General features: G+C 37.5%; 2 protein-coding genes and 3 pseudogenes across 4 annotated transcripts; 2 read left to right on the plus strand and 3 right to left on the minus strand.

Moving 5' to 3' along the window:
- Nucleotides 1-8,162, plus strand: part of LOC113072069 (protein NDNF-like) — a 10,800-nt pseudogene extending 2,638 nt beyond the window's left edge.
- Nucleotides 8,163-8,936: 774 nt separating this feature from the next.
- LOC113072070 (protein FAM149B1-like) lies at nt 8,937-20,453 on the minus strand. The gene is made up of 16 exons (XM_026245209.1): nt 20,004-20,453; nt 19,485-19,601; nt 19,163-19,310; nt 18,864-19,006; nt 17,560-17,676; nt 17,316-17,468; nt 17,045-17,223; nt 15,988-16,130; nt 14,934-15,002; nt 14,407-14,522; nt 13,573-13,797; nt 13,357-13,480; nt 12,632-12,757; nt 12,440-12,521; nt 12,205-12,342; nt 8,937-10,831 (listed from the first exon to the last, which is right to left on the minus strand). Exons 1-16 carry the CDS (start codon nt 20,048-20,050, stop codon nt 10,764-10,766), a joined length of 1,995 nt encoding a protein of 664 aa, XP_026100994.1. The 5' UTR covers nt 20,051-20,453; the 3' UTR covers nt 8,937-10,763.
- Nucleotides 20,454-21,305: 852 nt separating this feature from the next.
- On the minus strand, nt 21,306-21,618 carry LOC113072067 (ribosomal protein 63, mitochondrial-like; annotated as a pseudogene).
- An 893-nt stretch (nt 21,619-22,511) lies between these two features.
- Nucleotides 22,512-56,611, plus strand: LOC113072072 (tetratricopeptide repeat protein 7B-like). Of its 3 annotated transcripts, XM_026245210.1 has the most exons (22): nt 22,512-22,692; nt 24,263-24,417; nt 25,491-25,659; nt 28,445-28,578; nt 29,201-29,322; nt 33,513-33,591; nt 33,950-34,122; nt 34,358-34,421; nt 34,696-34,833; nt 35,336-35,419; nt 37,272-37,376; nt 37,525-37,642; nt 38,221-38,278; nt 38,393-38,465; nt 39,296-39,456; nt 41,547-41,663; nt 42,496-42,593; nt 43,580-43,741; nt 45,142-45,192; nt 51,275-51,415; nt 53,355-53,557; nt 55,124-56,611. In XM_026245210.1, the coding sequence occupies exons 1-22, from the start codon at nt 22,572-22,574 to the stop codon at nt 55,343-55,345; spliced, it is 2,748 nt and encodes a 915-aa protein (XP_026100995.1). In that variant the 5' UTR covers nt 22,512-22,571; the 3' UTR covers nt 55,346-56,611. The 3 variants fall into 3 exon arrangements, with proteins under 3 accessions (XP_026100995.1, XP_026100996.1, XP_026100997.1); XM_026245211.1 differs by lacking the exon at nt 43,580-43,741; XM_026245212.1 differs by lacking the exons at nt 43,580-43,741; nt 45,142-45,192.
- Nucleotides 56,612-65,335: 8,724 nt separating this feature from the next.
- LOC113072068 (calmodulin-like) lies at nt 65,336-71,232 on the minus strand (annotated as a pseudogene).
- Nucleotides 71,233-72,089: the final 857 nt, after the last annotated feature.

A 72,089-nucleotide genomic window follows, 5' to 3' on the forward strand; every position in this document is an offset into this window, starting at 1 on the left:
CATCGCTGAAGTGCCGCTCTCGTCTCTGTGTGGAGTGTCAAAGCAGAGAGCACTGAGTTCTAGCGGATAGCAAATTTTCCTTGCTTATATAAATAATTCCCTATGAATAAAGGCAAATGTTTCCTGCTATCAATGAATCATCAGCTGGAATGAGGCTAACTTTCTCTCCCTCATCCTCTCACGTTTTCCTCCCTCTCTCTCTCTCTCTCTCTCTCTCATCTTGCCCTCACAACAGATGGAGTGTGAGAATCAACTGACTGACTGATAGCTCTGTTCTTTGCTTGTCAGCCGTAATGAATAATCTTTGCGCTGAATGTCGGTAGAAACACAAGTCAGTTTGTCAGGACCTTGGGAGATAAATAACAGCACTGTCATCTAACACGTCATCCTGAGTCCAGATCTATCCCAGGATTTAGCTGGGAATGTGAGTTTCTGCCGTCAATGTTGGATTTTGACAGGTTTCAGAATTTTTTTTAACTTAATTTTAATTTTAACTTGGAAGTTTATCTCTTAATTTTCACATCAAGGACAAGGCAGATGTTTTAAGTATGATGGATTTACACTTAGTGAAATGAGATAAAGTAAAAGAAAATCTGCTGTAATATCAGCTCCTATGAAACTTCCAGATGTCCTCATTTGTCTTGCAGCTTTCATAAGCCAAGCATGAGCCGTTTGTAATCTAAATAAATGGACTGACAAGATACGGTAAATCAACTTTTCACCAGTCTGTACACTTATGCATTTTTTTCTTTAAATAGTATGCAAATGAAAATATGTCATATGAATAGAACAGTGGTAGATGAACCTTATCTGAATGATACTACATTTGCGAAGATTGTGAACATCTGTGGAACATCAGATTCTTATGTTAATGTTAAAAAAACTCAATCTCAGTCTTATTTCAAGTGCCATAGCAAAAACATTTAAAGCTTTTTTCCAAAGTGACTTACAGTTTATGAATATTAACAGTAATTTGTCAAAAAAACAAATCGTTTTCTAGGTAAATTATTGTTTTGTTCACTCTCAAAAATTAAACATCAGTTTTGCAAATTTTTTCTAACTATTTATAATTAGTATGTCATGGGTCGAAGGGATAACATAATGGTCAAAGGACAGTGCACATGGCGGATGTAGTATATGCTCAGATCTCAAGCACATACTTCATGTAAAGAAGTCCCTAAAGATCTTAATACAGTTTAGTACATACTAAGTATGGGAATTCAGAAGCACATTATGAAAGGTTTTATCTCTTGTTTTAAACTGACATTCTCTGTTTTCCAGACGAGTGTAAGTGAGCGGCCGTTTTTGTGTTGACAAGGATGGCTCTCTCGTGGTGTCTCTGCCTGGCCATGGCCCTCTTTTCTGGCCCCGGCACAATCTATGCCTTGGCACCTGAAAATGAAGTGACATTACACCCCACAACATGGCTGAGTGAAAACAGGGTCACACCAGTACATCTGCCTAAAGGACACACTCGCAGGTAAAACCCGACAGAAGAAATAAACACAATTTCTCCAGTAAGAGGCAGGTACACTTAAATGGGCCAAGTGTACCAATCAGACAAGAATGGAAGAGAAACAATGGTTGTATTTTGCTGCTTCTAACTGGAGTAGTGAAGAAATGGAAGAGTGGAAGAGTTTAAATCAACATTGTAGTCCTCCAGAGAGATCACTTATCCTGCATGATCACTTAGCAGGGACTAGACTCGTCTGGAAAACACATAATATCTCTTGTCTATAGCAGTGGAGTGGAGATTCAAACACCCAGGAGGTCACAATGTGCTAATGCTGCATGGGAAAAATATTCAGTATTTACTTAATAGTCTTGTAAATATTTCTTGATATTATTATTCAATATTGCACATTTATAATATTCCTGTTGTTCACTATTTTATAAGTTTTATAGTTTGTTCAGTACACATGGAAGCAGCTGCCTTTTTATAATCATTGTTATTATTGTTAACTAAAACTAAAACTTTTTTTTTTCTTTTTGACGATTGAAATGAAATAAAATATTAATATTAATTGAAAAACCTTTGAAGTTGAAAACTTTTGAATGAAAAAAATGCTAATTACTAAAACTGAAATAAAAATAACTTTAAGATTTAAATAAATATTATAAATGGAACATGGAACATAAAAACAAAAGCTAATTTAAAATATTAATAATTAAAAGAAAATATTAAAACATTTTTTGGGGGGGAGGGGGGTGATCCAGTGGATTTTTTTTAGGATTTTTAAAACTTAGGCCATGTGAAAATATATTACAATATTTCCCTTGTAAACATTCTGTAGTAAAGACATTACGCTTTTACTAGCAACACAAACTATTTTCGTGACATTCTGAAATCAATGATAGGTCAGTTATTCCCTCCTGTCTGATTGATTCTTCTTAATGGCCTTAAAATTATGACACAGATTTTCCTCCATATCAAACCCACTGAATTCAAGCAGCTAAAACTGCAGTTTTATTTTTCCATTAGCAACACTAGCCAGTGAGAATCACAGTGAGAACTGCTCCCTCACCCGTAACAGAGGTGTCAGGCTTCAGACTGAGCGCGAGAAAGAGAGAAAGAGAGAAAAGTACAGAATGATCTCAATGCACAGTCGCGGGGCAGGAGCTGATTAATTAATTGATTAAAAGATTGTAACTGTGCCTTCCACACAAAACTCTCTACCCTTTAATTGGATTAAAAGGACAGGGATGGACACACCTGAAGTGTACCTGCCAGTAATCGATCAAACTAAAACTATGGCCCCTTTTTGTTGTTGTATTTGTTGTTGTTCTCAAGGGCAAAGTTAAACCAAAGTTGATTACCAGAAGATGAAATCAATATTATGATAATGTGCCATGCTGGTGTGCTAGTCACATGCAAATAAGAGATCCAAATCACATTAAACAAACGCTAAGTCTTAAATCTAATGTCTGACTATTTCCATAACGATAATTCAATGAGCATTTGAAGATGCAGAAAACCATTGACTGAAGGCAGCAGCACAAGCAGGGTTTCAAGGTCAGAGGAAGTGGCGCTTGCCAAATGGCTGGTGTTACCAGAATGCACCGAGGGAGGTTCACCAGATTCTGGCCAGTGTGATGTTATTCACAGAGGGAGACTGAATGTGTTTCCTGCCTGAGCAGAGCACGCTACAGTGATGCTGCACCTGGCATCAGCTGTGATCTGTGAACATTAGGGTTTGTGGAGATGCATATCTAAACGACGGCGAAGAATCAATAGAAGCTTATCAGGGATCAGTCATTCTGGAGTAATTAATTTTGTTTCTCTTCACCTTCATTAGCAGACAAAGCTGTGCAAACAACAGCAGTCAAACAGTCTCCAAGGAAGCTCTGCGGCATGTTGTTTAAAGACATAAACTTGTCATAAACTTTTTAGAATTCTTTTAATCCCCCCCGAGGTGCTTTAAAAATGTCAGTGCTTTGTTTTGTTCCAAAACAGTCATAATGTTGTTTTTAATAACCACTTTTTTTCCCCTCTCTTTGACTATTATAATGCAAGGGATAGTTCATCCAAAAAGACCAATTCTGTCATCATTTGCTCACATACATGTCGTTCTAAACCTGTACAAATGTATTTCTTCAGTGGAACGTAAAACAAGATATTTTGAAGAATGCTGGTAACCAAACACTTTTGGTGATCATTGAATTCCACTGGACAAAAAAACACTGAGACATTTCACAGAATATCTCCTTTATACTCAACAGAAAAAAGGCATAAAGGTTTGTAGCGACATGAGGGTGAGTAAATTATGATCAAATAAAACAAATTTAAGCAAACTATTATTTTAAAATAAATACCCTATTCACATAAGAAAAGAATATCAGCTGTCTTCTCACAAGTCTGTTTACTGCCTAGTACAATATAAATGCCATATGTTCACAATACAGAGAATTTTCACTCAAACGATCGTATTGAAATGGTCAGGCTTTGTTGAAAATTTTAGTTTGAGATCAATTAATCATGATTAATCACATCCAAAATAAAAGTTTGTTTACATAATATATGTGTATGTACTGTGTGTATATATATGTGTATATATATATATATATATATATATATATATATATATATATATATATATATATATATAAATACAAACGTGATTAATCGATTTGACAGCTCTAGTTGAGATCCTTCTAAATGATATTCAGGAACAGCACATAAGGTTGGCTGGACATTTCTAAATTTTACTCTTATTTTTACTCTGGTGTCTAGAAATTAGAATATGATTGAGTGGATCAAGTTTATGAACACTGAATAGGTGTTTATTCATAAATGTTGGCAGTCATGAGTTAAATTATTTGGGTTTCTGATGTCAAAAATCCAATGATTTTGTAACAAAATATTTTTGCAGCTTAATTTAAATAGAGGGTCTTTTATGGAAGTCTGTTTCAGCTTAAAAATAGTTAAAAGTTAAAAATAAAACAGGATTTTTTTAAAATAAGAAATATAGCCACACTGTGAGATATAAAGTCTCAGGAGATGTTAAGTGACAGTTAAAAGTTTGTTGTTTAAAACATGAGGAATACAAATAGATTAAATTAGATTATCTTAATGAGACACAATTTGGCTTGTGCATATTGGTAAAGGAGACTGTTAGACCGATTAATCTATGATGAATGGTTAATCTATGGAAAATAAAATAGATTTTTTCGAAGCTCTTACGAATAATTAGACCAAACATCATATTTGCTGTGTCTAATACATACAGATACTGATCTGTGTTTCAGACTGTATTTCACACTAAAGAAGAAAGCCGATTTGCTGTCTGTTACTGTGAGCCCCTGTGCAGTGCCCATCGAATGGAGCTTGGCTGTTCGGACCCTGAAGGATAAACCACCTAAGAAAGCACACTGTGAGTTTTTGTGTGTGTATGCTTATTAATGGATTAATGGACGTGCCTGCTTGAAGATATATTTGTGCATTCATGCAAACACGTACATGTATGTTTGTATTTGGGAGTGCTGGCATAGGCCTAACCAGGGCTAACGGGCTAACAGACAACTCAGGGTTTTTATATCCAATGGGTTACATCCCCTCAGAGGCTTTTGAGGCACACTGATTTAATTAGCAGGTGTAAAATTGCTGTTGTGTTGCTTTAGGATCTCTGTGGACAGAAGATTCTCCTCTTATCCATCTCTAAATCTCCAAGCTTTCCCTGACAGAGAGAAGACGAGAAAGAAAAAAAAATTCTAACAGAAACAAAGAACACTGACGTCTGTTTCTAATTACAATTTTTAGTAACACTTTACAATGAAAGTCTGTTTGTTACCATTAGTTTATGAATTAGGTATTGTGAGCTTACAAAGAAAAACATGTATAGCATTTATTAAAGTGGCCCTGTTATGCTATTTGAAAGATTTCTAATTCGATTTTGGGAGTCCCCAACAACAGGTTTACATACATGCAAGGTCAACGAACACTTTCTTATAATATGCATTATTTTCTTATAATATGCTTTTAAATTTATTTGTTCGAAGATTCATCTTTCCGAACCCCTCCTTTGGGTGAGGCTACTCTGCTATGATTGGTCCGATGACCCAGTCTGTTGTGATTGGTCTACTGCTTACAGCGCTTGTCGGAAATGGATGTGGCAATTTGTGATGTGTGTACTTTGCGTAAAGCGTATTCAAATGTAAAACAACTAGTTTAAGCGATTCAGAGTCGACTCTTTCATTTGAGAGACAATAACTTTATGAATGATTCACTTTCAGCTTTACAGTTTTACAGACTGTTTATATCCACATACAGCTAAACTACAATTTGCTTTTGCATTGCGTTCTATGGTGACTACATTTTTGCACTCTGCTTTCGTAATCATGCGCATGTTCTGAAAGTAAGTCTGGCAGGCAAAGCAGCATTATAAAGTCATAAAGTGACATATAAATCATTTAGACTGTGAACTCAGGGGTCCCCATCTACACCTTTAAATTATTCACATTTATTACCAAACATTCTCTCTAAAAGTGTACCGACAAAAGTAATGATGTTTTGCATAAAATACAAACTTATCCGTGCATGCTGCCCAAATGTTTTTGCACTCTTTTCATAAGAGCCGTCTGTTGAAAATGCTGGATCTTGATCTGAAATGCTTCGTTTCTGCAGGGAGCTCCAAGAAGAGCATGCCTGAGGTTTGGTGGAGAGGTTCTGGAAGAGAGGTTAGGATTTACACCTACACCGGCAATGCTGTAGACACCTACACCGGTCCTGCCAACGCTCCAGCGTCCATCTACATCCTGCGGCTGAAATCAAACGAACAGGACACGCAGGTGTCAGCATACCTCCACGAAGGTCCTGGTCCCTCGGGGGCTTTCCCTGAACTGCCAACGGACCCCAGAGTGCACACGCTGGGGGTGGGCATGACCAGTGTCACCTTAAACTGGGCTCCAAGCTCATCTATAGCTGTTAAAGATGGTCACCGGCCACATCGTGAATATTGTGTCTTAGTCAACCACAAACATAACTACCGAAATCTTTGCGCTGCTCATGAGGGAATCCGAAAGGAGATACAGAGTATGCAGAAGAGACAAAGGAGGGACAAACAAAGCAAAGAGATTGTGTGGGCAACAAGTAAAGATTGGTGGTGGCGGCAGCCAAATGCCCTCAAGGATCATGAATCATCCACGACTGACAAGTTTGAGGACACTGGGTGTGTGTGCAGGGACATTGAAAGTGTGTGCACGGTTTCAGACCTGCTTCCGAATACACAGTACTACTTTGATGTGTTCATAGTGGACAGGGTTAATGGCACGAGTGTGGCCTACACCGGCACTTTCGCCCGTACGCATGAGGAGGCTCGATCAGCCATCACATCCTTACGGGAAGGCCAGGTCAAATGGGTCACCCTGAGCTGGGAAGCAAGCAGTCTACAGGGGGATCAGTTCCTATTTAAACCTCGCGGGTGGCAACAAAATGGCCTGCTTACCTTGCATACCTGTAACGGCACTAGTAAAGTCAAAGTCACCGTCTCCAGTAAAGGACAGACTTTGACATCTCAGGAGGTGGGACATCAGCTTGCCCAGATATGGTTGCACGGTGCCCCTTCATACCTCATCCAGCTCCAGGCCTTAATTCCAGGTTCCTCATCGACGATTCCTAAAGGTGATTCCAAAAAAGTCCAAATTCTGTCTCAAAATGCAAGCATCGTCAGCGTACCACCGCCGAGCCATGCCGGTGTTTCCCACCACACTACAGATTAAGTCTTTCAACAAGTTGCGGACCTGCAACTCGATCACTCTGGCCTGGATGGGGACCGAAGAGCGGAGTCTCTATTGCATTTATCGGCGGCAGATCCCACTCGACAGCAAGCACACCGCAACTGATCGTTGCGTCGACCCAGAGTCCCGTCCTGCCGATGAGAGAGTCTTCTGTAAGTATTTCCAGGAGCTGGACCCACGGCGGGCAGTCACAACAGCAGTGGTTGGTGAACTGGAACCAGGGATGCTATATGTGTTCGACGTCTATCTTATGAGACGCTGGGGACTTCCAATTAAGTACCACAGCAAGACGGTGAGAACCAGGAGTGAATGTTGAGTGGACATCTCAGAATCTTGCTCTCAGTGGAGAAGGACTCAATGGAGAGATATAACGCCACAGGAAAGCCAATATAAGGCCAGAGAGGGAACTAATGGGGGCCTTGATCTGGTGCAGTGAAGGTCGAATGTGACCACTGAAAGACATAATATAATATGCCAACACACAGACACACAAATACCAAGAGAGGTGAGACCAAGCTCACACCAGCAAAGACTAATTGACTTTATTCCTGTACTAATGTGTGTGTTGTTGTTGTCTGTTGTTAATTATACAGTAATGGGTGTCTGAATAACAGAATCTCTCTCATCTCTTACACAAAAGAGGACCGTGCCAAAATATGCAAGAGAAACAGCCGGAGGCCTTTGAGCACCAGTGCTAAACAGAGCTGTATCAGATCTCTCAATCTGCCACCAGTAGGGTATCAGAGAAAGACACCAAGTGAAGGATGGGAAAGAGAGAGAGCGAGCGAGAGATGTGTGAAGTCAGTGTGTTGATTATGCTCTGCTAAAGCATGCAGCAGGGAAAAACGAGTTAGCAGTTTGCTTCGTTGTCTGTGATATGATTATTGTGCTGCGCTTCTGCGCACTAATAAAAACACAGTTAACAACCAGACATGAAAATGATCTGTAGATGTTTCACACTTTGACATTCATCAAGGGCAATGGCTGTTCAGGCTCCTGATATAAAATGGACTGAATTTATTAAAAATATTTACGAAGAACTTTGAATGCTGCAGTCCCAGACATCAAAAGTGTGCCAGTGGCTCCATCTGCTGTCCAAAGGAGGAACGAACCCTAAACGGCTGTTGGATTTCCCACAGTGGGTGGCAACAAGTTTTCAAAGGCTAGTTAAAAGAGAGAAAAAAAGTATTTCAGGTTTGATGGGAATGATGCAAGAGTGATTAAATGACGACATACAGTATATGGCCAAACTATCCATTTAAGTCGACTGAAACAAGTCTTATTTATTAATAAACGCGTGTGCAATGGTTAATGTCCTTATCAAATTAATTGCATATGGTCATCAGTCATGTTATAAAAAGCAGTAATAATAATAATTTACGTGATTACATTTAAACTATCAAAACAAATTATCAGAATAATCATCAAAACCTTGTTTCACTCATCAAATATTAATATTTTATGAATTGTTTACATGTAAAATGTAGAAAAGTGGTTTTAAAGTTCAGCAAAACTATGATGAGGATAGAATTCTAATTTCACAGCGTTTTGAACCAGGTATCTGAAATCAACATACTGTACAATACAACTGCTAGAGAATACTGAAGTTAACTATAAACTGTATAATTACTGAGATACAAACACATGAATGTACAGTACTGTTACAGTGTAAAAGACAAAAAGAAAAACACCATATTATTCGAATAATTAACTTTTATTTTTCGATTGCCATTCTCATTTTAGTTACAGAGGTAAACATTTAAGGGAAATCGTAAATAGAGCAGTGCTACACCTGCCAAGAACTGTCACCTCCACACACACACACACACACACACACACAATCACACACACTCCCATCCAGCACTGTCATCTCCACCAGACATAGAGCAGATAAACCATTATTTCCACACAGGAAATATGTCCGCTTGCAAAAGATCTGCATCCGTGTTTAATAGACCAGCGTGGTCTGTTGATCCAGGTGACATGGCTTCTTGAAATCTGCCCACTCAAATCAGCAGCAATGAAACTCTGTGGTCAGACAGCAGAATGTCTTCTGGAAATCAAGAAACCTCTGTCCAATGACAAAGAAAGTCTAGGAGTCAAATATGGCTACAACTTCTGCAACTCTAGATTGTCCTTGCTGAGCTGAGTGATGAATAGTTGGCTCTGTCTTAGAGGCGGAGGCGTTAGGCTGGGGTACGAAGAGATGTCTTCCCGTGACACCCCTTCGGTATGGCTATAGAGGAATCCATCTCTTTGATCATCAAACATTTTGATGGCCTGTACACTCATCATACATGATTTGAGCTTGATACTCTCCAGATTGAAAAACAAAAACAAAAAAAAGTTGTTTAGAAGCAATATTCACTCACTGAGATCAACACGTTAATCAAATCGGAGAAATGCAAATGTTAAGTTAGAGTCTGTACGTTTTCAATAAATGCTTTTACAGTGAAGCTGCCACATAAACATTACAGACCTGTAAGAGCCACATTTAATATCTGCCAGTAAAATGGTACGCCAAAATGAGCTTCACCAGTCAGTGTTAAATATTTAAGGATTGCCTGGCACCAAAGGAACCAAATCCACTTAATGCCAACAACAAAAAAGATACAGTACACTTATTTGAACAAACCCTGCAGTCTTTGTGTGCGTTTCTATTTATATATGTAATAATGAATAAACACCAGCCTGTCCGTCGCTTGCCAAATCTGTATGGCTTGTGGGACTTATGGCTTATTTTCTTGAAACTTGAAATCCTCTTTTCAACCGTCATTACGCAAGCTGTACAGTTGTACTGGCCCACTCTTGTATTGCAGGTGTACTTCCAGAATTTCAGTGTATTCATGTTTCCTTTTGAAAAACAGGGTCATGGTGGTTCTACACTGAATAAGACCTTGGAGTCAGTTTGAATGTTATAATGCTTTTGAAAATTACATGACCACGGAATCATGATATAAAGACTTTGAATTCTTACACACCTACGGTCCATGATAGTGGATGAAGATGGTGGAATTGCATCACAATGGAATATCCATCTAGGATATAAATAGTATAATCTTCTATAGCAGGTTCACACGATCCAACAGGGTCCTGAACACACCGGTGAGGCAACATTCAGGCAATTTAACACCCTGCTTGAACGAACCTGCATAGAAACTCCATGTAGGCTTCATTGAGCCATTTTTAGGGAAAACCAAAAGTTGTTACTCCATACAGTACAGCATGTACAGTACATCTACAGATGTAAGGGAAAGACAGTTTCCTGTATTTGGCAGCCATATAAAGCTGAATATCCAATATACAAAAATAAGGTTTTAGAAAAATTTCAAACATCAACATGAATAACGATACTTCTAATAATAACAACAGCGGTCATAAATAAAGTTCACGCCCAAACGGCGTGTTGTACAAAAGTCCAGCAGACGTATAAAGCGCCGGTCAGTACTGAAGAAAAGTTGCATCAGTGCCGAGGTGTGTTTGGTTCAAGAATGTGAGGGAGACTGTATGTGTGTGTAAGTGTGTTTGTGTTAAAGCCCTGGTCTGCTACTGCGTGCCGTCGAAGCACCTCTGTTGTGGGACCGTGCTGGAACAGACACTAGGTGTAGTAATAGAGAGAGAGAGAGACAAAGTGTGAACACTAGGTTTATGCATTTAAAGGTACTCTTATATTCTTAGTGATTCTCCTACCAAAATGATTTGAATTTTATGCTAAATCCAATCAGGTCCGTTTTTATATTCTCGATGAGTTTGTAAATACACACTCCGTATTTGTAGTACAAATGTACTGTAAGTCTGTAAAGACTATTTTTCTGTAAGGTTTAGGACGTTCCATCTTAAGAAAAAGTTTGGACTTTTTGCACTCACACATTTTAGTCAGAGTGCGGTACTTGATTAATCATAGATATTAAATAATGCATTGACAATAAATGACTTGCTTTCTACATTTCACTCTTTCATCATTATTCTTCAAGTAAAAAAATATGTAATATTGGAAAATATAAAGTACTAAGAAAGGCCAATTTGTTGAGCCCAAGCATATAAATCTTATTACAGTGCATGCAAGGCTTCTGATCTTCTGATACAGATTCCTATTATATTTTTATTTTCCACATTTTTATGCTATTAATTCAGCTGAAACAAACTTCATTTTAGGATTTGGTATCCTAATTTTGTTTATATATTCAGAGTTGACAGCAACAGCAAAATTAATATTAGCATGCTGAATTATTGTTAGCCTGCTTTCTAGTATTTCCATTATCGATTAAGTTTATGGTCAGCATGTTTTTATTGGGGTCAGTATGAATACTTTTATTTAGTAACAGTGCATTAAACGGATCAAAAGTGACAGTAAACACTTTAACATTATTACAAAATGTTTCTGTTTCAAATAAATGCTGTTCTTTAGAACTTTATATTCATCAAAGAGTCCTGAAAATCACAGTGTCCACAAAAATATTAAGCAGCACAATTGTTGATAATATGACGCTGAAGACCGAAGTACTGTCATCGCTAATGAAAATCAGCATTGGCATCACTGGAATAAATTCAATGTAAAAATACATTAAAATAGAAAATATTTATTTTAAACTGTAATGATATTTCACAGTATTGCAGTTTTTTCAGTATTTTCCGTCAAATAAATGCAACATAAGAAACTTCAAGAAAATCTTATGCACCCAAAACTACTGAACAGCACTTAATTATCAAATTTCACTGTCATCGTGACTTTTCTTTCTTATATCTATTTAACTATTTATAGCCAAATTAACACTGCAAATAAAGTTTACACAGAAAACCTACAACCGATTTTGCAAGTACTGGTGTTTCCTTCAAGAAATACAAATCTACTGTAGTTTATAATGACAAAAATACAATTATGTTTTGTTTTTCTTTCTGTACATTAATTATTGTTTACCTTTATTTTACAAAATAATGCAAAAATGCCCATTAAAACTGATTCTCACTAACCTGGGGGTGGAGCTTTAGCATTTGGCTCCTCCTCTTGCTCATTTGGGAAGTGACCAAGGGGATGATGGGAAAAAGAATCTATGAAGGAGGAGCTGCTGATGCCCAGACTGATTCCAGTCACACCAATTCCCAGAGAATCTACACACACGCACACACACCCAAATACAGTCAATGGGACAATTTATAATGTTATAATGTTCCTCTATACATCTGATGTGTGTTTGTATGCACCCACCTACACCAACAGACGCTCTGCCAGGTCGTCCCTGCCCAATGTTGTCTATTCCAGTGAATGAACGCTGATATGGGGTGTCTGACTGCAAACAAAGTTTTGCCATGATACACAGTACACAGATAAATACACATGATGAGGGTCAGGAGGAAGTTTAAAGGTCGTGTGTTGTATTCATGTGCAGGAAAGATTCACCCTAAATGTGTGTGTGGTGTTGGGTCTGGAAAACACATCGAGCAGGTGCAGTTTGTCTCGGGGTTGCAGTCCGACACTCTCATTGGTCACTGCACTGTGTGCACGACTCGAGGAGCCTCTCTGCTTCTGTAAACACACACGCTTTCATGGTTAACCAAGGTTAAACTAAGACCTCTAAATAAATAAAACACCTTTTTATTAGCTGAAATAAAATACATGTTAGCGGAAATAAAATAATAGTGACAAAGGCAATCTCTCATTTTCATTTAGTTTGAAATTAAGTACTAAATAACTAACACTGAAAGAAAAAAGAAAAAAACATATACCAGTAAACAAGTAAAAAAAAAATTACTATAAGAAAAATTAAGTCAACTAGTCAAACTTAATAGCATTTCAGTGATACTAAAATAATAGTGATGTTTTCACATGTACAGTATATAAATATGTTAAATATATTATACATAAACACATACATATACATAAATATTAGAGAACATTGATAATATTATATTTCCTGAGCAACAAATCAGTGTATGAGAATGATTCCTGAAGGATCATGTGACACTGAAGACTAGAGTAACGGCTGCTGGAAATTCAGCTTTACCATCAAAGGTATAAATTACATTTAAGATATATTTAAACAGAAAACAGTTATTTCATTGTTATTTTAATTATTCATCTAAAAACTATTAGTAATGTCAGGTTGTGTATTATATAAACAGCACCTGCGTAAGCCGTGAGTGCTGTCCGGAGTATGTGTGTTCTGTGTCTCCTGTACCAATGGGAGGGAGGAGTGTGTTTCTACTGAGATGCATTGGAGGTGAGGCCAAACGATCACCGACGGTCGTCCTGAAACACACACACACACACAGACACACACTTTTGCAGGAGAATCACTTTTTGGGAAACAGTGTACGAGTTACGATGCGTAGTGCTCTTACAATCTTGTGCCTCTAACCACCTCTTCCATGGAGCCAGTCGTGATGGGCTGTGTTACACTGGATGTCAATGGCATTAGAGTGCGAGGGGGCGGGTTCCGTCGCCGTGCCGACTGAGGGGGGCGGGTCAAAGAGGAGGTGCTTTGTTCCAGTGCACGGCGTGGTCGAGGTTTACTGGTGGGAACGACACTAGAGCCGGGACGATGAGACACTTTCTCCTCGGAGTCCCTACGGTCAGACAAATACAGAGGATCATTGAAAGATTCATTTAAAAAAAGCCATAGAAATAATCTATTCACCAATAATTTATGGAAATAGTTTGAACTGATGTTCTGCCAGAGTCTGCGGTCTGAATAAGACTAAGTACTGAAAAACAACATGGAAGACACTAAACAGTCAACAAGTCTTTCAATTGTGTTGTCTTTGCTGGTTGCATGCAAAAACAAACTATAAACCACTGTATTCGGATACACAAGCAAATATTGGTTCTTGTAAATAATTCATTTTCTATAAAAAAAAAAAGGAAATAATATTAATTCTCAATATCACTGTTTTTACAGTATTTTGGCTCAAATAAATGCAGCCTTGGTGAGTATGAGACGTCTTTCAAAAACATTAAAAATAAAATTGGAATTTCCAATATCCTGGATTTTGTATGTTTGCCTGTTTCTTCCTATGGGAGGAACTAGAGGGCTTTCTCCTATGCCTTGTTGTCTGGACAGGCAAAATATTACATCATCCGACCTCTAGTTTGGACCAATTCCTGCAACATCACAACACTAAACAACAGTGCTGAATAGTAAAGGTTGTAAAGGGTGTGTTTATTTCTTCTCCTACTGAGTTATTCGGTCCAGTGTCCCCAGGTTCCTTTGCTGCAGTGGAATACCATGTATCATGATGAGGTCATTGAGATTTTGATGAGCAACTGCCGCCCCTACAGGTACTCGACTGGACTGTGGGAAGAGAAAATCTTAAGCAAATTCATGTTTTAATATCATTGTCCTGTAATGCACAGGTCTGTATATCTCAACAATTAAAAAGAGATCGCATTCACAGCATCTGACATCCATCATCTGTACAGCATGCGACGACTTGTAAAACAAAAAGACACTGAAAAGAAACACAAAACTAAGAGTGGGAACAAGCATTATAACACCTCCACAAGATTAAAAAAATGAATGCAAGCTTAAAATAAATTCAGAGTTTACAAGGATGTTAAAAAAGTGGCCTGTAAGTTGTGTGTTAAAAAAACAAAGATTAGTGTTGAAGTTTAGGAGAAAGAGAGAGAAACCGGTCCACAGACAGAAACACTCTCTCGCTCGCCCTCTCTGATTAAATGTTGTTATCAGGGTGGAGTTACATACTGTCGATGACTTTCTCTGCTTTTTGGTTTTCCGTCTTGACTTGTGCTTTGAACCCCATGAGTTTGAGCTCTTTGGAAAGGAAATGAGGGGAGAGGATAGAAATAGAGAGGTAAAGAAAGAGAAAGAAAGAATACAGATGACAGATGGATGATTGGACAGAAAGGAAGAAACAGGGACACAGAAGAAAAGGAGGTAAAAAGTTAATGAATCAAAAGCCTGGGGAAAAGCTGAAAAGACAAATGCTGAGAGCAGTGAAATACAGCATTTGTGTGTATTTTTGTGTATGATCATATATGTAAAGACAGAGAGGACACAAAGCAGGGAAGATCTCTCCACAATGACAGCATATATACAGAATTCCCACAGCTTCAGACAAATTCATTTCTATGGCTTTTCCAGTTTTCCACAATTTTTTTACATAGTAATTTTAAAATAGAGCGCAATTTTTAGCCAATTAAATATTTTAGAGCAAAATATAAATTTTTGGGGTAGTATTTGATGCAAACCATATCCATGTTTTTTGTACTTATTTATTTTTCATTTTATTAATGCATAAAGGATGTTATCTGGTGCAGTTTCTTTAGGCTATTTCATAATTGTATTTTTATCATTTTTCCCCTTTATGATTTCATTTTAATTGTACTGTTGCATGGCAAATTCAATTTTTAAATGTACAACAATTCCAAGTTATCACAATTAATATTGCATGCATTATATATATATATATATATATATATATATATATATATATATATATATATAAAAAGCCAAATAATTTCGGAAACAGTACCTAAACTTCCCTTAAGCTTTTCAAATCAACTACTCATTCACTACAGACTACAATCAAGATTATTTTAGATTCTCGATGACTTTTCCAAGATCGTGGGAATCCTGACAATTAAATATTTTGGAGGATATCGTCAAGCAGATGGCAGGGCAAGGGAGGGTTACAGATTTCTCAAATCAGATGGGATTTCAGATGAAATCAATGCTGCATCCATCTGCCACAGAAGGAAAAGTAGGAACCCTTCTGTTCTACAAGTGCTTGACTAACCTGGGCCTGCAAGCTGTCCGCGAGCTGTTGCGTTCTGGTCTGGGACAGTGGAGGAAGCACTGTTGAGACATTGGACAGCAGCAGAAAAGGATTCTGGGTATCAGAGCAGGCAGGGCTGAGGGCCACGGTATTCTTCTCATCATCTGGTGGACAGAGACGTTCAGAGAGATTATTCTTCACTTATTCATTAAATGGCTCTTTGAAATACTTGATTCGGCCAAACGCAACACGCTGCTTTCAAAATAGTTTTGAATAATTCGGACTATAAGTCGCACCTGAGTATAAGTCGCATCAGTCCAAAAATACGTCATGATGACGAAAAAAACATATATAAGCTGCACTGGACTATAAGTTACATTCATTTAGAACCAAGAACCAAGAGAAACATTACCGTCCAGGGCGCTCTATGTCTTCAGTGTAGACTACAGGAGCACTGAGCAGCATAGAGCGCCATCTGGCGGCTGGAGAAGGTAATGTTTTCTCTTGGTTCATTTCTCTTGGTTTATGTCAAATTAATTTTGATAAATAAGACGCACCTGACTATAAGTCGCAGGACCAGCCAAACGATGAAAAAAAGTGTGACTTATAGTCCGGAAAATACGGTACACATAAACTGTATATTTCTGTATAATGTATAATTCACCTCATAACAGTATTTCATTTCTTAAATTATTTGGTGAGGTGATTAATTAGAAGGAAACTCAGGGTGAGCTTACGCTATGCCTACATCTGCGTCCTGGGTGCAAAAGTTAGTGGAAGCTAGAGATTATGGTTTATAACGTTTTGAATATGGATATAATCTTACAAAAATGCATCATTTCGCTTCAGGAGGCCTTTATTAATTCTCTGGATTGAAAGTAGAAAGTCATAAACACTTAGGATGGCTTGACAGTGAATAAATCATGGGGTGATTTTCATTTTTGCCGTGAACTATCCCTTTTAAAAAATGTTACAGACTGCAAACTTTTGAACAGTATCCCAGTATCCCAGTTCTAGTCTTACTAAACACAAACCAAAATAACCATCATTTATTCAAGTGTTTGAAAATTCCTCCTACCTGACACAAACCCCTCCCAATGCCTTCGTACAAGCTCCTCCATCCAGCCAGTGAGCTCACGCCACACGTCATCAAACAGCAGATCAAGCACCGCCTCGCGGCGACAGTGATAAGGCGAGACAGGGGGCAGCCAGCGCCTCCGCCGTCTGTTCACAAACTCACGTTCCCATTCCTCATCCCTAGATAAACACACATATTATTCATCTACAAAAACCACAGAAAAACACCAGATCAATTATATTTAACTCCCATCTGTCACACACAAACTCACAGGTCCCTGCAGTCGAAGGCCAGATACTCTTCTATCAGCCCCTCGGCTTCGATTACCCTGGGCAACTCTTGGTTACTACAGGGTGTGACACTCGGGTGGGTCACGTCCACAGAGGGCCGACACAAAACTGCCCTCCGACCCTGCACACACAACCTGCCACACACACACACACACACAGAGAGAGAGAAAATAGGGTTTATAGAACACTAATGATTTCATACACATCCACGAACCCACAGATGACTCACTCGTTAGTTTTCTCTTTGCTCTGGTCGCCACTGGAGGGATGTGTGCATGAGCTGGTGTGGCGAACCACTGGAATCCTTCATCCGTGGGACAAACCAGCTGTGTTCCAAGGATCCTGTCACACACAAATGCCCAAAACAGGTTTAATCACCAGATACTGGGCTGCCCATTAAAACTTACAATCACAATTATTTTGCTCAAAAATCCAATTCTTATTCTAGCTCGTGAAAGCATTTTTTCTTAGAACAACCATTTTTAAGTTGAAGAAGTCTTATACCTTAACCACCTGAAAAAACGCAACAAAGACAAGATTCCTCTTCCTCTTTGCCAGGTTAGAACAATTTGTTCAATTCTCATCTGTTATTCACATACATAGTGATTTGAGGAGATTATAATAATCCTGACTTCAAGGTTAGAGTTATGGTCAGAGACAGAAGAAAATGCAAACATGAGCCAGGTATTTTCTGCTGCATCTGTGGGTGTTTTACTACATCCAAACAAAAGATTTATGGAAAAAGCTTATTTATTTATGAACTTGTGTTAATATAAAGTACTTTGATATTAATGGAGCATTTGAGCATATTTTTTCACTCCTTTGCTTCTGACATTTGAATGTTTTGTTTATTTTGATAAGTGCATTAAACTGATACATATATAATTTGAAACTTATCCTGTGAAAAAAAATGTATGTGACGGACATTTTTTATTGATATTTTTTAACTCAGCATCTTCTTTGTTTTGCAAGTCATAACATTATTTTTAGTATTTTTTTAACGTTGCAGTGCTATGATATCGATGCGATTATTAAATCACGACTGTTATTACTTGAGAAATTTATTTTTAGATTTCAGCAGAATTATTGATTTTCGAAGCTTACATTTAAAGCAAAATCTGTAAAATTCCTAATACAAATTCCAATAATTCCAAATTATTTAAAACAACAAAAATTCCTTTTATTGTAGCACAAAGTGCATTTTTCAGCAAACGTTTACCAACAATACAGTTGAGACTTAAGTTTGGATTTATTACAGTTCGTCACTGAGACGGTTTCTTTGCAGATTCATTAGCAGCAAATAGCACAAACAGCACTGTAAGGGACTGTATAGCGCCTTTAAATGTCAAATGAAAATACGGATAAACAACTATCTGCAAATACTGCAGATAATTATATGCAATTAATCAAAAGATGCAGGAATCATGATCGTGATCAAAATATGATTAATCCTGCAGCACTAACCACAGACCACGAAGGCGTCACTGATGTTCACAGATCTGAGTGTGTCCATGTGTGTGAGTGTGTACCGTAGATGAGGGAATCGTGAAGCCCACTCCTGACACTCTTCCTGCAGGCCTTTGAGCTGTGTTTCACACTTCCTCTCGTACAACAGCTCTTCAATCTCTTCAAACATCTGCTGGACCTGCCTGGAGGCGGCTTTATCAAATTCCTACCGGGAAAAAAGAGATAGCGAAAGAAAGAAAAAAAGAAAGAGGGAAAGTAAAAGAGATGAATTTGAACACATTTTGAACACGCTGTGTATTGTTAAAAACAAGAACGCATATTGTGTGAACGGTCCCTTAGAATTCGAGAAGACATCACTCACATCGTAGCCCCACGAAAAGACAGAGCTGTTCTCTGTAGAGATGCCAGTTCCCGTGTAACTATGGATACCAGACCAAGACTGAGCTGTGTCATCTGTGGTGAGTGTCTGACATCCTGATCTGACGGATGACGCAGAGGACTCCTCAGACCTAGAAAGAGAGAGAGGGAGTGATTATTTCATCAATTCAAATGTCAGATTGGAAAGAATTGCAAGAATATACATATTACACTCCATAATGAGACCTTGCCCCTTTGATATATACGTTGAGACCTTGCCCCTTTGATATATACGTGTACAGACACACATTGTACCTGGAGCTCACCTGCTGAATGAGGACATGTCCTCCTGAAGATCATGCAGGAGTCTGGGATGTACACTATCATCATCTGCCTCCTCTGGAAGAGGATGCTGGTCCAGACAGCTGCGGGACGAACCACGACTACCAAAACCAGCAGAGAGAGAGAGAAAGAGGAAGAGCGTTTACTGCTTGAAGACAGAGCAACTTCTAAAATCTATATAATAATCAATCTATCTATCTATCTACCCAAGATCTATCTATCTATCTATCTATCTATCTATCTATCTATCTATCTATCTATCTATCTCCAACGATCTTTCTGACTAGCTATCATTTGACTATTTCTTTATATCTATCAATGCATTAATCGAAAACACAATGTAGTATTTGTGCAGGATTACTTGATACATATTAACAAATAAACTGTTATACTTAAACATCAGTCCACAGTAACCTAGTGAGCTGGCTTCCTAATAAACTAAGATACCAGAAATGCTGTCTAAGTAGGCAGCTTGAGATAGTGTCTGTGTGATTTCCACGCACATCTCTAGGCTGTGAGATACAGGCCGGCGGCTGTATCGTGAAATCATCCTCCTGAAGCGGTTACAGGCGCATCTCCTCCATCAAGGCTGTGATCCGACTCCGAGCCTCCTGTGTCCGGACCGGCCCGCTGCTGCTGCACCACCGCTGCTCCACCCTCATGCTTCTCCAACAGTCGGAACCACACACACTTTGATCACAGCTGTGCTGGGAGAAAATGTGAAGTACCCAGCTCTCAGCTGGTCCGATCCTGATCTATCAAACCTTGTGTGGTTGAGAGTTAAGAGTCCGCGAACATTAAACGAAAATCTGATTATTCCACCATATCGTCGACTGATTTATTAGGAAACGTTACGTGGTTTAAAAAAAAAAACAGTTGTATTCTTCATCCATCCAGGATTATCTTCTGAACAACAATAACAAGACTGTCATCATGGAGACCAAGGTGCTCGCGCCCACTGATTTGTGGGAAGTGATGTTTTCAACGTATTTTGCTATCTTGACGTATACACTGCTCTCTAGTGCATGGGAGTATTATATTTTATAAATTATTATACTATACTATACTATACTATACTATACTATATTTTATTATATGAATAAATATGGGAGGACACATAGGAGTAATTATACGTGCTAAAAAGGTCAGTATAGGTCTACCTATCTAATATTACTAATGTAAAATATTAGATTAACTAGAGCTTTCAAAGGGCCATCAAAAGGGAAGGAATAGCATCATTAAAGTATCATAAAAGTTGTCAGTACAACTCAACTCAGCCATTATTTAGTAATATTGTTATATTTAGTAATACTGTAATATTTAGAAATATCTAGTAGTACAGAGTAATTTAATAATCTGTTACATGTTCATGAAGGAATCAAAAATGTCTGATTCGGGAATAAATTATTCAGGCAAATCCAATATAGGGAAAGATTTGATTCAAAAGAATAATCAAAAGAGGGACCATTGTATTCTTCCCTTTTTTTTTCTTTTTTTTTTTTTTTTGCTGGTGTTACTTTTGACAGTTACAAATGAAGAAATTACCAACTTACAAATTTGTTTATAAGTAACTTTTGTAAGAAATAATTTACAATGTTAACATATAATTTAGCCTAGACAGTTAAGACCACATGATGAATCAAAAAACAGAAGAGGTGCCAAATGTGATGATCACATAATTTATAAACGAAGCACATATCACATATAGACTCACAATGCAGAACATTTCAAATCAAACACTAGAAGTTGTTTTCATCTGCTTGCTCTCTCCAAACATTGAGATCCATCAGTCTTTGATGTTCTGTTCAGCTGGGCCAGGTCTTCAGGATTTTCAGGTGGTTTAGTTAGTCTGCAATGTATTTGAGTTCAGGAAACTTGGCTTGGTGTGCAGCTTTGATTTGTTGCCACATCCACTTGCGCCTTCTGTGCTGCGTGGCCTTGCTCCTGTTCCTGCATCATGAACGGTCGGCTGATCCAGTGTTCATTCTCTGCTTCCTGTTCCAGGCGTTTAATCACATTGTGTCTCATCTGCCAGATGACTGCTCGCGATCGACGGTACTTTCCGATCCACTGCTTTCCTGGGATTCCCTTCCGCAAAAGAGCCAGAGTCAAGAACATCCTGCAGCCAGTGATTCTCACAAGAGTGATTCTGTGAAATGTATCACCAAGCAGTTCAGAGACAAAAATCAGGATTTACACATAAACATGCTGATATGAGGGAAATGTTATTATTCTAACAAATTAAGCAAAAAAGGTTTTTAGACGGCGATAAAAATGGCATATTCATGTTAACAATAGAAGACTGTACTGTAAACGTAGATTCTTTGAGACTATTCAGCCTTGAATTTAGAGTTTGAGTTCATATATTATAAGGAACAGTAGATATGATCTAACTTCATCATAATCTTGCATTTAAACCATAGACTGTATAAAAACAGATTTAAACTTGTTAACATTATATTTGTCTTTAATCGACTAGAAAAAGTACACTTTAATGGAAAAGAGCAAAGTAAAATAATTACATATCATATACAGCGATATGTCCATCTTTATATCTTAACACTTCAAATAACACTTTTTAACACATTGCTCTTTTCTTTTTTCCTATTCTATCTGTTTTCTTTTTATACATTATATTATTTAAAAGCCTTTGCTACCTCTACTGCGTTTAACCTGAGACTTGTTATAGCACATATCATTGCTCTTTGGATAAAAGCATCTGCTAAATGACAAAATGTAAATGTAAGTAGTTTTTTACATTAGCGAGGATAGTACACGATTATTATTGAATGTAATTATTCAGAAATATTTACTGCTGTATGTCATGATACTGCTGTATGAAATATAATTAAATGGAATAAAATAAAACAAATTAAATTCAAATAAACTTTTTTTTCATGTGAGAAAAAAAATAGTCACAATAATAGCCACGTGATAAGAATCTGTCCAATGAGAGTTTAGTCCCATGGCCCGGAAGTGTAATCCGGTTCGTGTTTTTATGCTCCGCTCCAGGTCTTTAGTGTTTCTGTGCTGCGGCTACGGTCGTGTTTTGGTCAGGAGGAGGTAGAAAGATGACAGCTAGAAAGTCCGGGTCTCGATTAGAGACTGAAATAGAGCGCTGTCGATCAGAGGGACAATGGGACAAGATAGCAGAGCTCGTGCGGCAGATGTCTGCGAAACTCATCTCAAACGGTGTGTGTGAATCCTGTTGTGTACACTTATGGCTAACGCGTTATTAGCTCGGACAGTGTGTGAGAGTCTCAGGCCTGTTGGAAAGATCCGAATCTGATTTATCTCTGTACATTTAACTACAAATTAAACAAGCCACTGAATGAATACTTTTTTTTGAAGGTGTCTAAAATGTGATATTAATACCTTGTTGGTAGTATTCTGCTCGTCTGCCCAAAGCACTTCCTGATTAGCAATCCAGTTGTGTCCATTCATCTTCATAATTTCTATAATTAATATTTCATATTCATGTAATTCATATTAAGTCTAGGAATTTATGAAGAGTTGTTGTTGACTTATTGCCTAGCGAAAGATGTAACTTAAAAATATAGGAGTCTCTTTTGCATTTGATACAGTTAAATGGTGCATATTCAAACTTGAAAATTTTCATTCAAATTAAATCACACAGATAAAGAAAACTACAAAGTAATACATAGTAAAGTATAGAATAGGACTGTATATTTACCAGATATTAGTTAAAATTTGAAGGAATTTCACATATTTAGAATTTTTTTTATTGACAGATTTCAAAATAATTTCTTAAAAAAACATAAAGTTTGTGTATTTGCATTTGTGAATGTAAAATAATAATTCATAGTAATCGGAAAGAATAAAAAAAAATATACTACAAAATTATACTTAAAAATCTGTAAATAATAATTTTAAATATTATTATAATTATTTATTAATGAATAACAATAATGTGTAGGTCATTTTAATTTTGTTTTCATAATTGTATGTATATATATATATATATATATATATATATATATATATATATATATATATATATATATATATATATATATATATATTTATTTATTTATTTATTTATGTATTTTTACAAGTAATACAATTACACAAAAAGAACATTTTACATCAGTATCATTGGTGAAAATCTGGAAGATGTATTATTTGACTGGGCTAAAATGTATAAATTATAGGAGCCTGTCCTAAAGGTTGGTTTAATGTGAATTACATCTGTGGATTAAATTGCACGTTTCCATCTTTATATTTTGCCCTGTTTATTAAAAGGTATATATTAATAGGAATTATTGATTCGTCTCATTCAAAATGATGATAGTTTTATGATGTGCATGTAAGGCAGCAGATTAAACCACACTTGATGGTTCTCAAAGCTGTGCCTGTGCGTGTGTTAAGACCTGTAAGAATGGTTTCAGGTGCAAGACTGGATTATATCAGGGCATTATTTAATGCTGTTTTCACAACCAGCACTTCCCTCTTGCCCAGTAAATGTGTTTGTGTTTTGACTTTACAGTTCAGATATATGCAGGTGGCATCTCTCCACAGTTACTTTTTCAGACAGAAGAGAAAGATGAAAGAGATAGCTCATCCAATTATGACAATTTTGCCATCATTTGCAGTGGTACATTTAAGAATGTGTGTGCATAAACTTGCTGAATGTTATTGTGATGGAATCATCGTAGTGTATGATTTGTTAACCAGTTCTGTCTGTGTGTGTGATTACATGAGTAAATTCAGGTGCCCAGACAAACCTCTGCTTCTCTTGTAGATGATCTCGGAGAGCTTCTGCTGGGGGAGGCCAAACTCCAGCAGTACCTCAAGGAAAACCCCATCAAGCAGGGATCCAGTCCCCGCGGGCCCCGACCAGTCCTCCAGGAGGTACGGAAACACTTGACGGCTGCACTTGATCGGGGAAACTTAAAGGTAAGCCTGAAAAGTCAGGATCATCACTTCTGTTTGTAACACTGTATCGGTGTGATGAAAATTAAAACGAAAACCATTAAAAAAAAATCTTTCTTGAAATAAAATAAACATTTACTGAAATAATGTCAAATATTAAATATACCGTATTTTAGCTAGTTGCCAAAGCAACATTTCTGATTTGCATTTAGTTTGCCATTATGTACTAAAATAACTGAAATAAACTTAATAAAAAATATGTATAAATATAAACTAATAAAATCGACACAACCAAATGAATAAAACTCTAATTAATGTATATTAATGTAATAACTAATCAAATAAAATTATGATTAATAAAGTTATAATAATTAGTAAAACAACAAAATTATGAATACCTTAAATAAAACTAAAATTAAAACAATAAATAAAAATAAAAACTCAATATGTTAAATTGTTTGAAATAGTAGTATTTTAATTATACTGAAATGTATCTAATCCATGATCATAATGTAAAAAAAAAAAACTGTATTCTCACAGTATGTGTTTTTGTGCAAGACACATATCACTGGAATGGAGAAAAATTGCTTTAAAAAGAGATGCTTTAAAAAAAAAAAAAAAAAAACCTTAAGAACACCGCACAAGATGCTGTAAAGGATGTGAACTTAAGTGTAGCTGTCAAACATGTATGTTTACAACCATGGAAAAACAGCTCAAAGGAACGCAAAAACACACTCTTTGAAAACGGCCCCTATGTGTGGAATAATATCTCGGCATTTAAAGATTCAAATTCAGTCATTTATCAGATTTTTAAATGAGAAAAACCAAAAGCAATTTATCATATCCAACAATACCAAGTTTTGGGAGTCACCGAGAACCAGATTACAGTAGTAGTGGAATAAAAAGTTAAGCTAAGTAAATCTCAAACTGACTTAAAACCAGTCATGGTTGGGGCCTTTCCAGTGTCACTTTTGTTTATCTGGATTTTAGCAATGTATTTAATTTAGTCTAGTTCTGTTTCTGAGAATGTGCAGTGATTGTGGAGCTATATTTGATTTACTATAGTACACTGTATGTATTTTCTCTTTCTCTCCCAGCCTGAGTACATGCAGGAGGCCAGTCTGGTCATGGCTAAGCTGTGCTACGTGGAGGGTGATTACGGGGAAGCACTGAATCAGTACAGCCGTGTGAATCTGGATGAGATGCAGCTGGTAGGGTCTCCAGTGTACAGACTCTCCATGATTGCTGAGGCCTATGCCACCAAAGGTAAATAATCAGTGTAGTAACTCTAAAGAAAATAGAGCTGCTGGGTTATTACATAGCAGAAATGCTGTCTTTGTGAAAGCACAAACCTGAGGCTGCGGTTGCAGTTTTACTGCTTATGTATGAGTTGTGAAACAGACCTAAATTATGTAAATTGCTTTGATAAGGATGTTTTGACTAACTGGAACCGAAACAACGAGTTCCTGCAATATTCCTGCAAGTCCATATTTGTGTCCTTACTGAAAGCAAAATGCTGCGCAAAGCAACTAAATCACAGCAGTAGGATATTTAATATTTGAAATACAGCAATGTAAAGTGTGTTTTTTTAAACCATTGCATTTTACTATAAATATAGTATAAATCCAATGTAAATTCTATATATTATGTTACTGTTAATGTACTGATACCGAAATAGCAATTTTGCATTAATGAAGTGACATTAAACACGTTTAGAATGTCTATGTAAAATGCCATATCTCTAGTTGTTTTAAAATTTTCTATTAATCAAAGAATACTGAAAAAATTGTAACAGTGTCTCACAACAGTTTTCAATAATAGGAAGTGATTCTTGAGTACTAAATCATATTGAAAGATTATAGAATGATTTCTAAAGGATGTGACTAAAATAAAGACTGCTGAAAATTCAGCTTTGTCAGGAATAAATTACATTTAGAAATATATAAAAATTCGAAAGCAGTTTATTTTAATTTGTAATAATATTTTACAATATTGTTTTACTGTATTTGATCAAATAAATGAAGGTGAGCATAAGAGAGTTCTTTCAAAAATATTTTAAAAAATCTCACCAACCCCAAATTTCTATCAGTAGTGTACATTTAATTAAATCAGCAGGTATATAATTACAAAACATATTGTTTATTTTATTTTTTATTTGTGTAATTTTTAATTGATTTTAAATAAATTTTAATTCATCTTTAGCTTTGACAGAACAGTGCAGAGCTGCGTCACAGCTTCCTGCAGTTCACATTTTGACCTTTGGGTGGCAGCCTTGCTTTAATACTTGATGTGATGCTCTGCAGAGAAAAGTGTTTGCTACTAAATCCTTTGCTCTGAACACACACGTACACACACACACACACACTCTTAATTCTGAGCACAGTGAATGTGTTTGCCAGGACCGCAGTGTGAGGTCTTTGATCAGAGTTCTGACAGATCGGCGGTGCGGTGGGGCTCTGGGGAAAAACTGCAGGCTGGCACAGAGCCCGTCTATCCAATCGCCCCAAATCATCTCTGGGACTGACAACTGCCTTTACAGGGGGGCAGCTTCCTCCCTCAGCCCCGATCATCCATCACACCCCAGCTACCGCACGCAAACACGTGTGTGTGTGTGTGTGTCATCTCACTGGCACGTCCTGCCTCGTCTCCTGTGTATAATAATTCCTCGTCCTCAATCTCCTCCTTGCTGCCATGAGCTGCTTGTCACAGCCTGTCCTGAGGCGTCAGATTTACTGCGGTCGTTTATGCAGGACTTTAAAGAGCCCGGTCAAAGTAATGGGGCTTGTCTTGGATCTTCCTATTATAACGGGCTTTTAAAGCTGTAAGGAGTGAGATATGTGTGTTTAGAGCAACACAGCGGTCGAGAGGACCAGATTTCTGTTGAATGTGTTATTTGTATCTAAACAGAAGTGAATGTTCCTTTTTCAGACCTTCTAGACTAAGTTCAGGCCTCCAGTGTAGCAGGTCTATATTAGGTAAAGGGATTTAAAGCATGTAGACACACTCTCTCACTCCCTCTCATTCAGTTTTCTTCCACGTTTTCTCTTTGGGCATCGGTGTGGAACAACAAGACCATAGAAAATCTCTTTGCCTTCCTTTCTCATTATTTTGTCATTATTATAATTTAAAAATAATTGTTTTCTATCTTATTATATATATATATATATATATATATATATATATATATATATATATATATATATATATATATATATATATATATATATATATATATATATATATATATATAAAAATCATTTTGGAATCATTTTGTGACTTGGTACCAGACAGTTTTCTTCATCCTTTGATATCTGTTTATCAGCCGCTATCTATTATTGAAGCATTTTGAAAAGTGGTTAGGAGGTCTACAGTTTCTGTTTCCTGTCCCATTGCCATTCTGTCATGAAAACTTGATCTGCATGGAGAACCCAATACTAACACCAGCCAAACAAACAACTCTCATCATGTTTACCAGCCACCTGAGCGCAGTCTGCTCTGTTTTCATGCTATGATGTGACTTTGGAAGCTGAAGCCAGTAAACAGAGACTGGCCACAGATTGTGTGACATGTCTAAGGAAACGTACTTGTATTTTTCCTGCATTACTTGGCTCTCAGCTGACCCAGACAGGGCAAGGAGATACGGCAGTGGAACAGACATCAGCTCGTGCTAAAACATTTAAAGCTTTTCTGATTTGTCTGAAGTCTTTGATTTTCTGTATATACTGTAACATGTATATTTCAGTGTCTCACTTCCTCTTTCCAGCCAGAAATAATGAAACTCGAATTCTATGAATCTATGAATGTCATATTTGGTATGAGACTAGCCTGTGGTACATGCATACTAAATCTAATCACTACTAAATCAATAACTTAAACAACAAATAAATGACCTTGGATGACTTATGAAATACTGTATACTGTTTTTTCACAGTTCAGATTATCTTTATTTAAATGAGCCGTCATAAGTCATAATCATCCTTCTGAATGTGAGTGTGCCTTTCTAGCTCTTGGCATGTGTAAGTCATCTCATCTCTCTGCTGTTTGTTCCTAGGTCTTTGTCTGGAGAAAGTGCCCATGGCGTCCCCGTCACTGTCCAATCGTAATGCGGACCGAGACCAGGAGATCATCACTTGTTATGAGAAGTCTGGAGACATCGCCCTTCTTTATCTCCAGGAGGTAGAAAAGGTATTTCCAAATGTTCATTCCCTACTGTTTTAGTCCAGTTCTCATAGACATTAAAACGTACAGTGATTTTGCAGCCGAGGACAGATTTGCACAGTAATGCTGCAGAGTGTCCACCATCCGTGAGACTAAGCTCTCAGAGTTCACTTTCTTGCACAGTAAGATGAGTCTCTGTTTCCCTTAGATTGTTTTCACACCACTAAATTCTCTTTGGTGGAATATTCGATAGTGTGGCACACAGATTCATTCCCTTGCATAGTGTTCAGTATTTACAGTGTTGGCGGAGAAGTGAGGGAGCGTAGAGAGAGACCGAGAGAGAGTGAATGATGGCAAGAGAGGAGAACGGCAGAGCTTGTGTTCTGCTGCAGTGTTGACGCTGCATTTTTTGGGTGCAACCAAAGGTTTACATTTGACCTCCATGCTAAAACTCGAACCCTCCTGACCGCCGTTCTCTCTAAAGTGTTCTCAGGGTAAAGCTTGTAAACAGTCTGACTCTGTGCTTCTTTTGAAGACATACTGTATGGTTTGTATTTGCTGAATATCTAACTGGAAGTGACCAGGAAAGAGTTTGAGCTTGTTTCAGTTATGAGTGACAGTAATATTTGTTGACTTTGACTCTCTTCAGGCTCTTAGTGTTGGCATCCAGAACCGAAGTCCAAAGCCCGGTCCGGTCACACAGGAACAGGAACTTGGCTTCTTCCTGGAGACAGGACTTCAGAGGGCTCATGTTATTCATTTCAAAAATGGGTGAGTATTTGTGTGTTTATATTATCAGGAACTAAAGCTGGGCGATATAGCTAATATATAGCTAAAATATATCCATATTTCTTAGCCTCTTGACAATATTTGATATGTTTTAAAATGTCATTTTAAAAGCTTTATTTTGAACGTACAGTCAGTGTTGCAAACTAGCTTTAAATTGGTTAATAGAAGAAGCAAATGCAGGAAAATAAATAAATAGAAAGAAAGAAATGATATATATATTTACATTTATAATGTTACAAAGGATTTCTTTTTCAAATAAATGCTGGTGGTCTTTTGAACTTCAATTTGATTCAATTTGATCAATTTATCAAAGTATCATTGATAATAAAAATAAATGTTTCTTGATCAATTCAGCACATGAGAAGAATTGCGTGACACTGAAGACACAGTTATGACTACTGAAAATTCAGCTTTGACATTACTTTAATAAATTACATTTTAAAATGTATTAAAATAAAAACCTTTATTTTAAATTGTAAATTAATTTCACAATAGCAAAAAAAAAGTACTTATATATAACTTAACTACCCTAAAAGTTTTAATTGCAATGCATTTTTTGAAATTATTATATATTCTGAATGGTTATGCAAAAAAAAAAAAAAAAAAAAAATATATATATATATATATATATATATATATATATATTATTTGACAAAATTAAATGGTCATGAAGATATGTAGCTTTACATGACCAGAAAAATCATCTCAAATATGTTGTGTGTATAATTTTTAATATACCATCCAGCCCTCTCCGTAGCACAACAGTGCTGTCCATTCATTTGTTCGTACTTCTCTAGTTTTCTCTCTCACTCCTTCTTCCCTTAGACATGTGCTTCAGTGAGCGGTCTTGGAATCTGCTGAGCTTTCTGTCTGCCAACTAACTCTCTGTCTGTCTTTTTGCATTTCTTTTTTCCAAATGCTTCATTGATCCTCTGTAGTTCTCAGATTGTGTGTGTCTGTGCGTTTCATGTTATTTATGTCTGTTCTGATGCCACACTCTCCCCAGCACCGCGGCCTCTGCACCATGGAGCCGTGTGTTTAACGATTACTCGTACGTATCCCTACACTCTCTTCATGAAGAGTAGTGCCATGCTTTTACTGTAGCAGCTTCACACAGAAGCCAGAACCTAGTAAACCGCCTACATAAAGCAGCCTTTAAAGCATCAGGGTATGCTCTCAACATGAAGACTGCATGAACATGCTGCATTCCAAGTTTTTTTTTTTTTTTTGCTTTTGGTACCTTCATGCATAAGAAAATTCCAGAATGCAGTAAAAAAAAAAAAAAAAGTGGGGAAAAATATTTCCAAGAATGTAGATAATGATAAAAAAAATTTGATTATAAAATAACTTTTTTTAAATAATATTTAACCCAAAAATCTGTAAATCTGTTAATTATATTGAAATGACTGCACTTTTAACCTTCTTTTCACCAAAGGATCCCAATTTTTTTTTCACAATTATAAATATAACACCAATTCATTATATTTCGGCATGATTTCTGAAGAATCTTGTGACACTGAAGACTAGGGAAAAAAATTCAGCTTTGCCATCACAATTTTTTTATCAAATAAATGCATCCCTAGTGAGTGAAGTGAAGTGACATTCAGCCAAGTATGGTGACCCATACTCAGAATTTGTGCTCTGCATTTAACCCATCCGAAGTGCACACACAGAGCAGTGAACACACACACACACACTGTGAGCACACACCCGGAGCAGTGGGCAGCCATTTATGCTGCGGCGCCCGGGGAGCAGTTGGGGGTTCGATGCCTTGCTCAAGGGCACCTAAGTCGTGGTATTGAAGGTGGAGAGAGAGCTGTTCATGCACTAACCCCACCCACAATTCCGTCCGCCCCGAGACTAGAACTCACAACCCTTCGATTGGGAGTCCAACCCTCTAACCATTAGGACACGACTTTCCCAAAAAACAAAGCCTGATTCGGATCCCGAAGTGGCAGCTATGCTTTCCCGGGCCGCCGAGAGGGTAGGGCTCGAGTGGAATCCCCCACCGCGTCCCGAGCCCTCACGGCTGGATGATTGGTTTCTCGGGGTGGTGCGCGCTGGTTCTCAGTGCCCCACCCCAGTGCCTTTCTTCCTGGAAGTGCATGACGAGCTCACCAAGTCGTAGATGGCCCCACGACTTGGACATAAGGGACTTCTTTTAAAAACACAAAAAATATTGCTTAAGCAAAACTTTTAAAAGCTAGTGTAACTATAGCAGACAATGGGTGGACAAACCTCTGTCAGCTGTAATTTGACTTTGACCTGCTGATTGTAGAGAAACGGAGTAAGCCCCTGTCCCAATTCGAACCCTAAACCCTTGTGGTGTTCCTCTGAGTCCACACTTTCATGACAATGCCAATTTGACTGTTAGGTAGAAGTCTCGGCAGAAGTGCGCATCGAGGGTGCATAGTGGTCAAAAGTGAGTTAAAGTGACGTTAACACACAGCCAAGTATGGTGACCCATACTCAGAATTCGTGCTCTGCACACACACCGGGAGCAGTGGGCAGCCATTTATTCTGCAGCGCCTGGGGAGCAGTTGGGGGTTCAGTGCCTTGCTCAAGGTCACCTCAGTCATGGTATTGCCGGCCCGAGACTCGAACCCACAACCCTAGGGTTAGGAGTCCATCTCTCTAACCACTAGACTGTGACTTCCCTTCTACTACAGTCTCTTGGACTTACCGGACAAGGTCATGCAACAGCCATTGTAACTAAGTCCGCAAGACCACAAGTGCACATAAAGAGTGCAATTTGGGACAAAGCCTAACAGATCTAGTATGCAATCTAGTCGGTGATCTTACTGTTGTAGTACGGAAAGGGAAGGCATGGGAAGGTTGAAGAAGTAAAACACAAGTTGTCCATCTTATTTCCTATTGGTTTGTTTATCTTTATTGTTTTCTCATAGTGAAATTTCTCTTTTCTTTTTTTCTTTTTTTGTGATTTGCAGTACTAGTGTGAAACGTGTGGTGGTCTTACACATGGCAGTATGAGAATCTCCATCATTATTTATTTGTGCAGTGAGTGTGTGTGGTTGGTTAGGGATCTTCCATATGGATGCAGGTGGGGCATCTGTCAGTGCTTGAAATGCATCTGTGTGAAATACGACCACTGCAGTGCTGCATTGTGGGTAATGTATCTGTTAGGCTCATAAATGATTGAAAGCAATGGCTTTAAACCTCACACAAAATGCATGTACTACAGGATAACAAATGTTCAGTCCTCAGTCTGTATGATTATAAAATCTCTGTGGAGTAAAAGACAATACTTTTGTCTAAATAAAAAAATCACTATAAACTAAAAAAAAGGCATTACAACATTATAATATACTGATTAAAATAATTCATTTTGATAACGATAACATTAAGCATTGTTTTAAAAGTATTAGTGTTTTAAAGATGAACTTTACGTGAGTGTTAGAAAACAGTGAAGATAATCAAAATGTAAAAATAGAGGAAACTTGTCTGATGTGTCTGATGAAAGAAATTGCACACTTTATTTTTGATGGCACACAGTTGTGAACAGTGAATCTGTGATTTTAGCCAGTGCAGCACTTGGAAAGCATAGACACTTTCGTTTAGCAGGATAAGGATAAATCCATGTTACTGTGTTTGACCTGATGCTTGAATCGAACATTTTATGTATTAGCTCTGCTTCTCTCTGTCTTGCTCGCTCTCATATACCTATTTCTACACTTCTGTCTCTCTTAACTACTGTACTGCTTCTCCCTGCATTCACATGCATCTCTGCAACATTTCACACCTCCACAGCCAGAAGCTATATTATCTGGCCTTTTACACACATGTCCATTCATTTTGTGTGTGTTTTAGTGTGCTGTCAGTTTGTATATTGCAGTCTGATGAGGATATTGACCCCGAGTCACTGACAGGCGCTAACACACACGTTCACATGTTGTGCAGTGTCAATATAAAGTGCTAATTGTGACTTGCACATGACTGTAGAACCCCAGAACTCCTGCGAATCTGTGTGCCCACCAGGATCTGATAACTTCCTGTCCACTGACAAGTAACTGCTTTAGTCTGACTGTTGATGCTAGAGCTCAGGTCCGATCAGTCCTGAGGGTGTGTGCACGTGTTTGTCAGCCATCAGGTTCTTTTCAGCTCTCTAGAGGTGATTAATGGATCGCTTTTCTGTCCATTTCCCGCTGCTCCAGTAACCTGACCCGTGGTGTCGGCCGTTTCCGAGAGATTCTCAGAGCCGTTGAGACCAGAACCACTCAGAACCTGCGTATAGTGAGTTGTGTGTTTATGACTTTGTCTTGTTGTCCATGTAGATTTCCGGTACTTCTGCTATAGTTTAATTATATATATATATATAACTATATATATATATATATATATATATATATATATATATATATATATATATATATATATATATATATAATTAAACCAAGGCTGTAATCCTTGTTCTTAAAAACGGTAACAAATTGAGGTAACAAATTAACATGAAAATATTTTTATGCAAGTTTTAATCTTGATTTTTAGTTGTTTAATTTTGAGGCCCCTTGGAAGTTTGCTGAGGTCCCCCATTGGGCCCCTGGTAGAGAACCACAGATCTGTAATCTGAAGGTATACTGTATGTGTTTAGACTATCGCCAGGCAGCTTGCAGAGATCCTGCTGAGGGGCATGTGTGAACAGAGTTACTGGAATCCACTAGAAGACCCCCCTCACCACTCCCCCCTGGACGAGCTGCTAAGACACTCCCCCCACACTAAGGACTACGCCCTCAGCCGCCGCCCGCGCATCTACTCAGGAGAAAAGTAGGACATCGAATTCAAAATAATAATAAATACTATAAAAGTATAATGGTAATCCTGCAGAAACGCTGGATTTTTTTTGTATATTGAGATGTTTCATGTATATTGTTCATTTGTTTTGGGGGTGGAATAAATTGATCAGAATCCTAGAAGTTTGTTTCTTGTCACTGTATTTATGATGTCATGGATGGAAAATTCTTGATGGCCTTTCTCTCTCTCTCTTTCTCTCTCTCTCTAGTTTGTTTTGTCCTCAGGAGAACACAGAGGAGGCCTTACTCCTGTTGTTGATCAGTGAGTCCATGGTGAGTAACAGTGAAGATTCTGTGACCCCTTGGTTCAACCATCGGCACAGGAGAACATGTGAATAAAGTCAGCATGCAGGGTTTTTGGTATGAAAGGCCAATCATAATGGTACTGAAAGCAGAGCTGGAGAATCAGAGATGCTTTTAGCTTGAACTCAGCAGAAACAGAGACTGGAGTAATGGCTCCTGAAACTCAGCTTTGCCATCAGAAGAAGTGTAATGTGATCATGTCGGTTTGGGGGATTGTGTGTATTGATATCTGTATTTATCATAGGCTAACAGAGACGCCGTACTGAGTCGAATCCCCGAACACAATAATGACCGAATCATCAGCCTCCAGAGCGCCTCACTGGTGTACGACCTGCTGACCATCGCGCTCGGCCGTCGCGGACAGTATGAGATGCTCTCAGAGGTGAGGTCCTGCCCACGCTCCTCACCATGGGAGCATTTTTGGGGTGTGTGTGTGGTTTGTAGTCCGATGTTTTCATTAGTGTACCTGGACAGATTTTCTCTTCTGTCTCCATCTGTTGATCATGCTGTTGTTGATAATGTTGGATTCAGCATAACCTTTGCTGTGTCTTTTATATTTAAAGATTTTATGGTTGTGCAATCACAGGGCCTTGGGAGCCTGCCATATTTATTGTGTGTGCCTCTGCAGGATCATTTGTGTGTGTAGCTGTTTAGTATATAGATCTAATTGTTCAATGAATTGCTCTCTGCTAATCTATTGGTGTGATTAACTGTAAAGCCTCAGAGACACAGTGAAAGCCTGTGGCATGCTGGGTAATCTTCAGCAGGATACATGGCCTGGCTCTGTGTTTGACCTTTGTGTGTGTGTGTGTGTATCTGTTGGGGGGTCATAATTATTATTCTCAACTCTTATCTGAAGGTATGTTCGTGTCTCTTCTCCACAGTGTCTCGAAAGAGCCATGAAGTTTGCCTTTGAGGAGTTTCATCTCTGGTTCCAGCTTGCTCTTTCCCTAATGGCTGCTGGGAAGGTTAGTGTTCTATTTTCTGCCTTCCATGTACCTCAGAGTTCCCATTGTCATGGAAAATAACCTAGAAATATCAGGCAATTTTTAAGTTGTGATTTCAGTGCAAGGAAAATTAAAAATAATAAAGACCTTTCATGTCATTTATTTCAATATAAAATATCTTACAAACCCGATTCCAAAAAAGTTGGGACACTGTACAAATTGTGAATAAAAACAGAATGCAATGATGAGGAAGATTCAGATTTCAATATTTTATTCAGAATACAACATAGACAACATTTCAAATATTTAAATTGAGAAAATGTATAATTTTAAGGGGAAAATAAGTTGATTTTAAACTTCATGGCATTAACACATCTCAAAAAAGTTGTGGCATTCCCTCTTCTTTTTATAACAGTCTGCAAACGTCTGGGGACTGAGGAGACAAGTTGCTCGAGTTTAGGAATAGGAATGTTGTCCTATTCTTGTCTAATACAGGCTTCTAGTTGCTCAACTGTCTTAGGTTTTTGTCACATCTTCCTATTTATGATGTGCCAAATGTTTTCTATGGGAGAAAGATCTCAACAGAAGGCTGGCCATTTCAGTACCTGGATCCTTCTTCTACGCAGCCATGATGTTGTTATTGATGCAGTATGTGGTCTGGCATTGTCATGTTGTAAAATGCAAGGTCTTCCCTGAAAGAGACGACGTCTGTATGGGGGCATATGTTGTTCTTGAACTTGGATATACCTTTCAGAATTGATGGTCCCTTTCCAGATGTGTAAGCTGCCCATGCCACATGCACTCATGCAACCCCATCATACCATCAGAGATGCAGTCTTCTGAACTGAGCACTGTTAACAACTTGGGTTGTCCTTGTCCTCTTTAGTCCTCTTTAGTCTTCTTTTTTTTGACCTATAGAGTTTTAGCCGCCAACGGTGAATTGCACGGTGGATTGTGTTCACGGAAAATGTTTTCTGGAAGTATTGTTCTGATTTCCATTACAGTAGCATTCCTGTATGTGATACATTGCCTTCTCAGGGCCCGAAAATCACGGGCATCAGGTATGGTTTTCACTGCCACTCTGAGAGGCTCTTTTTATACCCAATCATGTTGCCAATTGACCTAATAAGTTGCCAATTGGTCCTCCTGCTGTTCCTTATATGTACATTTAACTTTGTTACCTGTCCCAACTTTTTTGGAATGTGGGAATTAAACTTCATGTGTTTGGAATTTCTCATGAAATCCAAAATGAGCCAATATTTGGCATGACATTTAAAAATTTCTCACTTTCAGCATTTGATATTTGATCTATATTCTATTGGGAATAAAATATAAATTTATGAGATTTGTAAATTATTCCATTCCTTTTTTACTCACAATTTGTACAGTGTCCCAACTTTTTTGGAATCAGGTTTGTATACATTTCATACTCAATACTATTCTCTTTTATATATATATATATATATATATATATATATATATATATATATATTATATATATATATATATTATATATATATATATATATATATATATATATATATATATATATATATATATATATATATATATATATATATATATTGGGGTCAGTAAAAATGGTTGAAGATTTTGAAAAAAGTTTCTTATGCTTACCAAGGCAAACACTTGTTCGATCAAAAATATAGTAAAAACTAGTGTAGCAAAATAGTATATATAAAAAAAAAAAACTGGTTTGTGCTTTTTATATATATATATATATAAAAAAGTAAATGTAATATATATATATATATATATATATATATATATATATATATATATATATATATATATATATATATATATACTGTTAGAAATTACTCTGAGTCTAATCTTGGTGTTTGTGTGTGTGTAGTCGGCCCGAGCAGTGAAGGTGCTAAAGGAGTGTATGAGACTGAAGCCGGAAGATCCCACCATTCCTCTGCTGGCCGTCAAGCTGTGTATTGGAAACCTGCACTGGGTAATAAAAGAGGAATCATGGGAAATACGCACGGGCTCAACCGGAGGGCTGACCCTGACCTGTTTATGGCTCTGTAAATCCATTACTGTTAGACTGTCCATGAACAGTGAGACGGTGATGACATGGGGTGTGTATTTGTGTGTTTTAGCTGGAAGAAGGTGAGCGCTTTGCTAAAATAGTGATTGATATGGGTGAGAAGGCGGCTGAATTCAGGGCCAAAGGCTATCTAGCTATTGGTCTCGTCTACAGCCTGAAAGCCACAGATGGTAAGCATACCTGCAGTACAATGCACTGTATATGGCATTTCTATACCATTATATGACTGTAACCTTTACTGTATCTTCTGTAACACACTCTATATTCTCCATCTAATCCCTGTTTTGTCCTCTATAATTCACTCTGTATCTCTTTGAAACACTCTTTATTGTCTCCTTAATGTTTTTATATCGCTATATACTCTTTATCTACCCTGTAACACACTCTGTACTCTCCCAGTAGTCTTTTATACTATGTCGTTTTTTTCTCTTCCTTATATAATGCACTTTAAAACCACTTTAGAAAACATTTAAAATTCTTTATACATTTTCTCTGCATTCTATAACGCGATCTATACCCTTCTATAATTCACTGATACTTTATAACCTCTCTCTTTTCTTATATAACACACTCTGTAATGACAGTTACATAATTTAATAATCACTCAGTAATGCTTCATTATGTCTTCCCTCTGTTACACATGTTATAATCCTATTATATCCTTTCTCTAATGTTAAGGTATCTAAAACCTTGCAGATTGTATCTTCTTCTTACCATCTTCTCACATTTATGTTGTCTTTCTTAACAGCATCTCTTCGAGGAATGCAGGAAGAGTATCAGAAAAAAGCACTGAGCGCTTTCCAGAGGTGATTTTCAGACTCTCCTAAATGTAATATCTTATTTAATATGAATTGAATACTAAATATCTCTCTCACACACATACACACTGATGAAAAATTCTGTCTCTCTCTCTCTCTCAGGGCACAGAGTCTGTCCCCCACTGATCATTTAGCTGTTTTCTACCTGGCGCTGCAGCTGGCTGTATCTCGACAGGTAGGAGAATCAGCATCTGCTGTTTACACACAGGTAGTGAGAATGAAAACTTCTCACTCTCAGATGATGGGCTTCTACTAGAATGATGACTCAATAACTAAGTGATGCATTGGCACATGGTTAAATTCATCTGCATCAAGCCACATCTAGGGCTGGGATAAATGCCCCTCCAAAAAAAATCTATTATTATTTTTTTATTATTCAGTATTGATATTTTTCATAATATTCATTTCATACCATTTCAAGAGGAAGGACATGCACTCCACGTGTTTGTTGGACCTCAGGAATGAATGTAATCAAACATCTTTCTTTACTACTAAATTCCGCATATTAAGCTACCTTTTAATTTAGGGCCCCATTTTATTTCCCCCTCAAATTTTGTTTTTTTCCTGAATTCTATGTACTATGATTTCAGTGTATCATCAAAAATTATGTATGATGATATTAATTCCAATAAAACTATGAAAATGAAAATGAATATGAAAATATAGCAATTCATTTACAACTAAACATTTACGACATAATAAAACTTGTATACTGCACAAATTAAAACAAGAATGAAAAATTATCTTGGTTATATATGACTATAATGTTTTATTAAACTTTATCAATACATTTTTTTTTTCATTTTTTATTGATTTATCACTAAACCCTAGCCATATCCCACTCTTCTTACTATGGGAACTTTATTTTGCTCTTATTTCCCTCTCAGTCTGTCTCTCTCCCCAGATGTCAGTCTGTTATTTTTCCTTCTCATTTCTCTCTCGCTCCGTTTAAACAGTCATCTAATAAAAGCATCTCTTGTGTGTGTGTGTGTGTGTTAATGTCAGATTCCAGAGGCTCTTGGTTATGTACGACAGGCGTTACAGCTGCAGGGCGATGATGTTCATTCCCTGCACCTGCTGGCCTTGCTGCTGTCAGCTCAAAAACACTACCACGATGCTCTCAACATCATCGAGATGGCCCTCAGCGAATACCCCGAAAACTTCATGTAAGTCCCTGTCACACTTTATCAAACCTCTCGAGCTTGTATTTAGATGTAGCCTTGTTTTTTTTGCCTGCGCTGAGTTGAGGCAGTTGTCTGAAGCCAATCCGAGAATGGAAAGGAGCCTATTCTTGGATCAGAGAACCAATCAGATGATTCCATGTTCTTTTGCACCACATTTGTAAAGCCTCACACATGCATACACAAACACACACAGTCGCAGGCAGCGTTTAGACATTCAGAGGCATGCCACAGTGCCCACTCTAATGAGAATGTTTGTGTTTGCTGTAGCAGCTGGGATAGATGGGTACATATCTGCTGCTGGCATCTTCAATTAGACGAGTTAGAAGTATGCGTGTGTGTGTGTGTGTGTGTGTGCTGGATGTTTGAAGCACTGGGCAGTCCCCACGCAAATTCCCTTCTCATTCAATTTGATCAGAGTCTCCTCCATCTCTGTATTTGTGTGTGTGTGTGTGTGTGTGTGTCTTGTTGCCCTTCTGGCTGTGTGCTTCAGCCACTTACATAATAGAAAACAGCTTCCTCCAATTCTATGCTCCTCTTTTTCAACATGTTTTCCCCCTCAGGGTTTTGGTATTGTGCGTATGTGTGTTTGTCCAGTTTGTGTGTGTGTTTCCATGCATTTTGCTTCATTGCCTTGAAAGGAAATGCAACAGAACATCCAGCCCTCCTTATTCCACATACACAGACACAGGCGACAGGATTAAATCAGCGATTGTGTGGGTGTCCTATACCGTGCAAATACAGAGATGAAAGCGCAGCTGATGAGAATGTGCCATCAGCTCTCTGAATTGGCTGAACTCGGACCAGCATGGCCTACAGAGACTGGAGCGTGTGTTTAAAGCGCTAACCGATCTCTGCTCAGCAGAGTCGAGCAGCTGCATTGACAGCGAGCTGTTGAAGAGCAGACTCTATATATGGTATCTGCTTCACACATAAACACACACATCTCTTCACATGCTGCCATCTCTGATTATAGAAATGGCCGTCTGCACTCTTGATGGTGAGACTTTCGCTCAGCTCGAGCAGATCTGCTGTCTGCAGAAATGTGTGTGAAACACGGGTGTTATTAGAGGAGACAAGATATAATACTCCACAATTATTCATCCGCATATGCACAATACTAAGTGACACTCAGTATAACAAAAAAAAACATAATTTGGATAATTGTACATAAATTGGTTAATATTCGATAATTAATTGTATTTGTATTTATATTTATATTATCTATGCTGTCTATACTCATTTGTAGTTACACTTATAGTTAAAATGCAGTTAAAACCGTAATTTTGAGAAATATTTGTATGATTTATGATAACTGTTTTCTATTTTTATGTATTTATTCCTGTAATGGCAAAGCTGAATTTTCTCTGGCTGAATTACTCCAGTCTTCAGTGTCACATGATCCTTCAGAAATCATTCTTATATGCAAGAAACAGTGTGCTGCTAAATATCTTGTGTGGAAACGGTGATATATATTTTTTAGGATTGTTTGATGAATTGAAATACCAGTACATTTTTGATATACAAAATTTTATTTTAATTTAACATTATAAATGTCTTTACTGTCACTTTTTGATCAATTCATTGCATCCTTGCTGAATAAATGTATATCTTAAAAAAAAAACAAAGGTAGCATTTGTAGCTTGTATAATTAAACATTTTTAGTGTTTAATTTATGTAAAATTAGCAATTTATGGGTTAATGGTCATAACATAAAAATAACATAACATGAATATAATACATACACAATATACAATACATCATACATTCACAATAGACCAAACAACATGTAAAATACCTGTACAGTTGAACAAAGAATTCATGGAAGTTTTTTTCTCATTTTGCTGAGAAATCTATTGATATGCTGTTGATGTTTATTTGAAGAATAAGAGCAGAAAGGGCTGAATCATCTTGACTTTGGTTTAAAGTTTTATATTTAAAAGGGCTTGCGTAAGATATTTACACTGATTTATCTTTATCGGTGTTCAATAAAGCTCTTCTTTGTTTATTAAACACTTCATTAGACATTCAGATGGATGGAGAGTGATAATAAACACTTATTTTTGTCTGTGTAGTATATTATTCACAAAGGTGAAGTTGGAGACATTGTGTCGAGGTCCAGAAGAAGCATTGCTCTCCTGCAAACGCATGCTGCAGATTTGGAAGTCCTGTTACAACCTCACCAACCCCAGGTACACACACACACACACACACACACACACACACACACTCCAGCTGTTGACAGATGAATGCTAGAAGCTCAAGTATCGGCACTCACCATCACACATAAGACAGCACAGCATGTGTCTCTGACTGCAAGGAGCTCACCACACCTTCATTAAAAATAAATAAAAGCAAAGCTCATACCACTGCTGCATAATGTGACTCAGTCCAGCATTCTCTCGCTCACTATTCTCTGATTATTCTATGCTGCCAGAATACTCCAGCTTTTCCTGTCAAACTGTCTTGAACTCAGTACCTGGTGGCAATCCACCAGAGAGCAATTAGTGCCTGGACACTGTAACCAAACTCTGCCACAAGTTCAGAGTCCCTCCATCCAGACCCTGGGTAGCGCGTCTTTGTCAGGACCACCTGTGCTCCTTCTCTCTAAACCCCACCGCTGTTATTTAAAGTCGTCCTCGAACCCTAAACAGTTGCCGCACTGTCAGATGTTTTTGTGTGCATTCCAGAGACAGTATGAGGACACAAATACATTCCACATCTAGGAATATGAATGGGAGAAATCGTCCATTGGTGAAATTTCAGTATAATTTTGTGAAAAATATTTTCTTTTGAATATTTCAGTTATTTCTACACTGCTTTTCAGATGAATAGTGTTGCAGAAGCATTGTGGTTGTGTGTGCAAAAGCAGTCTGCTGAGTGTGATTTCTGAGGGTTTCATCATTCTGTGTGTATTGATGTGCAAGGATCGTGACATCCTCTGTCTCCTGTCTGAGTGCTTGACTCATTTTCAAATTTTAAAGTCTTAATTGCCTCTTGTCTCGTGTGTGTGTGTGTGTGTAGTGATTCTGGGAGGGGGAGCAGTCTGTTAGACAGAGCTGTTGCTGACCGTCGTCAGCTGAATGCTATGACACTACCTGACTTCAGTGATCCAGAGACAGGTGAGTGCGCACATGCACACACACAGACACACGCTCATAAATTAATGTGCATATATTTGTATCGCTATAGTTATTGTGGTAACAGCTTTTTTTGCCCTACACTTTTTGGTGAGTTTGCATCAGCTTTTATTGTCATTTTATCTGTATTTCCTGCATACGTCTTTCTCTTTCTCTCTCAAACACAGATTTAGATTTAGAATGAATGGCCTAATAAGAATATATATTTTAATATACTTGTATTTTTTGAATATCCAAAGCTGTAAACCTTTTAGAAGGGTCATATCATGAACATTTTCTTCTATTTTAAGTTCTATATAAACATACTGCAATTATACGTCACAGCTTGTTTTTTTATTTATTTATTTATTTTTTAAACAAAGTGTACATGTACTTCATGTGAAAAACTGCTTCGACTCATTTCAGTTACAGCTAAATTGCCATGCATTTCCCCAGTATCTTGAGAAGAGTGAGTAGAGTAATTAGATAAAGAGGGCTGAGATGAGTGCAGGTGTATTTTTGCTGTGTTTGCACAGCAGTGATGCTGGACGGTTTCTGAGCGGTGAATGCAGACAGTAAACATGTTCTCTTGCTTCTGTGATTCAGCAGTTACCCATTTTCTTTAAAACCTTATCTTTCTGTTCCAGCTGTTTCTGCTTATTTATTTATTTATTTTTCATTTATTTATTTATTACATTTTCCATTATTTTTATGTCTGTCAATCCAATTTTTTTTTTTTTTTATTTAAATGTACAAAATTTACATATAGGTCAGAAGTTAAAAATGCATCGTTTTTAACATTGTTTAATATAGTTCAGATTCATGTTAAATTAACACTTCCCTATGACAGTCCTAATTATTTTTTCTATTTACTGGGATTGTTTTTTATATTCTTTTTTTCCTCAATATTCTGTGTTTCCCCAAATAATTTATCATTATTATTATTTTTAATATCACATCCTTTTCACTTTCTCATTTATTATTCCTAGGCTCTCATGCCTCTTCCTCCTTCTCGGGGTCAGAACCTGTATCTCCTCTTTTTCCTCTTTCATCCTTCTATTCTTCACCTCCACCCAAGGCCGAATCCACCCAGAGGCGCAGCAGCCATGCTTTCTGTGACCATGCCCCCCGCCGACGCTTCTCCTCCGCCAGTAATTCACTCTGCACCTTGTGTGTGTTTTTCGGCCAATAGCCAGGCATGATTCTCCTCTCACTAGCCAATCCCCTGCCCCTAACTGCACTGCTCTGTCTGCATAACCCCACCTACCAGCCCAATTCAGTTGGGATTTGGTTGAGTGTTTGGTGACTTGTTTGCTGCTGAAGTTTGGATTGGTGCTGAAGCAGTGTTTGGGTTTCGGAGGCCTCATTTCGAAGACCATGGCCTCTAAAGGCCATCAGGCAGTAATGGATTTGTAATGTGGTGATTTTAACCTTCCCAAGAAGCAATTTTTGCAGGCCATATTTCAGGTCATATTTACACTTTCTTTCTTGTTTGAAGTACAGTGAAGAAAAAAATCTTGAATGCACAAATTATGTGAAAACCGATTGAGTCCATGTACTTCTTTTTTCAAGAGTTAGATGTAGCTCGCTCTACTTTTATGGTGTGTTAAGTTCTGGCTTATATCAGCTTTAAAAGGCCGTTAATTGAGTACAGGGCTGTTATAAGACTGTAAATGCCACTGGCAGGATGATGTGATGGTGTGGGTTCAGGGATCCAGTGGCCCATGAGCACTTAATCTCCACTAAGAGGCTCATGGGGAAACGAAAACAGAGAAACAGTGACACTTGCTATCAGCCGTTTAAGACCTGGGATCATATCCACACTCGTATCTTCAGAGAGAGAGAGAGAGGGAGAGTTCATCTACAGATATCCTGTGTTACTCAAATTCACTCATACTGCAGTTTTGTCCCCTTTCTCTTCATCTTAGATACATTCTCCCTCTTACCCTGTTTACACTACGTATAAAAATCTGTCTCAGACAATCGCTGTAAGATTGCTGTTTATGTCTGTGCATGTAAATTCATGTATTTACATGCATTTCATGATCAGATTTTGATGGGAGAGTCTCTGGTTTTGGGATGGTATGACTTTACCATTGTGTTTTACCAATTTAACCTTAATTTAACACTGTCCACATTTGATCAGACCTCCCGAGACAGACATTCCCATAAAACCAGGTGTAAACAGGGTCTGTCTTTTGTAATGCTATGTGTGATCAGTTTCTGCTGTTATTCACTGTGCAGTGTTTGTGCATCCAAACTATTGCATTTACACACCTAAAGTCTCAAACACTGTGTCACACACACCTGTGAACCTGCCACCTGCGTCCACAGAGTGTGAGAATCACAGAAACAGGGTTTAAAGGGCCATCACCTGCTCAGGAGGACTCATGACACTTTGGTTTGTGGTGTTAAAGAAAGTCAGACAATTTCTTTTTGTCATTACATTTGTGTTTTTGTAAACTTTCTGTTGTGGTGGTTGTTGTTGTTTTTTATCTCAATTTTTTTATGAGTAATTGTCCCATTTTTGTTGTTCTTTTTGGTTTCCAAGGCAACCTTCCAGATGCTTTCTTTCATGGTTTTGACTCCTTTATTGGGGTTTGTAAGTAGTCCTGCTGTTATTACTCTGCCTCTATACACACACACACATATATATTAGGGGTGGCACGGTTAGCAGAAAAAACCCCGAACCGTTCGGTTCTCCACACATGGTTCCGCACGCGCTGGGACTGCGGTTCAATTTAAATCTGACAAAGCATCTGTTTGCTATAAATAACATGTACAACAGACTGGGTTCAACTAATATATGTTTATGTTGATGGATGCGCATTCTGGATTCCCAGACATTACAACAATAGCGTAAAAAAAAAAAAAAACCCTGGAAACCCATTCACTCTTGATCAATGTGAATTCCTTATGCTGGATTTTGAGCAGTCATTTATTCCGTCATCACCCGGGTGCTGATAGTGCGCGCACAGATGAAACCTGAACAGCACACGTTAATATGTATTTAAACTAAACTCATTCAAGCTTTGTCACATTTAAGAGCCAGAGGACATGAGCTCATGCGTGCAGTGGGAAAAATTGTGCATGCGCTCATCCGAAGCACGCAAACCTGCACCTCAGAACGCGCCCAAATATTAAGCTCTCTCTGAAGTATTGTGTTTAAAAATAAGGGTGACCATATGAGCCATTTTCCCATAACGCATCCTTGCCAGGAGGAACCATCCAAAGTAGTTTGACCAATAACATGCAGGTATGGTACATAATCAACCAATCGTGGCGTGTGAGAAGGTGAGATCTACAGAGAACGATCAAAGCAATGCAAATACATGTACATGTTACGCGTTTGTTCGTTCATTCAACTTGAAGCGTCGCTGCACCCCGATCATTGTATGACACCAAAGTACCAAGAGAGTGATTTGAATGCATAAGGAGCCATCTGCTATGCTCTATAAAGCTCTCATGAATGTCATACAATGATCGATCTGCACAGCACAAACAGCCAAAATCTGGATATTTTTGGCAATATAAAAATCCTGGCAAGGACGCGTCCTGGGAAAATGGCTCATATGGTTACCCTAGTTTAAATGGACAAATTCACACAAAAATAATGTCAAAATGCCTGTTTTGATAAGTATCCTACAGCGGACATAGCCGGCTGAACGCAGCCCTGCAGGATCAGTGCGTTCTCTTAAAGTGACAGTTTTTCTATTAATCTTAACAGCAACAACAACAAAGAAATCACTCACTGCTCTTGATTAAAAAGCTTTTATAACTTTAATAAAGAATAATCTTTCATTTATACAGTCCAATATGCAGTGCTGTTTTACATTTTGATTACTTTATTCAATTTCTGTACCTAAAAACTAATGCTAGACCTGCCTAAAAATGAAAATCACTGTTTATTGTTTGGAGCTTTACTCTATTGTATTTATTTGTGCTGTTGCCTGTAGTTGGATAGAATATTCTTCTTTTTTCTTATTATTAGAAATTACAGTTTTTCCATAAACATAGCACATACAGAACTGTACCGAAAACCGTGACTCTAAAACCGTGAAACAGACTGGACCGTGAAAAAGTTGAACCGTGCCACCCCTAATATATATGCGGACACACACACACACCTGCTTCATTGCCTCGCTGGCCTTCTCCCCTTTGGCAGAGTGCACCCACCACCTGTCTGTTAAGAAACTAAACACACACTGGCATAATGTGTTCAATAGAGGCATTGCCTCTTACCTTTTGTTTTACCCCCTTATTGTGTGTCCTTTCCTGGTGTTTTGTGTCCCAGGCCTCTTTGTACTGGAGAGAGACGTAAATGCACTCATTTGGCCTCAGTTCTTAATAATTAAAGAGACAGTATTGTTCCTCCAGGCATTTCAGACAGGGTTTAATGCTTGCTGCTGCTTAAAGCCAAATATTTATGGGTACTTTTAGCTCTGTTTGGATTCTGACTTATTAGTTTTAATGAGACAATTAGTTATAATTATTATACATGTTATTAGAATGAATGGTATGGTAAGTATCGCTATTACTTTTGGTCATTATTAGGATTATATTATAAACCGCACTTTATTATACTCCAAAACTGCTTGTGCAGTGTCTGTACATGAATAATATTTTAATCCTGTATAAATATTTTTTTCCCATTTACGCTAATGTCACTTTTGATTAATTTAATGAATCCTTGCTGGACAAAAAAAATTATTCTTAAGAAATAAATAAATAAATCTTGACCCCAAACTCTTAAACTGTATTGTGTATATATAAATATCCACATTACCTGTCTCTTGTTATTATAAAAGCCCTATAAAAGTTTTCTGTGATTATAAATTCATTAATCTAAATAATTAAGTGCCTTGGGAGAGCAATGACCTTGTCTAAAAAATGTGCTCTATTTTTTTAAACGTTGATCCAAAATTAGACTTAAGCTCTTTTAATTCCATCTGACAGTCCACAGTTTAATCCCAGTTTAAGATAATTGTTTCGTTTTATTTGAAACCTGAGTGAAGTCAAGCATTTTTAGAGGGACTTCTACTGATCCTGTAATTATTTTAAAAGTTATTATTTAAATATTGATCATTTGTCATTAGGGTCACTTGATATGGTGTGTGGTATCTGATGGAACAGCACCCAGGTCTCTGGATCGTAGATCACAAGCTCTAATTACCTTTAAGTGTCTCACATTTAGAAGCTGTTTCTAAAGTCCAGTCTCTGTTAAGAGCGATGGACTGTTAAAGAGGATGTGATTTTCGGGTGTCATAATCGTGCCGAGAGGTGCTCATGATCAAAAAAATGACATATGCTATTTACAGGTTATTGTAGGATTCTAGGAATGCCAAAAGTGGGGATGCATTAGAAACCAAAGACTTTCTGTATATTTACAGCAGGTTCTGGTGAAGAAAGTACTGTCTCTTTAAAAACATAACTGCTTTTATGTGTGTGATTGCGTGTGATGATGCTTTCCCACTCCTAGCATGGAGCTCCATGGTCACGCTCTTTCTGCAGGCTGGTCTACTGCATCATGAGATGTTTGAGTTTGCGTGTGTACACGCATGTGCTTAAGAGAGATGTGAAGTTGTTGACTTACTTCAGTAGTTTGTAAAGTGCTTGACCCAGTCAAGTATAAGAACTTTTTATATATACTTACTTAGTTCATGGATAGTTCACACTTAAAATAATTCATATTGGATCATTTCATGTTGTTCCAATCTGTATGACTTTCTTTTTGTGTAAAACACGATGTCCAAGCTGCTCTTCCACACAGTTGAAATGCAGACAGATGTTGTCAAGTTCCAAAATTACAAAAGAGCACCAAAGAAGTCATCTGTTTGACTTTTGAGCTTAATTCAAAAGACACATGATGGAATTGAGTTCTCCTCCAATGTAACTTTCAAGTGTTTACTATAAATATATTACCATTTTTCAAAGTTTTGGGTCATTTGTGAAGTATTCATATAATATAACGTAATAATTATATGTTTAAAAGAACTGCATTTCATTAAAATGTTTTTTCTCTGACTTATGATCAGTTTGTTTTATTGATCAGCAACTTCTTTCAAAAGAGCATAAAAACTTACAGACCCCAAACATTTAAATGGTAGTATTATTAATGCATGTGACAACAGGAAGAGCGATGAGAACAAAAATCATTAAGTCATAAAGGAACAATGTGGGAATAAGAAACATTGACTGAATCGACATTATTATAGTAAAACTGGTATAACCTAGAACAGCCATCAATGTTCTGTGTCGTGGTTTCAATTTGTTCATTCTTGTGTGAGTTTTTAAAGGCTGTGGTGTAGAACATTCATGAAGAGATCCCCTGGAAGTCTTTTGAAATCCGTACACACCGGGGCAGATTCTCAGTGTTTGGTCCAGTCATCCATGGCTTTGTCCACTGTCGCCATAGAAACACTAAACATAGGAGCAGCAGCTATGGATTTGACTCAACAGGCTCATTGCTAAAGAGAACGAAACTGAGATGTACAGGGATCGATTTCAGTCTGAATGTGTTTTATGTCCCGCTGGTCTGGTCGATAAAACCCAGCCTATGACTCACAGAGACTCTTGAGGATCTTAATATGTTCCTCTGAACCCCGACAGAGACTTTAATGACCACACTGATGCCCTGACCACAGCTCACAGCCGCACGTCCAGACAAATAGGGAATCTGTGATCGCTGGACTGTAGGGGGCAATTTCATTTCAGTTCCCCCAGTTCAGGAAACTGATGTGGTGTCTTCAGTTCCTTCTCTGCATCTCCTGTCAGTTCATCTCCTGAATCTGGCAAATTGAAAAGGAACTGACGCCAGATCTGGAATTTTATTGGTAAAACTGCTCACCCTGAACTAAAGGTCATTTGCTGCTGGCTGCTGAAAGCTCAGCAGTGTCATTATAGGAATAAATTACATTTTAAAACATATTCATATAGAAAACTCACTTTATATGGTAGTAATATTTCTGAAGTTTTTACAGTATTTTTGATTTACCGACCTCAAACGTTTGAACGGTGGAACACAAAATTAGAAATTTTGAAGATTGTACAAACCGCCTGTTGCCTGCAGTTATAAAGAATAGAAACTCGAGCTCTTCAAAAATTTGTTTTTGTGTTTACGTAATATACGATTGTACTGTGCATGTACACAGTATATAAACATACACACACATATACATGTATATATTTAAGATATATATATATATATATATATATATATATATATATATATATATATATATATATATATATATATATATATATACACACACACACATATGTACGTAATATAAATCATATATACATATCAATATTTCTTAAATCTATACATGTATGTGTGTGTATTAGGTATACATATACGCAGTACAAATACATATCATGCAAACACAAAAATTTATGAATTTTTCTTTTAAGTCTGATCTTTTTAGAGAATTATTTGATGATACTTTCAGATTTAAAATGATTGTATATGAGAATCAGAATGTAATTTGGGATGAACTATCCATTTAATGAAAACAGCATAGTTTGCGTTGATCTGTTTCTCTGATATGAAATTTGATTTACATTTACAGCCTGCTCTTTTAAAATGCTAGATTGGGTCAATTTGTGGAAAGTAGTTGCAAATATGCAGATTTTAATTTTTCACTGTTAATAATTTTATGCTGTTTGTGTTTAAGTGGCGTGTGCAAGTGTGTTTGTTAAAATTTTGTCCACGTTTTGGAAATTCTGAGAGTTTAGTACAGATTGTTGGATCTCTGAATGTTTTTTAACCCCTGTGTTTCCCAAAATGACTAGTAGTGTTGATGTGTTTTTAAATCTTGAATTTTAGAATAGAAATGTTCAAATCAAGAGATTTTGAACTCTTATATGTTAAATATATAAGAAAAAGTGTTTGTTAGTTTTTTTTTTTTATATTTTGAATTAGCCTTTTTTTCTTTTTTGTATTTTAATTTTAGTTTTACGTTTTTACTAATTTTGTACTTGATACTTTTATAAGTTCAACATTTTGTTGCTTTATTTTTATTTAAGTGTCTAACATTTTAGCATTTTATTTTACTTTGTTGCAAAGTAGTGTCCCTGTAGCTCAATTGGTAGAGCATTGCCCTTGGTTCGATTCCCTGGGAACACATGTTAGGTAAAAATTGATAGCCTGAATGCACTGAAAGTCACTTTGGATAAAAGTGTCTGCTAAATGCATAAATTTAATTTAATTGTAATTTAAGTCAACAGTAATTCTTTTAAAAATTAATTTTATTATAGCTTTAATTCAAATAATGATTTTTAATAGTTTTAATTTGAACATTTACTTTTAATTATCAATAATAGCACTGTTGAAATTATAGATCAGGCTGTTTGGCCTTCATGTGTATATTAACAATATTCTAGTTCAGAGTTTTCCCTGAGAGGCCTGAATGTTAATGTCTGGAGTATTGTGGTTGTTTGTATTGAGCAGGGGGTCAAACTCAGTTCCTAGAGGGCCACAGACCTGCACGGTTTAGATATAACCCTGATTAAACACATCTGATCCAGCTAATCTTATCATTTGGGCTCATTTGAAAACTACATGGTATGTGTGTTGGAGCAGGTTGGAACTAAACTCTGCAGGGCTGTGGCCCTCCAGGAGCTGAGTTTGACTCCCCGGGTATAGAGGCTTCTATTTCCACTGCACTCTATTTCCACTGCAGGTTCCGTCCACGCCACCTCCATAGCAGCGTCCCGGGTGGAGCAGGCACTGTCTGAGGTGGCCTCTTCCCTTCAGAGCAGCGCTCCGAAACAGGGACCCCTCCACCCTTGGATGACCCTTGCCCAGATCTGGCTGCATGCAGGTATAAACCTCACCCATAGCCCTAATTTGCTTGTAACATAAGTCAAGCTCGCATTCGATATTTACAGTGGGAATAGAAAATAATCCCCCCCCCCCTCCCAATATTATAATAACATTTTATTGCTTTGCAGCCTGAAATGAAGACAGAAACAGTTTATATTTTATCCAGCTGTATTTACAAATTATAACATCCAAGTAAACGATATTACACCAACATTTCAGAACAAAAAAATTTAAAAACAGAATTTTCTGATATGTTGGTGTTATATCTTTATGTTAGATGTTATAAGTTGCACGGAGTTAATACAGTTAGATGAAACAAAACTTCATTTTAGGTTGCAAAGCAACAAAATGTGATTATTTTAAAGGGCTGTGATTGTTTTCTATACCCACTGTAGCTTATTAATAGCTTCCTCTGTCCAAGCAAATACATTAGGAAAAACCAAATCCTGCAGGATCAAATTACCCATCTGGAAGCTTTTGCTTTATCTACAATCAGCATTTATGAATACACAAGCAATTGTGCTTACTTTTGACTTGAGTTAAATGCAGTGAAGTTTAGGAAAGTTCTACATCTTCATGGAGTTGATGCAAGCATGGGTTGGATTTCCAGGCCACACAAGTACTGATAAAAAAAGCATGAATGCACTTTAATTAGGGGTGTTTGCCTGTTTTTCTGCTGGTACCATGGCTGGTTTAGGATTATCTTTTTCATTAAGAGCCCATATTTGCCCCCTTAAATTGATTTCCTTTATCTTTATAAGGACAATTTTTTTATCTTTTATGTCAAATTCTCTCTTTTTAAAGAATACATTTAGTTAGAAAAAGTAAGACATTTATAGGACTTTTACAAATCAGATTAAACCAGGATCAACAAAAGTAATCAAAAGTAACAAAAGTTTAATGCAGGTGGCCTGAATGCATTTACAATTGCAGAAATAATTAAATGACAGTAATGTGTTAAAATACACTTTTGAATATTTAAATGTTTTTGTAAAGGAAATGAGACTTTAAATATGAAATCTATCTTAATGAATCTTAATGATTGAGTCACTGAATCATTCATTCAAATTATTTGTTCAAAATGGCTGATTCAAAACGGTGTTGTTATTGTTAGCTAAAACTATAAAAAATATAGCAGGTCACTGTCTTTATGAATGAGTCATTGAATCGTTCACTCAGACAGTTCAGAAACGCAGATTAGTTCAGTAACAAATGTTGTTATTGCGTACTAATAATCAAACTATTAAACATTTTGTTAATTAAAATAAAAACCTGAAATAATATGTAAATATTAGATGAAAAACTTTGAAATGTTAGAAATTACTGAATTTAGAAATAAACTAAAATAAAAGTAAAACTGAAAAGCTGCAATAAAAGATACAGTTGAAGTATTAAAATGACTAAACCAATAAACTGAGATAAAAAAATGATTTAAGCTAAATAGAAATATTTAAAAGCAACAACTAATAAAAAATAAAAAAAGCACATTAAAATATAAATGATACTAAAACTAAGCAAAATTGGGATACTAAAATAGAAAAGACATTTGCAAAATGAAAATCCTTTCATTTGTTATCTCAGAATAAGATCATCACCTCTTACCAAGTCTAATTATTCTTTAACCAGCTTGACTGTCTCTGAGCCAAGTAAAGGAACCTTAGCAGGACTTGGCAGGGTGAGAAAGAGTAAAGGTGCTTAGTAGTCACTTTCCCTGGAGTTTGTTGGCTGAAGAGGGAGGACACCCCTCCACCATTAATCTCCCATCAATCTCTGTCTCATCACTGTTTGTGAGCTATGAAACGGTTGAGGCTGATGAGGTAGCTGACAGTCTGTCTGAGAATCACATTTCCTGTGTGAACCCAGATGAGAGAGAAACTCAAAGCTCAGTCACCACAACAATTCTCCTGTCACTGTTTTCTCTCTCTGTCTTTCCACAGCGGAGGTGTATATTGGAATGGGAAAGGCGGCGGAGGCAGCAGCGTGTACACAGGAAGCAGCCAGCCTGTTCCCCATGTCCCATAACGTGTTGTTTATGAAGGGTCAGGTGGCGGAGCTGCGGGGGAACGTGGACGAGGCCAAGCGCTGGTACGAGGAGGCGCTGTCCATCAGCCCCACCCACGTCAAGACCATGCAGAGACTGGTGAGCACATGCTTTTTATCCACTAACTGAAACCCTTTTGCAGTTTTACATTTTTATTTTGTTTGTTGCTCCCCACATTGCAGTCGATTTCATGTTTTACTCTTCTTATGGGAACATTTGGTTGTGTTTTTGTGTGATTGCTACACTGAGATGCAAGAGAGAGGCGAGATTTCATCCAGTGTTAGTATTTAGCAGACAATGAGTCCTGGATGTGGAGATTTGTCAGAGGAAGTGTGTGAGTGTGTGTGTGCTGCTGTGTCCGGCTGTCTGCCTTAATAGTAAGCAGAAATGTCACGTCTTATAAAGGAACTCCCCTGTAGTAGCCAGTAGCAGGAGGAAGTATTACCCTTGTCTCTGTCAAATCTCTCTTTCTCTCTCTCTCTTTTTCTGACCTTTTTTTGTGTGTCTGTTAATGTGTCTGACGCCGTTGTAACAGCAGGACAGTGGACAGCATCTGAATTCGTACACTAGCTGCTTGCACCACATTAACCACATTTTTAACTGTACTACGAAGAATATGTTAAATTCCACTTCTGTGCATTCAAACCAGATTATATAACATTGTCAAAACAAATACAACAGATAAATATATTTTTATAGAACTGTAATACAGAGGTCTTTTTTGACACATATTTGACAAACCGAGTAAGAACAATGAGTATATGCAATACAGAAACTGTGTGAAAAATTATATCATAACTAAATTAAATGTTTAAATTAAATAAAAACTACATTTAAGCATTTGTCTAATACAATAAAAACTGTAATACTGTATTTTTCCGTGTGTGTGTGTGTGTGTGTGTGTGTGTGTTTGTGTGTGTGCGTATATATATATATATATATATATATATATATATATATATATATATATATATATATATATATATATATATATATATATACTTTTTAAACAATTCCTGTAATGGCCAAGCTGATTTTTTTTAGCAGCAAATACCATCAATTACTCTAGCCTTCAATGTCATTTATATTCATATATTATGTATAAAATAAGATGTTATTAAAAATATTTAATATATATACAAATAAATCAAATGTTATTTCCCGCACTGCTTTTTCAAATAATCTCTATTTTCAATTCACAATTTAGTATAAATGTAAACTATAATTATAAACTAATTATAGTACATTTGTATCAACAACAACCACAAAAATCTGTTTTTCTATTCAAATTGTTTTACCAAACACTGAACTATATAAATAACTCTATTATGTTATATTATAAATCTGTTAAATAATTCTCTATGACAGATCAGTGGTTTACTAATCAATGATTTCGATATATCTTTTATAATTATAGAATATAATATAATTATAAAATGTCTTAACGGGTCATGTTGAACCTTAATTAAAGAACTTATAATGATTTTGAATTTGACTCAGTATTGAGGCTAAAAGATGTGTGCATATTATTAAATCAATAGGAAAGTTCAAATTCATCCAGAACTCCATCTTAAATTTCCTGTTACATGTTTTATTTAGTTTTTTTGACCAGCAGTGGTTTCCCTTTTTCTCTTTTGATTTGTCTCTCTGTCGGTCTTTTTGCAGGGTCTGATATTGCATCAGCTGCAGAGGTACAGTCTTGCGGAGAAGATCTTGCGTGATGCGGTGCAGGTGAACAGCACGGCCCATGACGTGTGGAACAGTCTGGGAGAAGTGCTGCAAGCGCAAGGCAACGACGCCGCTGCCACCGAATGCTTCCTTACTGCCCTGGAGCTGGAGGCCAGCTGTCCCATCTTACCTTTCACCATCATCCCCCGCGCCCTCTGAGACACTCCGAACGCTCACCACCGGCACCAACAAAACCTCTGTCTGAGAGTCATGCATGAACCACAGCCCTTAAACACACAAACAAATGCCAAAAAACCCCCAAAAACTCTTTCCCACCCCCTCCGACGTGTTTACCGGTCCTAAGACATGGATCTGCTGAAAAACTCTGAACTTTTCCACACTGCTTGACTGAATCACTCTCATTGTTTTTTCCCGTCCTATTCCTTCCTTCCTTCATCTGCTAGAATTTCCACCGGCTTCTGTACATCGTAGAGCTCCCGCCCACCCTAAAAACCCCACCCTACCCCTTCCAACACTCTCATTGGTTCGTTTCATACCACAGTACAAGTGGACCAATGAGAAACCTTTTCAAACTGTTGTCAGGGTGAACCAGGTGACTGACGCAGTGGTTTCTTCAAACCACCGTGCTTCCCGAAACATACAATCTTGAGATTCTAGTAGCTGTGTGTCGTACAAACCAGTAATAACACTGACTTAGAGACGGTTAAAAGTGTGTGTACCCATGCTGTGTGTGCTAATGGACAGTCAGAGTGTGAGTGTGTGTGTGTGTGTGTGTGTTTTGTAAGTGCTGATCCAGGATATCCCTTCCTATGTGGCATGTGCGCGTGTGTTTATTTTGAGTGGAATACATGACACAGTGTTACAGTGGATCCCTGTTACACAAACACACGTAATAAAGGTTGTGTTTCCACGCAGTTGTTCCTGAGGGCAGGTGGGTCACCCATGTTATGACTCCTAGAGAAACATTACATCTCCCTTTGATCAAACACTGTATTGTTTATAGACTGTATGTACAAAAGTATCGCCTAGAGCAAATGGAATGGATGCCAAAAGAACAACTATTCTTAAAGCAAATATTTTATCTGGATTCTCATTAAAAGAGAAGATAAATCTAGTTTTGGACATTTCATTTTGTTTGTTGGTTTATTTTTCCACATTTATCATGATTCAGAGGTCAAGATTTATATTGTTGATTTATCAGAGACGTGTTAGATGTTTATTTATCTGCGTCCCAGTGGCCGTATGCTAGATGGGTGAAGACATATTTTTGTGTGTGTGACTGTTACAGATGGACACGATAAATGCAAACTCTCCTCAAAACGGTCAAAGAGATTTCAGTCATGCACAAGAGAGGAGGAGGAAGATAACGTGTGTATTTGGCGGCTTGGCAGTGTCAATCACAAGGCCAAACACACAACTGGAACTGCTGTTTTATGATGTCAATAAATGATCAATTGTGAAAAATCTGTGTTTTTGCTATTCCTTTATTTTCACATTATAAGTCATTTTTGAGGACAGCTAATATTGCTAATGGAGCCAATATAGATATAGCTAACTGAATCTTCTCATTGCATCTTGATTGGAAACAGGTTTCGATACAAACCTCAGTCTGTCCTCAAGGGGGCGATACATATACTTTCATGTCTGTGCCAGCATACTGCATTTATTATTCAGATAACTAGTTATAAAAAATATCAACTGTTTAACTGACTGAAGGTACGTTCACAGTAGACTAATATTTTTCATGCAGAAAATATTGCAAGCCAAACATATGTCTGTTGGTCAGAGGTAAATTCACATGACCAGCTGAACCTGGTGCAAAATCTGTTCATTTCTAAATGTGTCATAACGTTGTCTCATCTTAAAAGAGACTTGACCATATAAAAATACCATTTGTGCTAAATTAGCTATAGCATCATTTGTGACAGTTTGTAGAATGTAATGTAAACTTCCGTTCCATTAGGAATCGCTCTATGGATTAATTCAAAGCACAGTTATGTTTGAAATGGAGCTTGCATTTGCGTTAATTTATAAATGTATGGTCTGTTTTGGCCATATTTTTCCGTTTAATTTATTTTCCTTACATTCCCTGCTCACCTCAGCTCATGTATGTTAGAAGAGGCCACTGTTTCCCTGACTTGCAGTTGAATACTCTCAAAGCTCTCAAAAATTGATGAAGGTCCAAATGCTCACAAGCAGAAAAAAATAATACAGAAAGAATAGATGAGGTCAGCCGTCTCTGAAAAGCAATTAAACGACATGGCCAAATAAAAACGAGTCAGGAAGAAGGATGTGAGGTGGGAAATGTAGAAAGTGAATTATTTAATGCACTTACAGGCCTGACTTAAACTAATGAGCGCTGACCGCTTGCTGTTTTACGGGACAGACCGCACTCCCAGGAGGATTCTGGGATGTACTAAAAGCTGCAGCAAGAATTTGGTCGTTATTAAAAGAGGTGCGTTTTAGTGTCTGCCTGAGTGTTTCTGCCTCTTGAGACTACTTCTTCGACTCATTCCCGCTGTAACGAGACGAACATCATAAACAACCCAGTACAGGCTCACACTGACTCTTTGATCTGGGTCAGGAGCATGTTAAACCCTAATGAGCCCTCAGCGATGGCATTATTCCTCTGGCTTCTGAAAACATTACAGGCTAGTCCTGACCAGTGTTTTTCTCTGGGGGGTTCCCTTTGATCATCTTCAGTTGTAGAGCATTAGCATGGCCTGACAGATGGATGAAAGGTTTGAAATGCATTTCACTGACCATTTTACAATGCAGTACTTGATTGTACATCAGACCCTCAAACAAGACACTGAATTCATAGTGCTTACTAAGGCAGCTGTCACTATTATAAGTGCACATACTTGTGGTTAGGGGTTTATTCACCTCCTTTACCCTAAATATTAAACTTCAGTGTGTAACTCATCTCTAAACACCACTTGGCAAAATGCTCTAACCAATTTAATGCCCTGGCAACCGCCCCAATACCCTACAAACACTTAGTAAATGCCCTAGTAACCTGGTAACCAGCCAGCACTGATGCAGCAAGATTTGCATGGCAAGAATCAGTCGTGTTTGTGACGTAACGTTCAGTAAGTGTCATTTGATTTAATGCAAGGTAAAATGCAATGTAAATGTTCAGTGAAAGTGATCATAAAATGCGAATATCCAGTGATTATAAATAAATATATGTGATATGGAGTAAGCTTTCTCTGCGGTGGTCTCTCTGTGGATGGTGGCTCATGTTTCATTGGTATTATTGCTCTGATCCTGTCATTGATTGGCAGCCCAGCTCAGTTGTCACATCAGAGAGCAGCAAATCAATACAAGAGACTCCAGGGAGTTTGATTTTTTTGTAGGGTGAGCTCACATTCACACAGCCATGGAAAAGGCCTGTCAAAACCTATACAGAACAGAAGAGAAATAGGTTATACAATAATTTACTCACCTTCAGCTTATTTCAAACCTGTATAGGTTTCTTTCTTCTCTTGAACACACGATATTTTGAACTGCTGGTAACCAAACAATTGACAGTAACCACTAACGTCCAAATGATTTTCCACACAATAGAAGTCAATGGCTATTGTCAATGGTTACCTTTATATGGATTGTCATCATGTTGTTTCAAACCCCACCAAATTAATAACTTATTATTTTAGTCCAAAATGTCTGATGTTTCTGTCCCATTCTGTTATTTCTTCAGAAGATCTGCTATACTGATTGCCCATGGATCCATATGCCCTCTCCTCACATGCCTGTCCACATGTTCTCTGGCGATTATCCCACTGAGCGGTGTTGCCATTGCTCAAGGTCATTTACTGTCATTTGTCCCAACAGTATTAGCTTAGCATATAGTACACCCATAGTTTGCGCTGGCTTTGGGACATGTAGGGAAAGCAGGTCTTTATGAAAGTGTGTGATCCGGTGAAACAGGGTAAGGTGACTCTATCCATGACCCCCGCTGATTCACAGACACAGTGTTGATAGCAATGTGTCATCTATCACCAGCAGATTAGTGAGTATGTGTGAGAGAGAGACACACTGAAATGTTGTTCATTGTTTTGGAGTGTGACAGTTCTTGGTGTCAATGTCACACACTAGGCATTCTCAGGGGTCATGACCCTTCACCCAGTTCACTGGATCAGAAGTCTTTACAGTCTTTTACAGTCTTGCTTTTGGATCAGTATTGTGCCTTTAATCCAAATGCGCCTAACCGAGTGACTCTCTCATAGTCAGCATTCAGACGTTTCAGAGATTTTCAATGGCTTATAGGTGACACCAAAGAAAGTGAATTTGTTGTCATGTTCAAATCCAGCTTGCAAACCACTGTACTTTTGTTGCATGTCCCATTTGTGTGAAATTCATAAATAATAGTCAGTAAATATACTTTATTTACTGAGAGGTGATCTGTGCATGTGTGAACCCCAATTACCTCATTAACAACAGTTAAATTTATTGCTTAAAATGTAAAATGCATTTGATTAAATGTGTTAACAGCAGTCACACCATTTTAATAATTAAAATAAATACAAATATTCAAAGAACTTAAAGTAGCATTATATATATATTCATTAAGATAAACACTTTATATACTGTTTTTTGTTTGTTTATATTGCCTCTTTATTACTAATTTGTACTTTATTGTGTTTTACAATTAAATAGATTGCTCATTACATACTAGTTTCCATGATTATATATATATATATATATATATATATATATATATATATATATATATATATATATATATATATATATATATATATATTTATTTATTTATTTTATTTTATTTTTTTATTTTTTTTTCTTGCAGTGTTTTATTTTTCTTTGGCCACCCATATATAATGTGGATAATATATAGAATAATAATATATAATGTGTTTGTATGTGTGTATATATATATATATATATATATATATATATATATATATATATATATATATATATATATATATATATATATATATATATATATATATGTATATGTATATATATATATATGTATATATATATATATATATATATATATATATATACACACACACACACACATGTATTCCATTACAATTTTTTATTTTATTTAAATGTAGTTCAATGTATATTTAATTGTATACATAACAATCACATTATGCAATATTAATATTTGACATTTAATTAATCACAAGCATAAATATGTTAACTTTTTCTCTCTAAGGAATATTTGTAACTGCAAACAAAAACAACTAATGCCTCTGTTGTCCTCTAAAAGTTCTTCTACCCTCTAAGAACTGTGTAACTTCTCTAATTACAATACAAATCAGCAAACACCCCACACACACAAACACACACATGCTAATTCGTACAGCTGTTCCACTGTGAAGCAATGTGTTACAAATTATGCTTTTCCCACAGGGGTGTCCAGTCTGTAACAAACAGTTACAGCAGATGACTGTCCCATCAGCACCTCCCTCCACACACAACACAGATATTACAACACTCGCAATCTTCTCATTCATCCATCCATCCATCCATCCCTTGGATGAAAGCGTGGGAGGAGAAGTAACAGATGGAGACTGGGAAAGAGACGGACATAGCAGGAACATCCAGTGAGAGAGAGAGAGAGAGAGGATTACGGGAAGGACTCACTGTACTCTGATAAAATAAATTTAAATTCAATTCCAGTTAATTAACTTTATTTATAGCATAACAATGGCGATTGTCTCCAAGCAACTTTACAAAGTGGCAGGTCTAAAGGCCCAAGTGAGCAACCAAGCAAAGAAAGAATGACATGAGAATACATCCTGGCAAGGGAGTAATGGAGAGAATAGATCAATGAGACACTCTGCTGTAGTCCTGAAGGACAGAAGGACAGAGTTTTCACTGAATCTCTTTAGTTGCAGAGAGGTCAATAAATTAACAAAACGTTCTAATTAGCAAAATAAATGTTAAAACATAAGGGGTTGTAGGTATTGGGATTGGTTGGCTAAATAAATAAATGACCTGAAGAGGATATGGCTACATAAAGTTAATCATAATATGCTTTGTAATAAAATATATATATTTTATATCTTAAATATAGATAGATAGACGGACGGACGGATGGACGGACGGATAGATAGATAGAAAGATAGATAATTTTACACTTTCATTTTACATCATAATTGTCGTTATGAATTAACAAAATTTAGAATATATTTTTGTGACCCTGAATTTTTCAGTATTTTTGTATTTATTTACCAAGACTGGGTTTACTTGCACTTAGTTGTGTAATCTAAGTCATAATGCTGTCAAATGGCAAAAAAGAAAGAAACCTGGCGCGAATCGTTGACTGATTCTTATTGAATGTAGCGCGATTGACGCATTGAGAGTGATGAATAAGTTTTACTAATTAGTACATTTTTGGTTTATATGGCATCAGAAGATTAAAACTGTACTAAAAAAAAAAAAAAGTTTAAAATAGTTTTACTATATTTTTATGACATTTTTGTTATTTCTGGAGCTCAACAGCAGCCTTTTCACTTTTAATTTGGTAACTTACATTGTGATGGTGAGTAAATGATGACAGCATGTTCATTTTTGAGTGAATTATAATAATTATCCTTCAAAGCCTGAGTGAAGATCTGAGCTATAACTCAGTCATGGCATTAGCCTGTCTCACCCCACCCAATTTATTTTGAGATCCTAAACAATGCTGTCCAATGTGACCTGTTCTAAATGGGGATGCATTTTAAAATATCAATCAACAACGCAGCCTTTGCTCTCCAACTATGTGTGTGTGAGGCATGAAGTGCAAACTCCCCTTTGTACTCTTGATCGTGTGTGTTTACATGGATGTGTTCAGTTTCTCCTGTTACTGTAATGCAAGCCTGTTGTCTTTCAGTGACCAGTGTGTTTCTGCCCTGCCCTGCAGCATAGCGTTTCACTTCAGCATCATTTAACCCCACAGAGCAGCCTGTCAATCAGTAAGCCACACCTCTTCTGCATGATGACCTCACTCTGTTTCACAGTGTGGCAGCAGGGACTTCCTCACAAACACAGAGAGGAAAGCACAAGGTGGAACAGATCAAATGCTGATGTCTGCAATCTAAAACAGCCCACTCCTTATCCACTCATATCTCATTCCCCACCGCTGTGCACTCTTCTTCCACCATATGGGCTTCCCTACTTCACACACACAAAGACACACACACATGGCTCCGGATAGCTTTGAGTCTTTCCCAGACCACTCTGGAGTTGTGCCAAACGCGCATACACACCTGATCATACAACTTAAGTGATGCTCCATGGAGGATGTGCACTGTGACAACTAAATTAATAAATAAGCTGTATGCTGACATTATATATTTATTAAGAATAAAAATGGGGACATGGATACGCTTTTACAAAGGTTTAAAGGAGTAGTTCACCTTATCGTTTACACAACCTCAGAAAATCCAAGATGTGGACGAGTTTTATTAGCCTACATAATAGTCCATCTGTCATCAGTGGTTCAACTGTTATATTATGAAACCACAAAAATATTTTTGTATGAGAAGAAAACAAAAATAATGATTTTATTCAACAATTTGTCTCCTCTGTTTCCCCCACATCACTGTAGTGCCATTTTGGAGAACACCTGCTGATCGCAAACTGCGTACACTCTTCTGTGTCAGCCGCGACACAAGGATGTGCTGTTTTCTTTCAAATCAAAGCATAAATAGAAAGGTATCCTTGTGGCGTGGCTTATGTAAAGTCCTCTATACATAATATTGCTTTCTCCAGTTAAAATTAAAATGCCTTAATGATGGATTTGTTTCTTACACAGCTTTTCACTTCACAAGATGTTAACTGATGGACTGGAGTTGTATACGTCATGAACTGCACAGGGACACATTGAAGATCCAAATGCAGTTTATTGAAAAGCACAGTGCAAAGTCACAGTCCATAAAGCAGGCAATAGGTCAGAACATAGGTAATCTCAGATCTTTCTCCATCCAATCAACAACTGAAGGATTGGACCAATCTCTGCCTAAATGTTTTCTGTGGGGTGTAACAATACATGAGAAAAAGAGCTGTTGCTACCTTCTTTACATAGTGACTTTTTTTCTTGTTTGGTTTAATATCTGGTTGTTATATAATTTATTTAATATTTACAAATAATTTTCCCCACTATATGTTTACAGACCCCCAACAGTAACTCCATGTAACCCGTGCTGAGGAGGAGGGGCCTGGGTCCTAAGTAGAAAGCAGTTGAAGGAATCTGTTCGAGTAAGCTTGTGTTTGGAATAGAATATGCCACACGACAAGACGGTTAAAGCTGCAGTGTTAATTTCAGCATCACTGCGGAGTTTGAATCTATAAATTACTGAGTACCATCTCAGATCTACATTATAGGTCTTAATCCACTATGTATATGTGTGTCTCACTGTCTGTGTTCAGTTGAGGTCACAGCAGGCCACTGAAGTTCACTTGTAATTCTGAACGGACTGTGCATTCGGAGGAAAGGGAATCAATGGGATGTGTTGGAGTATTAGCTTTTATCTGGTTTCACCACTTACAAACTCTTACATGGATACTGCGTGCAATATTCACATTTCTATATGAATATATACGGTATACTTGGATGACATGTTACACTATTATTAGCTCACTGTGTGACACTGTATCCCACACTGTAAAGCACTCAATTTGACATCCTATTATGTAATGGATTAATAAACCAGAAGTAACACAGCTTAATAATATTTGATTGAACTGGCAATGGTTATTATTTGACTTACATAAAATTTAAAAAAGAATTAAAAAAGTTTCTCATGAGTTTTATGATTTTAAAGATTTTTTATGATTTTAAAGAGTTTAATACAAACAATTCTGGCAAACTATATCAGCATAAAGACAGATATACAAAAAAATAGAAAATAGTAATAGTAAAATAGAAATAGTCTATAATTTTAAATAAAGTTCTAAATATTTGTAAATCAAATTTATTTAACATTCTTTGATTTAACAATTTGAATTTTACTAAGCAAAATATTAAAATGCCCCAAAATTGGTTAGTTAAAAAATGCTAAATAAGCCAGTTCTCTAACTAATCAGCTTAATGTTTTAAGTATTTCTATTTTTTTTTTTTATTACAAATTGAAAATAACAATTGAAGGATATCCTGAAGTGTTCCGAAGTGTTACATATTATAATTTTAAATATTTCTTTCTCAAATTAAATTTCTAGGGCAAACAAAACAAACAAACAAAACATTTAGCTGTGTTAAACATTTTATGTGGGATATTTTTGCTATTCTAGCTCAGAGATTCTTCCCATAAAGCCTGAGAGGACAGAGAGAGTATGACCAACCATCGCCTGCAACCAAATCATGAAAAGACATTCTGTCTTATCTCAGAGGCAACAAGTAACCAGAACATTCTGCATATACAGCCGAACATTTTCTGAAGCCTTCAGCCATTCTCGGATTCTTTTTCTTGGAAGTAATGCATTTAATACACACACACACACACACACACACACACTTGGCCACGTGCAGCTCATCAGTCAGAAGAGCAGAGAGATGTGGGCTGTTAGCGCGCTCTCTCTCTCTCCTCCCACACGCCTGTCACTGTATCCTGCTTCTCACTGCTGAGCACATAGTAGATGCACAATCATCTCTACACCCCCGAGCACACTGTCACTGAGCCCAGGCTTTAAATAGCTGTAAATTAAGAGCGAGTCTGAAAATTAAGTGCAAAAGTCTCACATTGAATCCGATGCGAATTATGTGGTAAAGCTTCAACTGGACAAATGAGAACGAATTATTCCAGAAACAAAAAGATAAAGGGAGACATACTGTAGATCTGCTGTAGGGCTAAACTCTGCCTGACTACAAGAGGTGGATCCAATCAGCTGTAGTCTCTCTCTCGCTCTCTCTCTCACACACACACACACACACACACTCCATTTCTCCAGAGTCTCTTCTCCAGCTCCCACATGGTGTTTGATATCCCCCTCAACCACCAGAGCCATAGATCCAAGTTGCCAGGCAACCCCTAAAATCCCCAAAGACCGACGCGCTCAAGCCTGCGCTCGGATGGATCAGCGCTCACACAACATGACACACACATATATACAGAGACATACAGAAAGAGAGTGGTTGCCATGGTGATTTCTGTAGGTTGGCTGCAAAAGCTTCCCTAAATGTTTCTGTAGAGGATGACAAAAAGGACAAACAAGGTTGAGAGCTTTGAGTTCATGTTCTTTTATTGGAAAAAAAATCAAAAGACAAGCATGTACAACTTGGAATGAACATAAACAGAACTGAAGGTGGGCAGTCGAAACAAACCCCTGGCGGCCAAAGCCCTCTTTTGCGCTCTCCAGAGAAAAATCAACATGCTCACGGTCAGAGCCCAGAGGAAAAACTAAAGATACAAACATTTATGATACAGTCACCATTGCCCTTACCCGAAAAACACTTCCACGTAAGGTGAAAGGTCACACCCTTAAACTCCCAAGCCACTCCCTCCCGCTAAATGCCCCTGCTATTGGGCACAATGCACAAAGAAACAAAACGCCAAATATCCTGACATGCCAAACAAATTTTAAAATCTCTTAACTGCTCATTTTTCTTAGAAATATCTCTTTATTAAGTTATTGAAGCAAACTGCAAAGGTCCCATTCATTCGTCCTCTATGCAGATTCCGAAAAAACCCGCCCACCACCGCCAAACGATATTCAAACCTCTTTTAGATTCACCCCCAGAACGCTCCCACAGACATCGCTGAGGTTTCCGCCTCAATAGCGGCTCTGAACTCAAGCTGCATGCATGTAGAACAGAAACAGGAAGTAGAAGACGAATGGCCAGCCCAAACATCGCCACTAGCAAATGGAACCAGTTAAGCAGTTCACCAGATGCTTTACTTTAGTTTCTGAAGGTTTGATATCAGGATTAATTGATTGATCATTTTGTAGACGTCTAAGCAGTTCTTTGGGAACAGGACCATTAACCAGTACATGCAGGTCATTTATGTCTTTTTTTTTTGTTTGTTTTATTATATATATTTTTTTCTATATATGGACATTTTCCTTTTATAACATTCAGTATTTTCTATACAGAAACAGTATGAATAAATGAATATTTTTGCGTAAGAGGTAAGTAAAACATTTGACTGATTTTTTTTTTTGTCTTCTAAAGAGGTCAGGAGAGAACAGAAGAGCTTCACTTTGCCGTCATCATTTGTACAAATTCTGTGGACAGAAAGAGAGATGGACACTTCAGACACGAGGCTCATGATCACAACATGAGCACAAAATCCACTAGTTTGCAAGCTGCTCTTTTAAATTATTCTCCATTTTTGTATATGCAGGCAAATTATCCAAATCCAAGCTACATTAATGTAATTGAAGTGGCAATTTATAAAAGTAATGTTTAATCTGCATAAAACGGCGACCCTTTCCAGGTAATCTCAGCACACAGCTGCGTCGTACCTTCGTAATTGACCTGACCGTCGCCGTCGATGTCAGCTTCTCTGATCATTTCGTCCACCTCTTCATCCGTTAGCTTCTCACCGAGGTTTGTCATGACGTGGCGAAGCTCTGCTGCGCTGATGTAGCCGTTCCCATCCTTTCAGACACAGACAGGATCAATAAGTCAGCTGTGTCATGCCATTAAAATATATTAAACCACTAAATCCAAAGTAGGTGATTTTAAAAGTGTAACAACGTATTGTGGAAGCATAATGCAGATAAAAGGGGCAGCAGTGGTAACATTCAACAAAGGGAAGCAGTTCAATGATGCTTTTTCCTAAATATTTGACAATCAAATGTCCTAGTAAACTTGTAGGGAGAGATGTCTGACTGTGGAAGTGACTGTGAATCCCTTCAAACCAGCTGCAGCTTCACGTGGAACAAGGGCTTATTTAGTTTTCCAAGGGTTGCTTTGTTTTTCCTTGCCTCCTCACTCTTTCCATGAAAGCAAACACACCATCTTACCACCATGCCCTCTTTTCAGCACTGACCTTGTCAAACACTCGGAAAGCCTCGCGGATCTCCTCCTCACTGTCTGTGTCTTCATTTTCCGTGCCATCATTGTCAGAAACTCGGGAAAGTCGATGGTTCCATTACCTGGAAGGGACAGAGAAAGAATAAATGGAAATGGGCCGGAATGTTTGGAAAACTCGGATAAAGTACCCTGGAGTTCAGGATGAAAGCAGGGGAGTCAATAGGGCATAATTATAATGAGGTCTAATAGCACATATTTAGTGTGTTTGAGTGACATCTAGGTAAAGTGAATTAGTCCTAGTTGAGAGTCACAGCAAACACTCTCCAGAATTACTTAAACTATGAGAAAGGTCACAGGAATTATTGTTTATTTTCTTATATTGTGAGATTAAACAAATCAAATTAGGGACACAATGTATCAACAGTAGAGTTTTTATTTAAAACACTAGTAAAATGATAAAAGTTAAATGGTAATCTTTAGCTACCTCAAAATGAATATGCATTTTTCATGCTTTAAATGTTGCAATGACTGAAATTTACTTGTAGCATTTTAAATGACTCATTTTAGCTTTTAGACTTTCATGTTTAATTTAGACAAAACAGTGCAGAACGTTAATATTGATCACATTTTCATTTCTAAATTTATTCCAAACAAGGCATGTTGAAGGTTCTGGGTTTCTCAAGCCGAAATGTGTTTTATTCTCTTGAGGTTAACCAAGCTGAGGTGGGATATTTCCATTACACGGGACAAATATGACATCCTCCTGTGTGCATGCGTGTGTGAAAATGATCACTACAGCCATTCCCAGAGGGCTCACACAGCGCGTGTAATCTGACAATGTGGATGTAGACACGTGCTTGCATATAAATGTGTGTGTGTGTGTGTGGTTTTCTTTACATTGCATGTTCTTCTCGATGGAGCTCTTCACAAACACTCTCTTGATTCCATGGCCACCACTGCCAAAGTAGATTATGTAAAGCTGGGTTTCCTCTAGGACTTTTTTCAGCTGTGGTGGCAGAACTATTTCCCATTGATCACACCCCTTACCCCTTGTGGCTAAATCTCTCTACCCAAGAATCACATGCACTCAGACTCAGAATTTAATTTATTTTAACAACAACAAAAAAAAAGGATAAGTAACAAGCACAATAAATTCTGTCATTGATTTATTGAAGCAGATTCTGCAGGAATGAGTTGAATTATGAGCAATACTACAATTCCTGCGCCTAAATTCAGGTCCTGCTCTAGAACAAGCACCAACCTTTCAGTCTCTCTCTTGAATCCAACATGGAAGTGACTTAAACTGCAATTTATCGACTGGCTGCTAGAGACTGGCTCCAAATGGAAGTCAATCCCATAGACCCCATGAGTGATGGGTTGTTACTGAATGTTGGTTCATTTAGTACAAATCTTTAATATGACTCAGGAGCAACAAGTTCTCTCAGCAAGGGATTTGCTCAGTTCATATTGACCAAACATGCGCAACCTCCAGTAGGTTCTGTACAGGAAACAGAAATGATTAGTTTACCTCCCGAGTCTTTCGGGTTAGAGTCGTTTGTTCATCACATGCAGCCACATAGACCAGAGGCTATCCAGTCTGTACTGGAGAGAGAAATTATTAGTTCATCTTCCGAGTCTTCAAGTCCGAGCAAAGACTGCATAATAATAATAAGATAATAGTTTTGAATGGTGACAGCAGCAATGGATACAGAAATAAGATGATAATTCCCAAACTTCCTTTCAAACAAGCATGTCATTTCGTTTCTTTACTCTTAAAGGTACGTAAGGTTTTGTGGTATACTATTTTATCTGAGCTTTATAGCTTATTTTCTTACGATCTATAAATTGTGAATTCCTGTGATGGTTTCTTTTTTTTTTATAACCCTGAATTTGGTAATAAAGAGTTGGTTAATGTTTTAAACTTTATCTGTATTGCGGGGGAAAATCACTTTGATCATTTCTAAATGTAACACAACATTACAAGATACTGATCCAGGAAGAGGTCACAAAAGAACGAACATCTCGGACCTGAAGACTCAAAGAGTCTTTTCCGGTACAGACTGCAACGCCTTATGCTTATGGGGCTGTCACGTGACTTGAACAAATGAACTAATAATTTGTTTCCTGTAAAGACTACATAACTTTCGGTTAACACAGGGGGATGTGATGTGACAAAAGAACAAACCACCCCAAGACTCGGGAGGTGAGGTGAACTAACAGATTGCTCAGCCAGCTAAGCAATGTATTCATCATTTCGGTTTATTATAATTTGGTTTGGTTGGATTATAGTTATGTAATGTGATCAATGTTTGCATAAATAGATTTGTTGGGGGATTTGGATAATAACATGTAACATTTTAATTATATTCTGTTGAAAATTAACAAAATGTCAGTAAAATGATCCGAACTTCCCATCGCTACTGTGAGTTCCTCGACTACAAATGATGTGAGTGGTGACACTGTGAAGCTGCAGCCATGGATGATTTTTAGTCCTGCCACAGCAGAATGAATGTAGTGGAAACACTGTAATGGGTTTCATGAGATCTTTATTACCTGCTATTTTTCAACTGGCTTTTCTGCTGTCTGACCTACAAAAATGACTCGTAGCGCAAAATAAATAATCAGTATGTCAGAATATTAAATAAAAAATTAAATAAACAGGAGTGTCAGTTATGTCATCTATGACGTTCCCCCCTTCCCCCAAAAGCAGTTAAGCACAAACCCACCCTGCAGCGGATTCCAAAGATTTCATTGGTCATTTGAATCACAGAGTTGACTGCCTACACCACACTGAAACAAAGACTAATCCTAACCTTAACCCCTAGTATACTGTATGACGTGTTTCCTGATAGAGAGCATCACGGTTTCTTCATTTCTGAAATGGGAACTAAATCCAACTCACCATCAGCATCCACCTCGTTGATCATGTCCTGCAGTTCAGCCTCCGTGGGGTTCTGCCGAGCGAGCGCATCACTGTGCCCAGTTCTTTGGTTGTAATGGTACCATCACCATCCTTATCAAACAAGGAGAACGCCTCCTTAAACTCTGTGTGGAAACACATCAAAATTGTATAAAAAAACCTGACATATATGAAACTTAACTTTCACAGGATCGGTTTTCCTGAATCATCTAGCTGAATAAGTGGTTAGGTGACATTCACCCTGACAATGAAAGTTAATTCAGGGCATGTTTACACCAGAAACACACACAGATTGGCTTTACCAGCAATTTGCTCCTCGGTGAGTTGGTCAGCCTGGAAATGGAGAGGGAAAAAGCGATGAGTAAACAAGGGTCATAAACATTGTTTTATTGTGCCAAGCACTTACAAACTGAGCAAAACCTAATGGGACAGACGCCATGTCATGAAGAAACAATAGTTACAAAATCAGATCAAACCAATAAATAAGAGTAAAAGAGCTTTACCATCACATGGAATATACAAAATAAACTACCACACTCAATGCTCTTCATAAAGTTTTATTTAAAAAGCAAAAACTGCTCTACTACATCTGCTCCATCTGCTTTATCTTCCTGACACTCAAAGCTTCTTCTTGAAAACTCAATAGAAGCCAATTAACTAATCAATGCCAGTAAACAAGACAAAATACCACATCCCAAATCATAAACTAATGGTGAATGAATGTCCCTTAAAGACCACAATATGAAAACCGCTAAATATATTCAAAGGAACACTAAAGAAGGGCAATTCTTGATAAAGTAACCTTTATCCCATCAAACTGAATATCGTCAGATCAGCCACCAGTCTCTTCACCTTGGGTTCATTGCCCCAGCCATCACTCTTCTTTTACATCATGCTTTTCCATTTTAACTGGGTGCTTTCCCGGGTTTGGACCTCAGCGAGGTCAGGCCATCCACCACTTCTCGGACCCTTCACCAGACCTTCTGCCAGGCACTCAGCCCGCTTGATGTTCTTTCAAATCCTGAACATCTCGACTCGCACCACGCTGTCAGTCGGCCTGTTGGTGGAGTCCACCAGCATCTGCAGGAAGGAGTTGTAGTTTTTCTCCTGTAGCTCGATCAGCTCTTTATAAAAGAACTGTTGCTGGTCGAGGAGATCGTAGACCACGGATAATGACACGGGGTCCTCCTCAGGGTAGATGACAGGTCTCTTTGAAGGCATTCTGGTCTTTGTGAGTAGAGGTTACCTGAAGCACATAATGGCGAGTCTGGCTGATCAGGCTATACCCATGAGAGCTCACCTGACCCTTGAGACCAAGTGTTAGTGTACCAACCTCCCAGGCCGCATTGGATATCGCTCAGCCAAGATATTAGGCTGATTTTTGAGAAGCTTAACATCAGCAGCTCACTACAGTTACAAAGCTGAGGGTCAGGGATCGCTTCAATTATTTGAAATTAGTCAAATGGGTGACCCATCAGGTCACTCAAGCAAAGTGGGATGTATTCGGAGGTAGACTGGCAGGTACACAGAATGACAGCTAAATCAAACGCCCCATCACTCTACCTGCTCCTGCGGTCATCTCAATTTACAGCCAACGTGGGTTTGCGTTTATATCGTTATATTTTGATCATCTGAGTGACACTGCTTCTCTGCTAATTGTGCAAACACCTTTCCTCCATCTGTGAACACAATGGCAGGTTTTACCTTTCCCTGCACGGATGCATTATCTCACCAGTCTCAACTGTTCTTCTGATCAAATGTATTTTTCTCTGCCTGTGTCTCACTAGGGGTCCTGTAAGCCTGAGGGTTAAGGATCCGGGCTGCTAGCATAAAGGCAGAGTTCAAATCCAGGTAAGAACAAAATATGATCTGGAGAGTAACAAAGGTCCCTTTCTGCCCTATTATGACTATCCTGATGTGTAAGGCATCTCGGCACGTTGTTCCAATTAGCATGCTGTCCGTAAATCCCTTCAAATTTTACCTTAATATGAAGACATGCTTTTACCCTTATTCAAGTCCCTAGTTATTTTCTTTTCCTGGTTATTATCCCAGTTTCATGTAGTCACAGTTGGATGGAG

Source organism: Carassius auratus, unplaced genomic scaffold, assembly GCF_003368295.1.
Source record: "Carassius auratus strain Wakin unplaced genomic scaffold, ASM336829v1 scaf_tig00008516, whole genome shotgun sequence".
Taxonomy (NCBI): Eukaryota; Metazoa; Chordata; class Actinopteri; order Cypriniformes; family Cyprinidae; genus Carassius; species Carassius auratus.

What these genes read in the sequence shown, in the direction of transcription:
- LOC113072070 (XM_026245209.1), bottom strand. Translation starts at nt 20,050, where the DNA reads ATGATTTCACGATACAGCCGCCGGCCTGTATCTCACAGCCTAGAGAT. An exon ending in GACATGTCCTCATTCAGCAG is followed by an intron (nt 19,311 to 19,484) that starts GTGAGCTCCAGG and finishes CTCTCTTTCTAG; the next exon opens with GTCTGAGGAGTCCTCTGCGT. An exon ending in AAGAGAAAACTAACGAGTGA is followed by an intron (nt 17,469 to 17,559) that starts GTCATCTGTGGG and finishes TGTGTGTGGCAG; the next exon opens with GTTGTGTGTGCAGGGTCGGA.
- LOC113072072 (XM_026245210.1), top strand. Translation starts at nt 22,572, where the DNA reads ATGACAGCTAGAAAGTCCGGGTCTCGATTAGAGACTGAAATAGAGCGC. An exon ending in ATCTCCAGGAGGTAGAAAAG is followed by an intron (nt 28,579 to 29,200) that starts GTATTTCCAAAT and finishes GACTCTCTTCAG; the next exon opens with GCTCTTAGTGTTGGCATCCA. An exon ending in TGTTGATCAGTGAGTCCATG is followed by an intron (nt 34,422 to 34,695) that starts GTGAGTAACAGT and finishes TATTTATCATAG; the next exon opens with GCTAACAGAGACGCCGTACT.